Source organism: Pleurodeles waltl, chromosome 6 (assembly GCF_031143425.1).
Source record: "Pleurodeles waltl isolate 20211129_DDA chromosome 6, aPleWal1.hap1.20221129, whole genome shotgun sequence".
Classification (NCBI taxonomy): domain Eukaryota; kingdom Metazoa; phylum Chordata; class Amphibia; order Caudata; family Salamandridae; genus Pleurodeles; species Pleurodeles waltl.
In genome coordinates this window covers 1,467,033,418-1,467,104,797 of record NC_090445.1, presented here as the reverse complement: position 1 = coordinate 1,467,104,797, position 71,380 = coordinate 1,467,033,418, and positions in this window count along the sequence as shown.

Here is a 71,380-nt window from a genome sequence, read left to right as displayed (position 1 = left end):
GGGTCAAGACAGATTTGCATATGTCTGGGTCCAAACTGGGGTGGCATGGTGAGCAAAAGAACGATGGATTGAACCCAGATATATGACTAGAGGTGAGTGTTTGACAATGTTCAGCATTCCGTCCATCACTTGTTGTTTTTGCTTTGTCACCCAAAGTGGGAAGGGTATGCCCAGATGTGGGTCCCGTGCTTCCCATGCCACTAGATTCAAGCTAGCCTGGCTGATGAGGGGTGAAACCCCGAAAACGGTCCCAGGATACTTGTTTCCGGTCCAGTGAGGACCTGGCTTGGCAGTTCGGTCTGGACTGTCCCCATGAGGAACAGGTTCAAGACTGATTTGCATATGGGTGGGTCCAAACTGGGGTGGCATGGTGAGCAAAAGAACGATGGATTGAACCCAGATCTATGCTTGGGGGTTAGTGTTTGACAGTGTTCAGCATTCCGTCCATCACTTGTTGTTTTTGCTTTGTCGCCCTAATTGGGAAGGGTATGCCCAGATGTGGCTCCCGTGCTTCCCATGCCACTGGATTCTAGCTAGCCTGGCTGATGAGGGGTGAAACCCCGAAACCGGTCCCAGGATGCTTGTGTCCGGTCCAGTGAGGACCTGGCTTGGCAGTTCGGTCTGGCCTGTTCCCATGAGGAACAGGGTCAAGACTGATTTGCATATGGCTGGGTCCAAACTGGGGTGGCATGGTGAGCAAAAGAACGATGGATTAAACCCAGATCTATGACTGGGGGTGAGTGTTTGACAATGTTCAGCATTCCGTCCATCACTTGTTGTTTTTGCTTTGTCACCCTAAGTGGGAAGGGTATGCCCAGATGTGGGTCCCGTGCTTCCCATGCCACTGGATTCAAGCTAGCCTGGCTGATGAGGGGTGAAACCCTGAAAATGGTCCCAGGATGATTGTTTCCGTTCCAGTGTGGACCTGTTTTGGCAGTCCGGTCTTGACTGTTCCCATGATGAACAGGTTCAAAACTGATTTGCATATGTCTGGGTCCAAACTGGGGTGGCATGGTGAGCAAAAGAACGATGGATTAAACCCAGATCTATGCTTGGGGGTTAGAGTTTGACAGTGTTCAGCGTTCTGTCCATCACTTGTTGTTTTTGCTTTGTCGCTCTAAGTGGGAAGGGTATGCCCAGACATGGGTCCCGTGCTTCCCATGCCACTGGATTCAAGCTAGCCTGGCTGATGAGGGGTGAATCCCCGAAACCGGTCCCAGGATGCTTGTTTCCGGTCCAGTGAGGACCTGGCTTGGCAGTTCGGTCTGGACTGTTCCCATGAGGAACAGGGTCAAGACTGATTTGTATATGGCTGGGTTCAAACTGGGGTGGCATGGTGAGCAAAAGAACGATGGATTAAACCCAGATCTATGAGTGGGGGTGAGTGTTTGACAATGTTCAGCATTCCGTCCATCACTTGTTGTTTTTGCTTTGTCGCCCTAAGTGGGAAGGGTATGCCCAGATGTGGGTCCAGTGTTTCCCATGCCACTGGATTCAAGCTAGCCTGGCTGATGAGGGGTGAAACCCCGAAACCGGTCCCAGGATGCTTGTTTCCGGTCCAGTGAGGACCTGGCTTGGCAGTTCGGTCTGGCCTGTTCCCATGAGGAACAGGGTCAAGACTGATTTGCATATGGCTGGGTCCAAACTGGGGTGGCATGGTGAGCAAAAGAACGATGGATTGAACCCAGATCTATGACTGGGGGTTAGTGTTTGACAGTGTTCAGCATTCCGTCCATCACTTGTTGTTTTTGCTTTGTCGCCCTAAGTGGGAAGGGTATGCCCAGACGTGGGTCCCGTGGTTCCCATGCCACTGGATTCAAGCTAGCCTGGCTGATGAGGGGTGAAACCCCGAAACCGGTCCCAGGATGCTTGTTTCCGGTCCAGTGAGGACCTGGCTTGGCAGTTCGGTCTGGACTGTTCCCATGAGGAACAGGGTCAAGACTGATTTGCATATGGCTGGGTCCAAACTGGGGTGGCATGGTGAGCAAAAGAACGATGGATTAAACCCAGATCTATGACTGGGGGTGAGTGTTTGACAATGTTCAGCAACCGAGCTTGTTTCCGGTCCAGTGAGGACCTGGCTTGGCAGTTCGGTCTGGACTGTTCCCATGAGGAACAGGGTCAAGACTGATTTGCATATGGCTGGGTCCAAACTGGGGTGGCATGGTGAGCAAAAGAACAATGGATTAAACCCAGATCTATGACTGGGGGTGAGTGTTTGACAATGTTCAGCATTCCGTCCATCACTTGTTGTTTTGTTTTTGCTTTGTCGCCCTAATTGGGAAGGGTATGCCCAGATGTGGGTCCAGTGCTTCCCATGCCACTGGATTCAAGCTAGCCTGGCTGATGAGGGGTGAAATCCCGAAACCGGTAACAGGATGCTTGTTTCCGGTCCAGTGAGGACCTGGCTTGGCAGTTCGGTCTGGACTGTTCCCATGAGGAACAGGGTCAAGACTGATTTGCATATGGCTGGGTCCAAACTGGGGTGGCATGGTGAGCAAAATAATGATGGATTAAACCCAGATCTATGACTGGGGGTGAGTGTTTGACAATGTTCAGCATTCCGTCCATCACTTGTTGTTTTTGCTTTGTCGCCCTAAGTGGGAAGGGTATGCCCAGATGTGTGTCCCGTGCTTCCCATGCCACTGGATTCAAGCTAGCCTGGCTGATGAAGGGTGAAACCCCGAAACCGGTCCCAGGATGCTTGTTTCCGGTCCAGTGAAGACCTGGCTTGGCAGTTCTGTCTGGACTGTTCCCATAAGGAACAGGGTCAAGACTGATTTTCATATGGCTGGGTCCAAACTGGGGTGGCATGGTGAGCAAAAGAACGATGGATTAAACCCAGATCTATGACTGGGGGTGAGTGTTTGACAATGTTCAGCATTCCGTCCATCACTTATTGTTTTTGCTTTGTCGCCCCTGGGTCCTGTGCTTCCCAAGCCACTGGATTCAAGCTAGCCTGGCTGATGAGGGGTGAAACCCCGAAACCGGTCCCAGGATGCTTGTTTCCAGTCCAGTGAGGACCTGGCTTGGCAGTTCCGTCTGGACTGTTTCCATGAGGAACAGGGTCAAGACTGATTTGCATATGGCTGGGTCCAAACTGGGGTGGCATGGTGAGCAAAAGAACGATGGATTAAACCCAGATCTATGATTGGGGGTGAGTGTTTGACAATGTTCAGCATTCCGTCAATCACTTGTTGTATTTGCTTTGTCGACCTAAGTTTGAAGGGTATGCCCAGACGTTGGTCCCGTGCTTGCCATGCCACTGGATTCAAGCTAGCCCGGCTGATGAGGGGTGAAACCCCGAAACCGGTCCAAGGATGCTTGTTTCCGGTCCAGTGAGGACCTGGCTTGGCAGTTCGGTCTGGACTGTTCCCATGAGGAACAGGGTCAAGACTGATTTGCATATGGCTGGGTCCAAACTGGGGTGGCATGGTGAGCAAAAGAACGATGGATTAAACCCAGATCTATGACTGGGGGTGAGTGTTTGACAATGTTCAGCATTCCGTCCATCACTTGTTGTTTTTGCTTTGTCACCCTAAGTGGGAAGGGTATGCCCAGATGTGGGTCCCGTGCTTCCCATGCCACTGGATTCAAGCTAGCCTGGCTGATGAGGGGTGAAACCCTGAAAATGGTCCCAGGATGATTGTTTCCGGTCCAGTGTGGACCTGTCTTGGCAGTCCGGTCTTGACTGTTCCCATGATGAACAGGTTCAAAACTGATTTGCATATGTCTGGGTCCAAACTGGGGTGGCATGGTGAGCAAAAGAACGATGGATTAAACCCAGATCTATGCTTGGGGGTTAGAGTTTGACAGTGTTCAGCGTTCTGTCCATCACTTGTTGTTTTTGCTTTGTCGCTCTAAGTGGGAAGGGTATGCCCAGACATGGGTCCCGTGCTTCCCATGCCACTGGATTCAAGCTAGCCTGGCTGATGAGGGGTGAAACCCCGAAACCGGTCCCAGGATGCTTGTTTCCGGTCCAGTGAGGACCTGGCTTGGCAGTTCGGTCTGGACTGTTCCCATGAGGAACAGGGTCAAGACTGATTTGCATATGGTTGGGTCCAAACTGGGGTGGCATGGTGAGCAAAAGAACGATGGATTAAACCCAGATCTATGACTGGGGTGAGTGTTTCACAATGTTCAGCATTCCGTCCATCACTTGTTGTTTTTGCTTTTTCGCCCTAAGTGGGAAGGGTATGCCCAGACGTTGGTCCCGTGCTTCCCATGCCACTGGATTCAAGCTAGCCTGGCTGATGAGGGGTGAATCCCCGAAACCGGTCCCAGGATGCTTGTTTCCGGTCCAGTGAGGACCTGGCTTGGCAGTTCGGTCTGGACTGTTCCCATGAGGAACAGGGTCAAGACTGATTTGTATATGGCTGGGTTCAAACTGGGGTGGCATGGTGAGCAAAAGAACGATGGATTAAACCCAGATCTATGAGTGGGGGTGAGTGTTTGACAATGTTCAGCATTCCGTCCATCACTTGTTGTTTTTGCTTTGTCGCCCTAAGTGAGAAGGGTATGCCCAGATGTGGGTCCAGTGTTTCCCATGCCACTGGATTCAAGCTAGCCTGGCTGATGAGGGGTGAAACCCCGAAACCGGTCCCAGGATGCTTGTTTCCGGTCCAGTGAGGACCTGGCTTGGCAGTTCGGTCTGGCCTGTTCCCATGAGGAACAGGGTCAAGACTGATTTGCATATGGCTGGGTCCAAACTGGGGTGGCATGGTGAGCAAAAGAACGATGGATTGAACCCAGATCTATGACTGGGGGTTAGTGTTTGACAGTGTTCAGCATTCCGTCCATCACTTGTTGTTTTTGCTTTGTCGCCCTAAGTGGGAAGGGTATGCCCAGACGTGGGTCCCGTGGTTCCCATGCCACTGGATTCAAGCTAGCCTGGCTGATGAGGGGTGAAACCCCGAAACCGGTCCGAGGATGCTTGTTTCCGGTCCAGTGAGGACCTGGCTTGGCAGTTCGGTCTGGACTGTTCCCATGAGGAACAGGGTCAAGACTGATTTGCATATGGCTGGGTCCAAACTGGGGTGGCATGGTGAGCAAAAGAACAATGGATTAAACCCAGATCTATGACTGGGGGTGAGTGTTTGACAATGTTCAGCATTCCGTCCATCACTTGTTGTTTTGTTTTTGCTTTGTCGCCCTAATTGGGAAGGGTATGCCCAGATGTGGGTCCAGTGCTTCCCATGCCACTGGATTCAAGCTAGCCTGGCTGATGAGGGGTGAAATCCCGAAACCGGTAACAGGATGCTTGTTTCCGGTCCAGTGAGGACCAGGCTTGGCAGTTCGGTCTGGACTGTTCCCATGAGGAACAGGGTCAAGACTGATTTGCATATGGCTGGGTCCAAACTGGGGTGGCATGGTGAGCAAAAGAATGATGGATTAAACCCAGATCTATGACTGGGGGTGAGTGTTTGACAATGTTCAGCATTCCGTCCATCACTTGTTGTTTTTGCTTTGTCGCCCTAAGTGGGAAGGGTATGCCCAGATGTGTGTCCCGTGCTTCCCATGCCACTGGATTCAAGCTAGCCTGGCTGATGAGGGGTGAAACCCCGAAACCGGTCCCAGGATGCTTGTTTCCGGTCCAGTGAAGACCTGGCTTGGCAGTTCTGTCTGGACTGTTCCCATAAGGAACAGGGTCAAGACTGATTTTCATATGGCTGGGTCCAAACTGGGGTGGCATGGTGAGCAAAAGAACGATGGATTAAACCCAGATCTATGACTGGTGGTGAGTGTTTGACAATGTTCAGCATTCCGTCCAACACTTATTGTTTTTGCTTTGTCGCCCTTGGGTCCTGTGCTTCCCAAGCCACTGGATTCAAGCTAGCCTGGCTGATGAGGGGTGAAACCCCGAAACCGGTCCCAGGATGCTTGTTTCCAGTCCAGTGAGGACCTGGCTTGGCAGTTCCGTCTGGACTGTTTCCATGAGGAACAGGGTCAAGACTGATTTGCATATGGCTGGGTCCAAACTGGGGTGGCATGGTGTGCAAAAGAACAATGGATTAAACCCAGATCTATGATTGGGGGTGAGTGTTTGACAATGTTCAGCATTCCGTCCATCACTTGTTGTATTTGCTTTGTCGACCTAAGTGGGAAGGGTATGCCCAGACGTTGGTCCCGTGCTTCCCATGCCACTGGATTCAAGCTAGCCCGGCTGATGAGGGGTGAAACCCCGAAACCGGTCCCAGGATGCTTGTTTCCGGTCCAGTGAGGACCTGGCTTGGCAGTTCGGTCAAGCCTGTTCCCATGAGGAACAGGGTCAAGACTGATTTGCATATGGCTGGGTCCAAACTGGGGTGGCATGGTGAGCAAAAGAACGATGGATTAAACCCAGATCTATGACTGGGGGTGAGTGTTTGACAATGTTCAGCATTCCGTCCATCACTTGATGTTTTTGCTTTGTCGCCCTAAGTGGGAAGGGTATGCCCAGACGTTGGTCTCGTGCTTCCCATGCCACTGGATTCAAGGTAGCCTGGCTGATGAGGGGTGAAACCCTGAAAACGGTCCCAGGATGCTAGTTTCCGGTCCAGTGAGGACCTGGCTTGGCAGTTCGGTCTGGACTGTTCCCATGAGGAACAGGGTCAAGACTGATTTTCATATGACTAGGTCCAAACTGGGGTGGCATGGTGAGCAAAAGAACGATGGATTAAACCCAGATCTATGACTGGGGGTGAGTGTTTGACAATGTTCAGCATTCCGTCCATCACTTGTTGTTTTTGCTTTGTCACCCTAAGTGGGAAGGGTATGCCCAGATGTGGGTCCCGTGCTTCCCATGCCACTGGATTCAAGCTAGCCTGGCTGATGAGGGTTGAAACCCTGAAAATGGTCCCAGGATGCTTGTTTCCGGTCCAGTGTAGACCTGGCTTGGCAGTCCGGTCTGGACTGTTCCCATGAGGAACAGGTTCAAAACTGATTTGCATATGGCTGGGTCCAAACTGGGGTGGCATGGTGAGCAAAAGAACGATGGATTAAACCCAGATCTATGCTTGGGGGTTAGTGTTTGACAGTGTTCAGCATTCTGTCCATTACTTGTTGTTTTTGTTTTGTCGCTCCAAGTGGGAAGGGTATGCCCAGACGTGGGTCCCGTGCTTTCCATGCCACTGGATTCAAGCTAGCCTGGCTGATGAGGGGTGAAACCCCGAAAACGGTCCCAGGATGCTTGTTTCCGGTCCAGTGAGGACCTGGCTTGGCAGTTCGGTCTGGAGTGTTCCCATGAGGAACAGGGTCAAGACTGATTTGCATATGGCTGGGTCCAAACTGGGGTGGCATGGTGAGCAAAAGAACGATGGATTAAACCCAGATCTATGACTGGGGGTGAGTGTTTGACAATGTTCAGCATTCCGTCCATCACTTGTTGTTTTTGCTTTGTCACCCTAAGTGGGAAGGGTATGCCCAGATGTGGGTCCCGTGCTTCCCTTGCCACTGGATTCAAGATAGCCTGGCTGATGAGGGGTGAAACCCTGAAAATGGTCCCAGGATGATTGTTTCCGGTCCAGTGTGGACCTGTCTTGGCAGTCCGGTCTTGACTGTTCCCATGATGAACAGGTTCAAAACTGATTTGCATATGTCTGGGTCCAAACTGGGGTGGCATGGTGAGCAAAAGAACGATGGATTAAACCCAGATCTATGCTTGGGGGTTAGAGTTTGACAGTGTTCAGCGTTCTGTCCATCACTTGTTGTTTTTGCTTTGTCGCCCTATGTGGGAAGGGTATGCCCAGACGTTGGTCCCGTGCTTCCCATGCCACTGGATTCAAGCGAGCCTGGCTGATGAGGGGTGAAACCCCGAAAACGGTCCCAGGATGCTTGTTTCCGGTCCAGTGAGGACCTGGCTTGGCAGTTCGGTCTGGACTGTTCCCATGAGGAACAGGGTCAAGACAGATTTGCATATGTCTGGGTCCAAACTGGGGTGGCATGGTGAGCAAAAGAACGATGGATTGAACCCAGATATATGACTAGGGGTGAGTGTTTGACAATGTTCAGCATTCCGTCCATCACTTGTTGTTTTTGCTTTGTCACCCAAAGTGGGAAGGGTATGCCCAGATGTGGGTCCCGTGCTTCCCATGCCACTAGATTCAAGCTAGCCTGGCTGATGAGGGGTGAAACCCCGAAAACGGTCCCAGGATACTTGTTTCCGGTCCAGTGAGGACCTGGCTTGGCAGTTCGGTCTGGACTGTCCCCATGAGGAACAGGTTCAAGACTGATTTGCATATGGGTGGGTCCAAACTGGGGTGGCATGGTGAGCAAAAGAACGATGGATTGAACCCAGATCTATGCTTGGGGGTTAATGTTTGACAGTGTTCAGCATTCCGTCCATCACTTGTTGTTTTTGCTTTGTCGCCCTAAGTGGGAAGGGTATGCCCAGACGTGGGTCCTGTGCTTCCCATGCCAATGGATTCAAGGTAGCCTGGCTGATGAGGGGTGAAACCCCGAAAACGGTCCCAGGATGCTTGTTTCCGGTCCAGTGAGGACCTGGCTTGGCAGTTCGGTCTGGACTGTTCCCATGAGGAACAGGGTCAAGACTGATTTGCATATGGCTGGGTCCAAACTGGGGTGGCATGGTGAGCAAAAGAACGATGGATTAAACCCAGATCTATGACTGGGGGTGAGTGTTTGACAATGTTCAGCATTCCGTCCATCACTTGTTGTTTTTGCTTTGTCACCCTAAGTGGGAAGGGTATGCCCAGATGTGGGTCCCGTGCTTCCCATGACACTGGATTCAAGCTAGCCTGGCTGATGAGGGGTGAAACCCTGAAAATGGTCCCAGGATGATTGTTTCCGGTCCAGTGTGGACCTGTCTTGGCAGTCCGGTCTTGACTGTTCCCATGATGAACAGGTTCAAAACTGATTTGCATATGTCTGGGTCCAAACTGGGGTGGCATGGTGAGCAAAAGAACGATGGATTAAACCCAGATCTATGCTTGGGGGTTAGAGTTTGACAGTGTTCAGCGTTCTGTCCATCACTTGTTGTTTTTGCTTTGTCGCTCTAAGCGGGAAGGGTATGCCCAGACATGGGTCCCGTGCTTCCCATGCCACTGGATTCAAGCTAGCCTGGCTGATGCGGGGTGAAACCCCGAAACCGGTCCCAGGATGCTTGTTTCCGGTCCAGTGAGGACCTGGCTTGGCAGTTCGGTCTGGACTGTTCCCATGAGGAACAGGGTCAAGACTGATTTGCATATGGTTGGGTCCAAACTGGGGTGGCATGGTGAGCAAAAGAACGATGGATTAAACCCAGATCTATGACTGGGGTGAGTGTTTCACAATGTTCAGCATTCCGTCCATCACTTGTTGTTTTTGCTTTTTCGCCCTAAGTGGGAAGGGTATGCCCAGACGTTGGTCCCGTGCTTCCCATGCCACTGGATTCAAGCGAGCCTGGCTGATGAGGGGTGAATCCCCGAAACCGGTCCCAGGATGCTTGTTTCCGGTCCAGTGAGGACCTGGCTTGGCAGTTCGGTCTGGACTGTTCCCATGAGGAACAGGGTCAAGACTGATTTGTATATGGCTGGGTCCAAACTGGGGTGGCATGGTGAGCAAAAGAACGATGGATTGAACCCAGATCTATGACTGGGGGTTAGTGTTTGACAGTGTTCAGCATTCCGTCCATCACTTGTTGTTTTTGCTTTGTCGCCCTAAGTGGGAAGGGTATGCCCAGACGTGGGTCCCGTGGTTCCCATGCCACTGGATTCAAGCTAGCCTGGCTGATGAGGGGTGAAACCCCGAAACCGGTCCCAGGATGCTTGTTTCCGGTCCAGTGAGGACCTGGCTTGGCAGTTCGGTCTGGACTGTTCCCATGAGGAACAGGGTCAAGACTGATTTGCATATGGCTGGGTCCAAACTGGGGTGGCATGGTGAGCAAAAGAACGATGGATTAAACCCAGATCTATGACTGGGGGTGAGTGTTTGACAATGTTCAGCAACCGAGCTTGTTTCCGGTCCAGTGAGGACCTGGCTTGGCAGTTCGGTCTGGACTGTTCCCATGAGGAACAGGGTCAAGACTGATTTGCATATGGCTGGGTCCAAACTGGGGTGGCATGGTGAGCAAAAGAACAATGGATTAAACCCAGATCTATGACTGGGGGTGAGTGTTTGACAATGTTCAGCATTCCGTCCATCACTTGTTGTTTTGTTTTTGCTTTGTCGCCCTAATTGGGAAGGGTATGCCCAGATGTGGGTCCAGTGCTTCCCATGCCACTGGATTCAAGCTAGCCTGGCTGATGAGGGGTGAAATCCCGAAACCGGTAACAGGATGCTTGTTTCCGGTCCAGTGAGGACCTGGCTTGGCAGTTCGGTCTGGACTGTTCCCATGAGGAACAGGGTCAAGACTGATTTGCATATGGCTGGGTCCAAACTGGGGTGGCATGGTGAGCAAAATAATGATGGATTAAACCCAGATCTATGACTGGGGGTGAGTGTTTGACAATGTTCAGCATTCCGTCCATCACTTGTTGTTTTTGCTTTGTCGCCCTAAGTGGGAAGGGTATGCCCAGATGTGTGTCCCGTGCTTCCCATGCCACTGGATTCAAGCTAGCCTGGCTGATGAAGGGTGAAACCCCGAAACCGGTCCCAGGATGCTTGTTTCCGGTCCAGTGAAGACCTGGCTTGGCAGTTCTGTCTGGACTGTTCCCATAAGGAACAGGGTCAAGACTGATTTTCATATGGCTGGGTCCAAACTGGGGTGGCATGGTGAGCAAAAGAACGATGGATTAAACCCAGATCTATGACTGGGGGTGAGTGTTTGACAATGTTCAGCATTCCGTCCATCACTTATTGTTTTTGCTTTGTCGCCCCTGGGTCCTGTGCTTCCCAAGCCACTGGATTCAAGCTAGCCTGGCTGATGAGGGGTGAAACCCCGAAACCGGTCCCACGATGCTTGTTTCCAGTCCAGTGAGGACCTGGCTTGGCAGTTCCGTCTGGACTGTTTCCATGAGGAACAGGGTCAAGACTGATTTGCATATGGCTGGGTCCAAACTGGGGTGGCATGGTGAGCAAAAGAACGATGGATTAAACCCAGATCTATGATTGGGGGTGAGTGTTTGACAATGTTCAGCATTCCGTCCATCACTTGTTGTATTTGCTTTGTCGACCTAAGTTTGAAGGGTATGCCCAGACGTTGGTCCCGTGCTTGCCATGCCACTGGATTCAAGCTAGCCCGGCTGATGAGGGGTGAAACCCCGAAACCGGTCCCAGGATGCTTGTTTCCGGTCCAGTGAGGACCTGGCTTGGCAGTTCGGTCTGGACTGTTCCCATGAGGAACAGGGTCAAGACTGATTTGCATATGGCTGGGTCCAAACTGGGGTGGCATGGTGAGCAAAAGAACGATGGATTAAACCCAGATCTATGACTGGGGGTGAGTGTTTGACAATGTTCAGCATTCCGTCCATCACTTGTTGTTTTTGCTTTGTCACCCTAAGTGGGAAGGGTATGCCCAGATGTGGGTCCCGTGCTTCCCATGCCACTGGATTCAAGCTAGCCTGGCTGATGAGGGGTGAAACCCTGAAAATGGTCCCAGGATGATTGTTTCCGGTCCAGTGTGGACCTGTCTTGGCAGTCCGGTCTTGACTGTTCCCATGATGAACAGGTTCAAAACTGATTTGCATATGTCTGGGTCCAAACTGGGGTGGCATGGTGAGCAAAAGAACGATGGATTAAACCCAGATCTATGCTTGGGGGTTAGAGTTTGACAGTGTTCAGCGTTCTGTCCATCACTTGTTGTTTTTGCTTTGTCGCTCTAAGTGGGAAGGGTATGCCCAGACATGGGTCCCGTGCTTCCCATGCCACTGGATTCAAGCTAGCCTGGCTGATGAGGGGTGAAACCCCGAAACCGGTCCCAGGATGCTTGTTTCCGGTCCAGTGAGGACCTGGCTTGGCAGTTCGGTCGGGACTGTTCCCATGAGGAACAGGGTCAAGACTGATTTGCATATGGTTGGGTCCAAACTGGGGTGGCATGGTGAGCAAAAGAACGATGGATTAAACCCAGATCTATGACTGGGGTGAGTGTTTCACAATGTTCAGCATTCCGTCCATCACTTGTTGTTTTTGCTTTTTCGCCCTAAGTGGGAAGGGTATGCCCAGACGTTGGTCCCGTGCTTCCCATGCCACTGGATTCAAGCTAGCCTGGCTGATGAGGGGTGAATCCCCGAAACCGGTCCCAGGATGCTTGTTTCCGGTCCAGTGAGGACCTGGCTTGGCAGTTCGGTCTGGACTGTTCCCATGAGGAACAGGGTCAAGACTGATTTGTATATGGCTGGGTTCAAACTGGGGTGGCATGGTGAGCAAAAGAACGATGGATTAAACCCAGATCTATTAGTGGGGGTGAGTGTTTGACAATGTTCAGCATTCCGTCCATCACTTGTTGTTTTTGCTTTGTCGCCCTAAGTGGGAAGGGTATGCCCAGATGTGGGTCCAGTGTTTCCCATGCCACTGGATTCAAGCTAGCCTGGCTGATGAGGGGTGAAACCCCGAAACCGGTCCCAGGATGCTTGTTTCCGGTCCAGTGAGGACCTGGCTTGGCAGTTCGGTCTGGCCTGTTCCCATGAGGAACAGGGTCAAGACTGATTTGCATATGGCTGGGTCCAAACTGGGGTGGCATGGTGAGCAAAAGAACGATGGATTGAACCCAGATCTATGACTGGGGGTTAGTGTTTGACAGTGTTCAGCATTCCGTCCATCACTTGTTGTTTTTGCTTTGTCGCCCTAAGTGGGAAGGGTATGCCCAGACGTGGGTCCCGTGGTTCCCATGCCACTGGATTCAAGCTAGCCTGGCTGATGAGGGGTGAAACCCCGAAACCGGTCCGAGGATGCTTGTTTCCGGTCCAGTGAGGACCTGGCTTGGCAGTTCGGTCTGGACTGTTCCCATGAGGAACAGGGTCAAGACTGATTTGCATATGGCTGGGTCCAAACTGGGGTGGCATGGTGAGCAAAAGAACAATGGATTAAACCCAGATCTATGACTGGGGGTGAGTGTTTGACAATGTTCAGCATCCGTCCATCACTTGTTGTTTTTGCTTTGTCGCCCTAAGTGGGAAGGGTATGCCCAGATGTGTGTCCCGTGCTTCCCATGCCACTGGATTCAAGCTAGCCTGGCTGATGAAGGGTGAAACCCCGAAACCGGTCCCAGGATGCTTGTTTCCGGTCCAGTGAATACCTGGCTTGGCAGTTCTGTCTGGACTGTTCCCATAAGGAACAGGGTCAAGACTGATTTTCATATGGCTGGGTCCAAACTGGGGTGGCATGGTGAGCAAAAGAACGATGGATTAAACCCAGATCTATGACTGGGGGTGAGTGTTTGACAATGTTCAGCATTCCGTCCATCACTTATTGTTTTTGCTTTGTCGCCCCTGGGTCCTGTGCTTCCCAAGCCACTGGATTCAAGCTAGCCTGGCTGATGAGGGGTGAAACCCCGAAACCGGTCCCAGGATGCTTGTTTCCAGTCCAGTGAGGACCTGGCTTGGCAGTTCCGTCTGGACTGTTTCCATGAGGAACAGGGTCAAGACTGATTTGCATATGGCTGGGTCCAAACTGGGGTGGCATGGTGAGCAAAAGAACGATGGATTAAACCCAGATCTATGATTGGGGGTGAGTGTTTGACAATGTTCAGCATTCCGTCCATCACTTGTTGTATTTGCTTTGTCGACCTAAGTGGGAAGGGTATGCCCAGACGTTGGTCCCGTGCTTGCCATGCCACTGGATTCAAGCTAGCCCGGCTGATGAGGGGTGAAACCCCGAAACCGGTCCCAGGATGCTTGTTTCCGGTCCAGTGAGGACCTGGCTTGGCAGTTCGGTCTGGACTGTTCCCATGAGGAACAGGGTCAAGACTGATTTGCATATGGCTGGGTCCAAACTGGGGTGGCATGGTGAGCAAAAGAACAATGGATTAAACCCAGATCTATGACTGGGGGTGAGTGTTTGACAATGTTCAGCATCCGTCCATCACTTGTTGTTTTTGCTTTGTCGCCCTAAGTGGGAAGGGTATGCCCAGATGTGGGTCCAGTGTTTCCCATGCCACTGGATTCAAGCTAGCCTGGCTGATGAGGGGTGAAACCCCGAAACCGGTCCCAGGATGCTTGTTTCCGGTCCAGTGAGGACCTGGCTTGGCAGTTCGGTCTGGCCTGTTCCCATGAGGAACAGGGTCAAGACTGATTTGCATATGGCTGGGTCCAAACTGGGGTGGCATGGTGAGCAAAAGAACGATGGATTGAACCCAGATCTATGACTGGGGGTTAGTGTTTGACAGTGTTCAGCATTCCGTCCATCACTTGTTGTTTTTGCTTTGTCGCCCTAAGTGGGAAGGGTATGCCCAGACGTGGGTCCCGTGGTTCCCATGCCACTGGATTCAAGCTAGCCTGGCTGATGAGGGGTGAAACCCCGAAACCGGTCCGAGGATGCTTGTTTCCGGTCCAGTGAGGACCTGGCTTGGCAGTTCGGTCTGGACTGTTCCCATGAGGAACAGGGTCAAGACTGATTTGCATATGGCTGGGTCCAAACTGGGGTGGCATGGTGAGCAAAAGAACAATGGATTAAACCCAGATCTATGACTGGGGGTGAGTGTTTGACAATGTTCAGCATCCGTCCATCACTTGTTGTTTTTGCTTTGTCGCCCTAAGTGGGAAGGGTATGCCCAGATGTGTGTCCCGTGCTTCCCATGCCACTGGATTCAAGCTAGCCTGGCTGATGAAGGGTGAAACCCCGAAACCGGTCCCAGGATGCTTGTTTCCGGTCCAGTGAATACCTGGCTTGGCAGTTCTGTCTGGACTGTTCCCATAAGGAACAGGGTCAAGACTGATTTTCATATGGCTGGGTCCAAACTGGGGTGGCATGGTGAGCAAAAGAACGATGGATTAAACCCAGATCTATGACTGGGGGTGAGTGTTTGACAATGTTCAGCATTCCGTCCATCACTTATTGTTTTTGCTTTGTCGCCCCTGGGTCCTGTGCTTCCCAAGCCACTGGATTCAAGCTAGCCTGGCTGATGAGGGGTGAAACCCCGAAACCGGTCCCAGGATGCTTGTTTCCAGTCCAGTGAGGACCTGGCTTGGCAGTTCCGTCTGGACTGTTTCCATGAGGAACAGGGTCAAGACTGATTTGCATATGGCTGGGTCCAAACTGGGGTGGCATGGTGAGCAAAAGAACGATGGATTAAACCCAGATCTATGATTGGGGGTGAGTGTTTGACAATGTTCAGCATTCCGTCCATCACTTGTTGTATTTGCTTTGTCGACCTAAGTGGGAAGGGTATGCCCAGACGTTGGTCCCGTGCTTGCCATGCCACTGGATTCAAGCTAGCCCGGCTGATGAGGGGTGAAACCCCGAAACCGGTCCCAGGATGCTTGTTTCCGGTCCAGTGAGGACCTGGATTGGTAGTTCGGTCTGGCCTGTTCCCACGAGGAACAGGGTCAAGACTGATTTGCATATGGCTGGGTCCAAACTGGGGTGGCATGGTGAGCAAAAGAACGATGGATTAAACCCAGATCTATGACTGGGGGTGAGTGTTTGACAATGTTCAGCATTCCGTCCATCACTTGATGTTTTTGCTTTGTCGCCCTAAGTGGGAAGGGTATGCCCAGACGTTGGTCTCGTGCTTCCCATGCCACTGGATTCAAGGTAGCCTGGCTGATGAGGGGTGAAACCCTGAAAACGGTCCCAGTATGCTTGTTTCCGGTCCAGTGAGGACCTGGCTTGGCAGTTCGGTCTGTACTGTTCCCATGAGGAACAGGGTCAAGACTGATTTGCATATGGCTGGGTCCAAACTGGGGTGGCATGGTGAGCAAAAGAACGATGGATTAAACCCAGATCTATGACTGGGGGTGAGTGTTTGACAATGTTCAGCATTCCGTCCATCACTTGTTGTTTTTGCTTTGTCACCCTAAGTGGGAAGGGTATGCCCAGATGTGGGTCCCGTGCTTCCCATGCCACTGGATTCAAGCTAGCCTGGCTGATGAGGGTTGAAACCCCGAAAATGGTCCCAGGATGCTTGTTTCCGGTCCAGTGTAGACCTGGCATGGCAGTCCGGTCTGGACTGTTCCCATGAGGAACAGGTTCAAAACTGATTTGCATATGGCTGGGTCCAAACTGGGGTGGCATGGTGAGCAAAAGAACGATGGATTAAACCCAGATCTATGCTTGGGGGTTAGTGTTTGACAGTGTTCAGCATTCTGTCCATCACTTGTTGTTTTTGCTTTGTCGCTCCAAGTGGGAAGGGTATGCCCAGACGTTGGTCCCGTGCTTCCCATGCCACTGGATTCAAGCGAGCCTGGCTGATGAGGGGTGAAACCCCGAAAACGGTCCCAGGATGCTTGTTTCCGGTCCAGTGAGGACCTGGCTTGGCAGTTCGGTCTGGACTGTTCCCATGAGGAACAGGGTCAAGACTGATTTGCATATGTTTGGGTTCAAACTGGGGTGGCATTGTGAGCAAAAGAACGATGGATTGAACCCAGATATATGACTAGGGGTGAGTGTTTGACAATGTTCAGCATTCTGTCCATCACTTGTTGTTTTTGCTTTGTCACCCTAAGTGGGAAGGGTATGCCAAGATGTGGGTCCCGTGCTTCCCATGCCACTGGATTCAAGCTAGACTGGCTGATGAGGGGTGAAACCCCGAAAACGGTCCCAGGATACTTGTTTCCGGTCCAGTGAGGACCTGGCTTGGCAGTTCGGTCTGGACTGTTCCCATGAGGAACAGGTTCAAGACTGATTTGCATATGGGTGGGTCCAAACTGGGGTGGCATGGTGAGCAAAAGAACGATGGATTGAACCCAGATCTATGCTTGGGGGTTAGTGTTTGACAGTGTTTAGCATTCCGTCCATCACTTGTTGTTTTTCCTTTGTCGCCCTAAGTGGGAAGGGTATGCCCAGACGTGGGTCCCGTGCTTCCCATGCCACTGGATTCAAGCTAGCCTGGCTGATGAGGGGTGAAACCCCGAAACCGTTCCCAGGATGCTTGTTTCAGGTCCAGTGAGGACCTGGCTTGGCAGTTCGGTGTGGACTCTTCCCATGAGGAACAGGGTCAAGACTGATTTGCATATGGCTGGGTCCAAACTGGGGTGGCATGGTGAGCAAAAGAACGATGGATTAAACCCAGATCTATGATTGGGGGTGAGTGTTTGACAATGTTCAGCATTCCGTCCATCACTTGCTGTTTTTGCTTTGTCGCCCTAAGTGGGAAGGGTATGCCCAGACGTTGGTCCCGTGCTTCCCATGCCACTGGATTCAAGGTAGCCTGGCTGATGAGGGGTGAAACCCCGAAAACGGTCCCAGGATGCTTGTTTCCGGTCCAGTGAGGACCTGGCTTGGCAGTTCGGTCTGGACTGTTCCCATGAGGAACAGGGTCAAGACTGATTTGCATATGGCTGGGTCCAAACTGGGGTTGCATGGTGAGCAAAAGAACGATGGATTAAACCCAGATCTATGACTGGGGGTGAGTGTTTGACAATGTTCAGCATTCTGTCCATCACTTGTTGTTTTTGCTTTGTCACCCTAAGTGGGAAGGGTATGCCCAGATGTGGGTCCCGTGCTTCCCATGCCACTGGATTCAAGCTAGCCTGTCTGATGAGGGGTGAAACCCTGATAATGGTCCCAGGATGATTGTTTCCGGTCCAGTGTGGACCTGTCTTGGCAGTCCGGTCTTGACTGTTCCCATGATGAACAGGTTCAAAACTGATTTGCATATGTCTGGGTCCAAACTGGGGTGGCATGGTGAGCAAAAGAACGATGGATTAAACCCAGATCTATGCTTGGGGGTTAGAGTTTGACAGTGTTCAGCATTCTGTCCATCACTTGTTGTTTTTGCTTTGTCGCTCTAAGTGGGAAGGGTATGCCCAGACGTGGGTCCCGTGCTTCCCATGCCACTGGATTCAAGCTAGCCTGGCTGATGAGGGGTGAAACCCCGAAACCGGTCCCAGGATGCTTGTTTCCAGTCCAGTGAGGACCTGGCTTGGCAGTTCGGTCTGGACTGTTCCCATGAGGAACAGGGTCAAGACTGATTTGCATATGGCTGGGTCCAAACTGGGGTGGCATGGTGAGCAAAAGAACGATGGATTAAACCCAGATCTATGACTGGGGGTGAGTGTTTGACAATGTTCAGCATTCCGTCCATCACTTGTTGTTTTTGCATTTTCGCCCTATGTGGGAAGGGTATGCCCAGACGTTGGTCCCGTGCTTCCCATGCCACTGGATTCAAGCGAGCCTGGCTGATGAGGGGTGAAACCCCGAAAACGGTCCCAGGATGCTTGTTTCCGGTCCAGTGAGGACCTGGCTTGGCAGTTCGGTCTGGACTGTTCCTATGAAGAACGGTTCAAGACTGATTTGCATATGGCTGGGTCCAAACTGGGGGGGCATGGTGAGCAAAAGAACGATGGATTAAACACAGATCTATGCTTGGGGCTTAGTGTTTGACAGTGTTCAGCATTCCGTCCATCACTTGTTGTTTTTGCTTTGTCGCTTTAAGTGGGAAGAGTATGCCCAGACGTGGGTCCCGTGCTTCCCATGCCACTGGATTCAAGCTAGCCTGGCTGATGAGGGGTGAAACCCCGAAACCGGTCCCAGGATGCTTGTTTCCGGTCCAGTGAGGACCTGGCTTGGCAGTTCGGTCTGGCCTGTTCCCATGAGGAACAGGGTCAAGACTGATTTTCATATGGCTGGGTCCAAACTGGGGTGGCATGGTGAGCAAAAGAACGATGGATTAAACCCAGATCTATGACTGGGGGTGAGGGTTTGACAATGTTCAGCATTCCGTCCATCACTTGTTTTTGCTTTGTCGCCCTAAGTGGGAAGGGTATGCCCAGACGTGGGTCCTGTGCTTCCCATGCCACTGGATTCAAGCTAGCCTGGCTGATGAGGGCTGAAACCCCAAAACCGGTCCCAGAATGCTAGTTTCCGGTCCAGTGAGGACCTGGCTTGGCAGTTCGGTCTGGACTGTTCCCATGAAGAACAGGGTCAAGACTGATTTGCATATGACTGGGTCCAAACTGGGGTGGCATGGTGAGCAAAAGAACGATGGATTAAACCCAGATCTATGACTGGGGGTGAGTGTTTGACAATGTTCAGCATTCCGTCCATCACTTGTTGTTTTCGCTTTGTCACCCTAAGTGGGAAGGGTATGCCCAGACGTGGGTCCCGTGCTTCCCATGCCACTGAATTCAAGCTAGCATGGCTGATGAGTGTTGAAACCCCGAAACCAGTCCCAGGATGCTTGTTTCCGGTCCAGAGAGGACCTGGCTTGTCAGTTCGGTCTGGACAGTTCCCATGAGGAACAGGGTCAAGACTGATTTGCATATGGCTGGGTCCAAACTGGGAAGGCATGGTGTGCAAAAGAACGATGGATTAAAACCATATCTATGACTCGGGGTGAGTGTTTGACAATGTTCAGCATTCCGTCCATCACTTGTTGTTTTTGCTTTGTCGTCCTAAGTGGGAAGGGTATGTCCAGACGTGGGTCCTGTGCTTCCCATGCCAGTGGATTCAAGCTAGCCTGGCTGTTGAGGGGTGAAACCCCGAAACCGGTCCCAGGATGCTTGTTTCCGGCATGGTGAGCAAAAGAACGATGGATTAAACCCAAATCTATGACTGGGGGTGAGTGTTTGACAATGTTCAGCATTCCGTCCATCACTTGTTGTTTTTGTTTTGTCGCCCTAAGTGGGAAGGGTATGCCCAGACGTGGGTCCCGTGCTTCCCATGCCACTGCATTCAAGCTTACCTGGCTGATGAGGGGTGAAGCCCCGAAACCGGTACCAGGATGCTTGTTTCAGGTCCAGTGAGGACCTGGCTTGGCAGTTTGGTCGGTACTGTTCCCAAGAGGAACAGGGTCAAGACTGATTTGCATATGGCTGGGTCCAAACTGGGGTGGCATGGTGAACAAAAGAACGATGGATTAAACCCAGATCTATGCTTGGGGGTTAGTGTTTGACAGTGTTCAGCATTCCGTCCATCACTTGTTGTTTTTGCTTTGTAGCCCTAAGTGGGAAGGGTATGTCCAGACGTGGGTCCCGTGCTTCCCATGCCACTGGATTCAAGCTAGCCTGGCTGATGAGGGGTGAAACCCCGAAACCGGTACCAGGATGCTTGTTTCCGGTCCAGTGAGGACCTGGCTTGGCAGTTCGGTCTGGCCTGTTCCCATGAGGAACAGGGTCAAGACTGAGTTGCATATGGCTGGGTCCAAACTGGGGTGGCATGGTGAGCAAAAGAACGAAGGATTAAACCCAGATCTATGACTGGGGGTGAGTGTTTGACAATGTTCAGCATTCCGTCCATCACTTGTTGTTTTTGCTTTGTTGCCCTAAGTGGGAAGGGTATGCCCAGACGTGGGTCCTGTGCTTCCCATGCCACTGGATTCAAGCTAGCCTGGCTGAAGAGGGGTGAAACCCCGAAACCGGTCCCAGGATGCTTGTTTCCGGTCTAGTGAGGACCTGGCTTGGCAGTTCGGTCTGGACTGTTCCCATGAGGAACAGGGTCAAGACTGATTTGCATATGGCTGTGTCCAAACTGGGGTGGCATGGTGAGCAAAAGAACGATGGATTAAACCCAGATATATGACTGGGGTTGAGTGTTTGACAATGTTCAGCATCCGTCCATCACTTGTTGTTTTTGCTTTGTCGCCCTAATTGGGAAGGGTATGCCCAGATGTGGGTCCGTGCTTCCCATGCCACTGGATTCAAGCTAGTCTGGCTGATGAGGGGTGAAACCCCGAAACCAGTCCCAGGATGCTTGTTTCCGGTCCAGTGAGGACCTGGCTTGGCAGTTCGGTCTGACCTGTTCCCATGAGGAACAGGGTCAAGACTGATTTGCATATGGCTTGGTCCAAACGGGGGTGGCATGGTGAGCAAAAGAACGATGGATTAAACCCAGATCTATGACTGGGGGTGAGTGTTTGACAATGTTCAGCATTCCGTCCATCACTTGTTGTTTTTGCTTTGTCGCCCTAAGTGGGAAGGGTATGCCCAGATGTGGGTCCCGTGCTTCCCATGCCACTGGATTCAAGCTACTCTGTCTGATGAGGGGTGAAACCCTGAAAATGGTCCCAGGATGATTGTTTCCGGTCCAGTGTGGACCTGTCTTGGCAGTCCGGTCTTGACTGTTCCCATGATGAACAGGTTCAAAACTGATTTGCATATGTCTGGGTCCAAACTGGGGTGGCATGGTGAGCAAAAGAACGATGGATTAAACCCAGATCTATGCTTGGGGGTTAGAGTTTGACAGTGTTCAGCATTCTGTCCATCACTTGTTGTTTTTGCTTTGTCGCTCTAAGTGGGAAGGGTATGCCCAGACGTGGGTCCCGTGCTTCCCATGTCACTGGATTCAAGCTAGCCTGGCTGATGAGGGGTGAAACCCCGAAACCGGTCCCAGGATGCTTGTTTCCGGTCCAGTGAGGACCTGGATTGGTAGTTCGGTCTGGCCTGTTCCCACGAGGAACAGGGTCAAGACTGATTTGCATATGGCTGGGTCCAAACTGGGGTGGCATAGTGAGCAAAAGAACGATGGATTAAACCCAGATCTATGACTGGGGGTGAGTGTTTGACAATGTTCAGCATTCCGTCCATCACTTGATGTTTTTGCTTTGTCGCCCTAAGTGGGAAGGGTATGCCCAGACGTTGGTCTCGTGCTTCCCATGCCACTGGATTCAAGGTAGCCTGGCTGATGAGGGGTGAAACCCTGAAAACGGTCCCAGTATGCTTGTTTCCGGTCCAGTGAGGACCTGGCTTGGCAGTTCGGTCTGTACTGTTCCCATGAGGAACAGGGTCAAGACTGATTTGCATATGGCTGGGTCCAAACTGGGGTGGCATGGTGAGCAAAAGAACGATGGATTAAACCCAGATCTATGACTGGGGGTGAGTGTTTGACAATGTTCAGCATTCCGTCCATCACTTGTTGTTTTTGCTTTGTCACCCTAAGTGGGAAGGGTATGCCCAGATGTGGGTCCCGTGCTTCCCATGCCACTGGATTCAAGCTAGCCTGGCTGATGAGGGTTGAAACCCCGAAAATGGTCCCAGGATGCTTGTTTCCGGTCCAGTGTAGACCTGGCATGGCAGTCCGGTCTGGACTGTTCCCATGAGGAACAGGTTCAAAACTGATTTGCATATGGCTGGGTCCAAACTGGGGTGGCATGGTGAGCAAAAGAACGATGGATTAAACCCAGATCTATGCTTGGGGGTTAGTGTTTGACAGTGTTCAGCATTCTGTCCATCACTTGTTGTTTTTGCTTTGTCGCTCCAAGTGGGAAGGGTATGCCCAGACGTTGGTCCCGTGCTTCCCATGCCACTGGATTCAAGCGAGCCTGGCTGATGAGGGGTGAAACCCCGAAAACGGTCCCAGGATGCTTGTTTCCGGTCCAGTGAGGACCTGGCTTGGCAGTTCGGTCTGGACTGTTCCCATGAGGAACAGGGTCAAGACTGATTTGCATATGTTTGGGTCCAAACTGGGGTGGCATTGTGAGCAAAAGAACGATGGATTGAACCCAGATATATGACTAGGGGTGAGTGTTTGACAATGTTCAGCATTCTGTCCATCACTTGTTGTTTTTGCTTTGTCACCCTAAGTGGGAAGGGTATGCCAAGATGTGGGTCCCGTGCTTCCCATGCCACTGGATTCAAGCTAGACTGGCTGATGAGGGGTGAAACCCCGAAAACGGTCCCAGGATACTTGTTTCCGGTCCAGTGAGGACCTGGCTTGGCAGTTCGGTCTGGACTGTTCCCATGAGGAACAGGTTCAAGACTGATTTGCATATGGGTGGGTCCAAACTGGGGTGGCATGGTGAGCAAAAGAACGATGGATTGAACCCAGATCTATGCTTGGGGGTTAGTGTTTGACAGTGTTTAGCATTCCGTCCATCACTTGTTGTTTTTCCTTTGTCGCCCTAAGTGGGAAGGGTATGCCCAGACGTGGGTCCCGTGCTTCCCATGCCACTGGATTCAAGCTAGCCTGGCTGATGAGGGGTGAAACCCCGAAACCGTTCCCAGGATGCTTGTTTCAGGTCCAGTGAGGACCTGGCTTGGCAGTTCGGTGTGGACTCTTCCCATGAGGAACAGGGTCAAGACTGATTTGCATATGGCTGGGTCCAAACTGGGGTGGCATGGTGAGCAAAAGAACGATGGATTAAACCCAGATCTATGATTGGGGGTGAGTGTTTGACAATGTTCAGCATTCCGTCCATCACTTGCTGTTTTTGCTTTGTCGCCCTAAGTGGGAAGGGTATGCCCAGACGTTGGTCCCGTGCTTCCCATGCCACTGGATTCAAGGTAGCCTGGCTGATGAGGGGTGAAACCCCGAAAACGGTCCCAGGATGCTTGTTTCCGGTCCAGTGAGGACCTGGCTTGGCAGTTCGGTCTGGACTGTTCCCATGAGGAACAGGGTCAAGACTGATTTGCATATGGCTGGGTCCAAACTGGGGTGGCATGGTGAGCAAAAGAACGATGGATTAAACCCAGATCTATGACTGGGGGTGAGTGTTTGACAATGTTCAGCATTCCGTCCATCACTTGTTGTTTTTGCTTTGTCACCCTAAGTGGGAAGGGTATGCCCAGATGTGGGTCCCGTGCTTCCCATGCCACTGGATTCAAGCTAGCCTGTCTGATGAGGGGTGAAACCCTGATAATGGTCCCAGGATGATTGTTTCCGGTCCAGTGTGGACCTGTCTTGGCAGTCCGGTCTTGACTGTTCCCATGATGAACAGGTTCAAAACTGATTTGCATATGTCTGGGTCCAAACTGGGGTGGCATGGTGAGCAAAAGAACGATGGATTAAACCCAGATCTATGCTTGGGGGTTAGAGTTTGACAGTGTTCAGCATTCTGTCCATCACTTGTTGTTTTTGCTTTGTCGCTCTAAGTGGGAAGGGTATGCCCAGACGTGGGTCCCGTGCTTCCCATGCCACTGGATTCAAGCTAGCCTGGCTGATGAGGGGTGAAACCCCGAAACCGGTCCCAGGATGCTTGTTTCCAGTCCAGTGAGGACCTGGCTTGGCAGTTCGGTCTGGACTGTTCCCATGAGGAACAGGGTCAAGACTGATTTGCATATGGCTGGGTCCAAACTGGGGTGGCATGGTGAGCAAAAGAACGATGGATTAAACCCAGATCTATGACTGGGGGTGAGTGTTTGACAATGTTCAGCATTCCGTCCATCACTTGTTGTTTTTGCATTTTCGCCCTATGTGGGAAGGGTATGCCCAGACGTTGGTCCCGTGCTTCCCATGCCACTGGATTCAAGCGAGCCTGGCTGATGAGGGGTGAAACCCCGAAAACGGTCCCAGGATGCTTGTTTCCGGTCCAGTGAGGACCTGGCTTGGCAGTTCGGTCTGGACTGTTCCTATGAAGAACGGTTCAAGACTGATTTGCATATGGCTGGGTCCAAACTGGGGGGGCATGGTGAGCAAAAGAACGATGGATTAAACACAGATCTATGCTTGGGGCTTAGTGTTTGACAGTGTTCAGCATTCCGTCCATCACTTGTTGTTTTTGCTTTGTCGCTTTAAGTGGGAAGAGTATGCCCAGACGTGGGTCCCGTGCTTCCCATGCCACTGGATTCAAGCTAGCCTGGCTGATGAGGGGTGAAACCCCGAAACCGGTCCCAGGATGCTTGTTTCCGGTCCAGTGAGGACCTGGCTTGGCAGTTCGGTCTGGCCTGTTCCCATGAGGAACAGGGTCAAGACTGATTTTCATATGGCTGGGTCCAAACTGGGGTGGCATGGTGAGCAAAAGAACGATGGATTAAACCCAGATCTATGACTGGGGGTGAGGGTTTGACTATGTTCAGCATTCCGTCCATCACTTGTTTTTGCTTTGTCGCCCTAAGTGGGAAGGGTATGCCCAGACGTGGGTCCTGTGCTTCCCATGCCACTGGATTCAAGCTAGCCTGGCTGATGAGGGCTGAAACCCCAAAACCGGTCCCAGAATGCTAGTTTCCGGTCCAGTGAGGACCTGGCTTGGCAGTTCGGTCTGGACTGTTCCCATGAAGAACAGGGTCAAGACTGATTTGCATATGACTGGGTCCAAACTGGGGTGGCATGGTGAGCAAAAGAACGATGGATTAAACCCAGATCTATGACTGGGGGTGAGTGTTTGACAATGTTCAGCATTCCGTCCATCACTTGTTGTTTTCGCTTTGTCACCCTAAGTGGGAAGGGTATGCCCAGACGTGGGTCCCGTGCTTCCCATGCCACTGAATTCAAGCTAGCATGGCTGATGAGTGTTGAAACCCCGAAACCAGTCCCAGGATGCTTGTTTCCGGTCCAGAGAGGACCTGGCTTGTCAGTTCGGTCTGGACAGTTCCCATGAGGAACAGGGTCAAGACTGATTTGCATATGGCTGGGTCCAAACTGGGAAGGCATGGTGTGCAAAAGAACGATGGATTAAAACCATATCTATGACTCGGGGTGAGTGTTTGACAATGTTCAGCATTCCGTCCATCACTTGTTGTTTTTGCTTTGTCGTCCTAAGTGGGAAGGGTATGTCCAGACGTGGGTCCTGTGCTTCCCATGCCAGTGGATTCAAGCTAGCCTGGCTGTTGAGGGGTGAAACCCCGAAACCGGTCCCAGGATGCTTGTTTCCGGCATGGTGAGCAAAAGAACGATGGATTAAACCCAAATCTATGACTGGGGGTGAGTGTTTGACAATGTTCAGCATTCCGTCCATCACTTGTTGTTTTTGTTTTGTCGCCCTAAGTGGGAAGGGTATGCCCAGACGTGGGTCCCGTGCTTCCCATGCCACTGCATTCAAGCTTACCTGGCTGATGAGGGGTGAAGCCCCGAAACCGGTCCCAGGATGCTTGTTTCAGGTCCAGTGAGGACCTGGCTTGGCAGTTTGGTCGGTACTGTTCCCAAGAGGAACAGGGTCAAGACTGATTTGCATATGGCTGGGTCCAAACTGGGGTGGCATGGTGAACAAAAGAACGATGGATTAAACCCAGATCTATGCTTGGGGGTTAGTGTTTGACAGTGTTCAGCATTCCGTCCATCACTTGTTGTTTTTGCTTTGTAGCCCTAAGTGGGAAGGGTATGTCCAGACGTGGGTCCCGTGCTTCCCATGCCACTGGATTCAAGCTAGCCTGGCTGATGAGGGGTGAAACCCCGAAACCGGTACCAGGATGCTTGTTTCCGGTCCAGTGAGGACCTGGCTTGGCAGTTCGGTCTGGCCTGTTCCCATGAGGAACAGGGTCAAGACTGAGTTGCATATGGCTGGGTCCAAACTGGGGTGGCATGGTGAGCAAAAGAACGAAGGATTAAACCCAGATCTATGACTGGGGGTGAGTGTTTGACAATGTTCAGCATTCCGTCCATCACTTGTTGTTTTTGCTTTGTTGCCCTAAGTGGGAAGGGTATGCCCAGACGTGGGTCCTGTGCTTCCCATGCCACTGGATTCAAGCTAGCCTGGCTGAAGAGGGGTGAAACCCCGAAACCGGTCCCAGGATGCTTGTTTCCGGTCTAGTGAGGACCTGGCTTGGCAGTTCGGTCTGGACTGTTCCCATGAGGAACAGGGTCAAGACTGATTTGCATATGGCTGTGTCCAAACTGGGGTGGCATGGTGAGCAAAAGAACGATGGATTAAACCCAGATATATGACTGGGGTTGAGTGTTTGACAATGTTCAGCATCCGTCCATCACTTGTTGTTTTTGCTTTGTCGCCCTAATTGGGAAGGGTATGCCCAGATGTGGGTCCGTGCTTCCCATGCCACTGGATTCAAGCTAGTCTGGCTGATGAGGGGTGAAACCCCGAAACCGGTCCCAGGATGCTTGTTTCCGGTCCAGTGAGGACCTGGCTTGGCAGTTCGGTCTGACCTGTTCCCATGAGGAACAGGGTCAAGACTGATTTGCATATGGCTTGGTCCAAACGGGGGTGGCATGGTGAGCAAAAGAACGATGGATTAAACCCAGATCTATGACTGGGGGTGAGTGTTTGACAATGTTCAGCATTCCGTCCATCACTTGTTGTTTTTGCTTTGTCGCCCTAAGTGGGAAGGGTATGCCCAGATGTGGGTCCCGTGCTTCCCATGCCACTGGATTCAAGCTACTCTGTCTGATGAGGGGTGAAACCCTGAAAATGGTCCCAGGATGATTGTTTCCGGTCCAGTGTGGACCTGTCTTGGCAGTCCGGTCTTGACTGTTCCCATGATGAACAGGTTCAAAACTGATTTGCATATGTCTGGGTCCAAACTGGGGTGGCATGGTGAGCAAAAGAACGATGGATTAAACCCAGATCTATGCTTGGGGGTTAGAGTTTGACAGTGTTCAGCATTCTGTCCATCACTTGTTGTTTTTGCTTTGTCGCTCTAAGTGGGAAGGGTATGCCCAGACGTGGGTCCCGTGCTTCCCATGTCACTGGATTCAAGCTAGCCTGGCTGATGAGGGGTGAAACCCCGAAACCGGTCCCAGGATGCTTGTTTCCAGTCCAGTGAGGACCTGGCTTGGCAGTTCGGTCTGGACTGTTCCCATGAGGAACAGGGTCAAGACTGATTTGCATATGGCTGGGTCCAAACTGGGGTGGCATGGTGAGCAAAAGAACGATGGATTAAACCCAGATCTATGACTGGGGGTGAGTGTTTGACAATGTTCAGCATTCCGTCCATCACTTGTTGTTTTTGCATTTTTGCCCTATGTGGGAAGGGTATGCCCAGACGTTGGTCCCGTGCTTCCCATGCCACTGGATTCAAGCGAGCCTGGCTGATGAGGGGTGAAACCCCGAAAACGGTCCCAGGATGCTTGTTTCCGGTCCAGTGAGGACCTGGCTTGGCAGTTCGGTCTGGACTGTTCCTATGAGGAACGGTTCAAGACTGATTTGCATATGGCTGGGTCCAAACTGGGGGGGCATGGTGAGCAAAAGAACGATGGATTAAACACAGATCTATGCTTGGGGCTTAGTGTTTGACAGTGTTCAGCATTCCGTCCATCACTTGTTGTTTTTTCTTTGCCGCTTTAAGTGGGAAGAGTATGCCCAGACGTGGGTCCCGTGCTTCCCATGCCACTGGATTCAAGCTAGCCTGGCTGATGAGGGGTGAAACCCCGAAACCGGTCCCAGGATGCTTGTTTCCGGTCCAGTGAGGACCTGGCTTGGCAGTTCGGTCTGGCCTGTTCCCATGAGGAACAGGGTCAAGACTGATTTTCATATGGCTGGGTCCAAACTGGGGTGGCATGGTGAGCAAAAGAACGATGGATTAAACCCAGATCTATGACTGGGGGTGAGGGTTTGACAATGTTCAGCATTCCGTCCATCACTTGTTGTTTTTGCTTTGTCGCCCTAATTGGGAAGGGTATGCCCAGACGTGGGTCCTGTGCTTCCCATGCCACTGGATTCAAGCTAGCCTGGCTGATGAGGGGTGAAACCCCAAAACCGGTCCCAGAATGCTAGTTTCCGGTCCAGTGAGGACCTGGCTTGGCAGTTCGGTCTGGACTGTTCCCATGAAGAACAGGGTCAAGACTGATTTGCATATGACTGGGTCCAAACTGGGGTGGCATGGTGAGCAAAAGAACGATGGATTAAACCCAGATCTATGACTGGGGGTGAGTGTTTGACAATGTTCAGCATTCCGTCCATCACTTGTTGTTTTCGCTTTGTCACCCTAAGTGGGAAGGGTATGCCCAGACGTGGGTCCCGTGCTTCCCATGCCACTGAATTCAAGCTAGCATGGCTGATGAGTGTTGAAACCCCGTAACCAGTCCCAAGATGCTTGTTTCCGGTCCAGAGAGGACCTGGCTTGTCAGTTCGGTCTGGACAGTTCCCATGAGGAACAGGGTCAAGACTGATTTGCATATGGCTGGGTCCAAACTGGGAAGGCATGGTGTGCAAAAGAACGATGGATTAAAACCATATCTATGACTCGGGGTGAGTGTTTGACAATGTTCAGCATTCCGTCCATCACTTGTTGTTTTTGCTTTGTCGTCCTAAGTGGGAAGGGTATGCCCAGACGTTGGTCCCGTGCTTCCCATGCCACTGGATTCAAGCTAGCCCGGCTGATGAGGGGTGAAACCCCGAAACCGGTCCCAGGATGCTTGTTTCCGGTCCAGTGAGGACCTGGCTTGGCAGTTCGGTCAAGCCTGTTCCCATGAGGAACAGGGTCAAGACTGATTTGCATATGGCTGGGTCCAAACTGGGGTGGCATGGTGAGCAAAAGAACGATGGATTAAACCCAGATCTATGACTGGGGGTGAGTGTTTGACAATGTTCAGCATTCCGTCCATCACTTGATGTTTTTGCTTTGTCGCCCTAAGTGGGAAGGGTATGCCCAGACGTTGGTCTCGTGCTTCCCATGCCACTGGATTCAAGGTAGCCTGGCTGATGAGGGGTGAAACCCTGAAAACGGTCCCAGGATGCTTGTTTCCGGTCCAGTGAGGACCTGGCTTGGCAGTTCGGTCTGGACTGTTCCCATGAGGAACAGGGTCAAGACTGATTTTCATATGACTAGGTCCAAACTGGGGTGGCATGGTGAGCAAAAGAACGATGGATTAAACCCAGATCTATGACTGGGGGTGAGTGTTTGACAATGTTCAGCATTCCGTCCATCACTTGTTGTTTTTGCTTTGTCACCCTAAGTGGGAAGGGTATGCCCAGATGTGGGTCCCGTGCTTCCCATGCCACTGGATTCAAGGTAGCCTGGCTGATGAGGGGTGAAACCCTGAAAATGGTCCCAGGATGCTTGTTTCCGGTCCAGTGTAGACCTGGCTTGGCAGTCCGGTCTGGACTGTTCCCATGAGGAACAGGTTCAAAACTGATTTGCATATGGCTGGGTCCAAACTGGGGTGGCATGGTGAGCAAAAGAACGATGGATTAAACCCAGATCTATGCTTGGGGGTTAGTGTTTGACAGTGTTCAGCATTCTGTCCATTACTTGTTGTTTTTGTTTTGTCGCTCCAAGTGGGAAGGGTATGCCCAGACGTGGGTCCCGTGCTTTCCATGCCACTGGATTCAAGCTAGCCTGGCTGATGAGGGGTGAAACCCCGAAAACGGTCCCAGGATGCTTGTTTCCGGTCCAGTGAGGACCGGGCTTGGCAGTTCGGTCTGGAGTGTTCCCATGAGGAACAGGGTCAAGACTGATTTGCATATGGCTGGGTCCAAACTGGGGTGGCATGGTGAGCAAAAGAACGATGGATTAAACCCAGATCTATGACTGGGGGTGAGTGTTTGACAATGTTCAGCATTCCGTCCATCACTTGTTGTTTTTGCTTTGTCACCCTAAGTGGGAAGGGTATGCCCAGATGTGGGTCCCGTGCTTCCCTTGCCACTGGATTCAAGATAGCCTGGCTGATGAGGGGTGAAACCCTGAAAATGGTCCCAGGATGATTGTTTCCGGTCCAGTGTGGACCTGTCTTGGCAGTCCGGTCTTGACTGTTCCCATGATGAACAGGTTCAAAACTGATTTGCATATGTCTGGGTCCAAACTGGGGTGGCATGGTGAGCAAAAGAACGATGGATTAAACCCAGATCTATGCTTGGGGGTTAGAGTTTGACAGTGTTCAGCGTTCTGTCCATCACTTGTTGTTTTTGCTTTGTCGCCCTATGTGGGAAGGGTATGCCCAGACGTTGGTCCCGTGCTTCCCATGCCACTGGATTCAAGCGAGCCTGGCTGATGAGGGGTGAAACCCCGAAAACGGTCCCAGGATGCTTGTTTCCGGTCCAGTGAGGACCTGGCTTGGCAGTTCGGTCTGGACTGTTCCCATGAGGAACAGGGTCAAGACAGATTTGCATATGTCTGGGTCCAAACTGGGGTGGCATGGTGAGCAAAAGAACGATGGATTGAACCCAGATATATGACTAGGGGTGAGTGTTTGACAATGTTCAGCATTCCGTCCATCACTTGTTGTTTTTGCTTTGTCACCCAAAGTGGGAAGGGTATGCCCAGATGTGGGTCCCGTGCTTCCCATGCCACTAGATTCAAGCTAGCCTGGCTGATGAGGGGTGAAACCCCGAAAACGGTCCCAGGATACTTGTTTCCGGTCCAGTGAGGACCTGGCTTGGCAGTTCGGTCTGGACTGTCCCCATGAGGAACAGGTTCAAGACTGATTTGCATATGGGTGGGTCCAAACTGGGGTGGCATGGTGAGCAAAAGAACGATGGATTGAACCCAGATCTATGCTTGGGGGTTAGTGTTTGACAGTGTTCAGCATTCCGTCCATCACTTGTTGTTTTTGCTTTGTCGCCCTAAGTGGGAAGGGTATGCCCAGACGTGGGTCCCGTGCTTCCCATGCCAATGGATTCAAGGTAGCCTGGCTGATGAGGGGTGAAACCCCGAAAACGGTCCCAGGATGCTTGTTTCCGGTCCAGTGAGGACCTGGCTTGGCAGTTCGGTCTGGACTGTTCCCATGAGGAACAGGGTCAAGACTGATTTGCATATGGCTGGGTCCAAACTGGGGTGGCATGGTGAGCAAAAGAACGATGGATTAAACCCAGATCTATGACTGGGGGTGAGTGTTTGACAATGTTCAGCATTCCGTCCATCACTTGTTGTTTTTGCTTTGTCACCCTAAGTGGGAAGGGTATGCCCAGATGTGGGTCCCGTGCTTCCCATGCCACTGGATTCAAGCTAGCCTGGCTGATGAGGGGTGAAACCCTGAAAATGGTCCCAGGATGATTGTTTCCGGTCCAGTGTGGACCTGTCTTGGCAGTCCGGTCTTGACTGTTCCCATGATGAACAGGTTCAAAACTGATTTGCATATGTCTGGGTCCAAACTGGGGTGGCATGGTGAGCAAAAGAACGATGGATTAAACCCAGATCTATGCTTGGGGGTTAGAGTTTGACAGTGTTCAGCGTTCTGTCCATCACTTGTTGTTTTTGCTTTGTCGCTCTAAGTGGGAAGGGTATGCCCAGACATGGGTCCCGTGCTTCCCATGCCACTGGATTCAAGCTAGCCTGGCTGATGCGGGGTGAAACCCCGAAACCGGTCCCAGGATGCTTGTTTCCGGTCCAGTGAGGACCTGGCTTGGCAGTTCGGTCTGGACTGTTCCCATGAGGAACAGGGTCAAGACTGATTTGCATATGGTTGGGTCCAAACTGGGGTGGCATGGTGAGCAAAAGAACGATGGATTAAACCCAGATCTATGACTGGGGTGAGTGTTTCACAATGTTCAGCATTCCGTCCATCACTTGTTGTTTTTGCTTTTTCGCCCTAAGTGGGAAGGGTATGCCCAGACGTTGGTCCCGTGCTTCCCATGCCACTGGATTCAAGCGAGCCTGGCTGATGAGGGGTGAATCCCCGAAACCGGTCCCAGGATGCTTGTTTCCGGTCCAGTGAGGACCTGGCTTGGCAGTTCGGTCTGGACTGTTCCCATGAGGAACAGGGTCAAGACTGATTTGTATATGGCTGGGTTCAAACTGGGGTGGCATGGTGAGCAAAAGAACGATGGATTAAACCCAGATCTATGAGTGGGGGTGAGTGTTTGACAATGTTCAGCATTCCGTCCATCACTTGTTGTTTTTGCTTTGTCGCCCTAAGTGGGAAGGGTATGCCCAGATGTGGGTCCAGTGTTTCCCATGCCACTGGATTCAAGCTAGCCTGGCTGATGAGGGGTGAAACCCCGAAACCGGTCCCAGGATGCTTGTTTCCGGTCCAGTGAGGACCTGGCTTGGCAGTTCGGTCTGGCCTGTTCCCATGAGGAACAGGGTCAAGACTGATTTGCATATGGCTGGGTCCAAACTGGGGTGGCATGGTGAGCAAAAGAACGATGGATTGAACCCAGATCTATGACTGGGGGTTAGTGTTTGACAGTGTTCAGCATTCCGTCCATCACTTGTTGTTTTTGCTTTGTCGCCCTAAGTGGGAAGGGTATGCCCAGACGTGGGTCCCGTGGTTCCCATGCCACTGGATTCAAGCTAGCCTGGCTGATGAGGGGTGAAACCCCGAAACCGGTCCCAGGATGCTTGTTTCCGGTCCAGTGAGGACCTGGCTTGGCAGTTCGGTCTGGACTGTTCCCATGAGGAACAGGGTCAAGACTGATTTGCATATGGCTGGGTCCAAACTGGGGTGGCATGGTGAGCAAAAGAACGATGGATTAAACCCAGATCTATGACTGGGGGTGAGTGTTTGACAATGTTCAGCAACCGAGCTTGTTTCAGGTCCAGTGAGGACCAGGCTTGGCAGTTCGGTCTGGACTGTTCCCATGAGGAACAGGGTCAAGACTGATTTGCATATGGCTGGGTCCAAACTGGGGTGGCATGGTGAGCAAAAGAACAATGGATTAAACCCAGATCTATGACTGGGGGTGAGTGTTTGACAATGTTCAGCATTCCGTCCATCACTTGTTGTTTTGTTTTTGCTTTGTCGCCCTAATTGGGAAGGGTATGCCCAGATGTGGGTCCAGTGCTTCCCATGCCACTGGATTCAAGCTAGCCTGGCTGATGAGGGGTGAAATCCCGAAACCGGTAACAGGATGCTTGTTTCCGGTCCAGTGAGGACCTGGCTTGGCAGTTCGGTCTGGACTGTTCCCATGAGGAACAGGGTCAAGACTGATTTGCATATGGCTGGGTCCAAACTGGGGTGGCATGGTGAGCAAAATAATGATGGATTAAACCCAGATCTATGACTGGGGGTGAGTGTTTGACAATGTTCAGCATTCCGTCCATCACTTGTTGTTTTTGCTTTGTCGCCCTAAGTGGGAAGGGTATGCCCAGATGTGTGTCCCGTGCTTCCCATGCCACTGGATTCAAGCTAGCCTGGCTGATGAAGGGTGAAACCCCGAAACCGGTCCCAGGATGCTTGTTTCCGGTCCAGTGAAGACCTGGCTTGGCAGTTCTGTCTGGACTGTTCCCATAAGGAACAGGGTCAAGACTGATTTTCATATGGCTGGGTCCAAACTGTGGTGGCATGGTGAGCAAAAGAACGATGGATTAAACCCAGATCTATGACTGGGGGTGAGTGTTTGACAATGTTCAGCATTCCGTCCATCACTTATTGTTTTTGCTTTGTCGCCCCTGGGTCCTGTGCTTCCCAAGCCACTGGATTCAAGCTAGCCTGGCTGATGAGGGGTGAAACCCCGAAACCGGTCCCAGGATGCTTGTTTCCAGTCCAGTGAGGACCTGGCTTGGCAGTTCCGTCTGGACTGTTTCCATGAGGAACAGGGTCAAGACTGATTTGCATATGGCTGGGTCCAAACTGGGGTGGCATGGTGAGCAAAAGAACGATGGATTAAACCCAGATCTATGATTGGGGGTGAGTGTTTGACAATGTTCAGCATTCCGTCCATCACTTGTTGTATTTGCTTTGTCGACCTAAGTTTGAAGGGTATGCCCAGACGTTGGTCCCGTGCTTGCCATGCCACTGGATTCAAGCTAGCCCGGCTGATGAGGGGTGAAACCCCGAAACCGGTCCCAGGATGCTTGTTTCCGGTCCAGTGAGGACCTGGCTTGGCAGTTCGGTCTGGACTGTTCCCATGAGGAACAGGGTCAAGACTGATTTGCATATGGCTGGGTCCAAACTGGGGTGGCATGGTGAGCAAAAGAACGATGGATTAAACCCAGATCTATGACTGGGGGTGAGTGTTTGACAATGTTCAGCATTCCGTCCATCACTTGTTGTTTTTGCTTTGTCACCCTAAGTGGGAAGGGTATGCCCAGATGTGGGTCCCGTGCTTCCCATGCCACTGGATTCAAGCTAGCCTGGCTGATGAGGGGTGAAACCCTGAAAATGGTCCCAGGATGATTGTTTCCGGTCCAGTGTGGACCTGTCTTGGCAGTCCGGTCTTGACTGTTCCCATGATGAACAGGTTCAAAACTGATTTGCATATGTCTGGGTCCAAACTGGGGTGGCATGGTGAGCAAAAGAACGATGGATTAAACCCAGATCTATGCTTGGGGGTTAGAGTTTGACAGTGTTCAGCGTTCTGTCCATCACTTGTTGTTTTTGCTTTGTCGCTCTAAGTGGGAAGGGTATGCCCAGACATGGGTCCCGTGCTTCCCATGCCACTGGATTCAAGCTAGCCTGGCTGATGAGGGGTGAAACCCCGAAACCGGTCCCAGGATGCTTGTTTCCGGTCCAGTGAGGACCTGGCTTGGCAGTTCGGTCTGGACTGTTCCCATGAGGAACAGGGTCAAGACTGATTTGCATATGGTTGGGTCCAAACTGGGGTGGCATGGTGAGCAAAAGAACGATGGATTAAACCCAGATCTATGACTGGGGTGAGTGTTTCACAATGTTCAGCATTCCGTCCATCACTTGTTGTTTTTGCTTTTTTGCCCTAAGTGGGAAGGGTATGCCCAGACGTTGGTCCCGTGCTTCCCATGCCACTGGATTCAAGCTAGCCTGGCTGATGAGGGGTGAATCCCCGAAACCGGTCCCAGGATGCTTGTTTCCGGTCCAGTGAGGACCTGGCTTGGCAGTTCGGTCTGGACTGTTCCCATGAGGAACAGGGTCAAGACGGATTTGCATATGGCTGGGTCAAAACTGGGGTGGCATGGTGAGCAAAAGAACAATGGATTAAACCCAGATCTATGACTGGGGGTGAGTGTTTGACAATGTTCAGCATTCCGTCCATCACTTGTTGTTTTGTTTTTGCTTTGTCGCCCTAATTGGGAAGGGTATGCCCAGATGTGGGTCCAGTGCTTCCCATGCCACTGGATTCAAGCTAGCCTGGCTGATGAGGGGTGAAATCCCGAAACCGGTAACAGGATGCTTGTTTCCGGTCCAGTGAGGACCTGGCTTGGCAGTTCGGTCTGGACTGTTCCCATGAGGAACAGGCTCAAGACTGATTTGCATATGGCTGGGTCCAAACTGGGGTGGCATGGTGAGCAAAAGAATGATGGATTAAACCCAGATCTATGACTGGGGGTGAGTGTTTGACAATGTTCAGCATTCCGTCCATCACTTGTTGTTTTTGCTTTGTCGCCCTAAGTGGGAAGGGTATGCCCAGATGTGTGTCCCGTGCTTCCCATGCCACTGGATTCAAGCTAGCCTGGCTGATGAAGGGTGAAACCCCGAAACCGGTCCCAGGATGCTTGTTTCCGGTCCAGTGAAGACCTGGCTTGGCAGTTCTGTCTGGACTGTTCCCATAAGGAACAGGGTCAAGACTGATTTTCATATGGCTGGGTCCAAACTGGGGTGGCATGGTGAGCAAAAGAACGATGGATTAAACCCAGATCTATGACTGGGGGTGAGTGTTTGACAATGTTCAGCATTCCGTCCATCACTTATTGTTTTTGCTTTGTCGCCCCTGGGTCCTGTGCTTCCCAAGCCACTGGATTCAAGCTAGCCTGGCTGATGAGGGGTGAAACCCCGAAACCGGTCCCAGGATGCTTGTTTCCAGTCCAGTGAGGACCTGGCTTGGCAGTTCCGTCTGGACTGTTTCCATGAGGAACAGGGTCAAGACTGATTTGCATATGGCTGGGTCCAAACTGGGGTGGCATGGTGAGCAAAAGAACGATGGATTAAACCCAGATCTATGATTGGGGGTGAGTGTTTGACAATGTTCAGCATTCCGTCCATCACTTGTTGTATTTGCTTTGTCGACCTAAGTGGGAAGGGTATGCCCAGACGTTGGTCCCGTACTTGCCATGCCACTGGATTCAAGCTAGCCCGGCTGATGAGGGGTGAAACCCCGAAACCGGTCCCAGGATGCTTGTTTCCGGTCCAGTGAGGACCTGGATTGGTAGTTCGGTCTGGCCTGTTCCCACGAGGAACAGGGTCAAGACTGATTTGCATATGGCTGGGTCCAAACTGGGGTGGCATGGTGAGCAAAAGAACGATGGATTAAACCCAGATCTATGACTGGGGGTGAGTGTTTGACAATGTTCAGCATTCCGTCCATCACTTGATGTTTTTGCTTTGTCGCCCTAAGTGGGAAGGGTATGCCCAGACGTTGGTCTCGTGCTTCCCATGCCACTGGATTCAAGGTAGCCTGGCTGATGAGGGGTGAAACCCTGAAAACGGTCCCAGTATGCTTGTTTCCGGTCCAGTGAGGACCTGGCTTGGCAGTTCGGTCTGTACTGTTCCCATGAGGAACAGGGTCAAGACTGATTTGCATATGGCTGGGTCCAAACTGGGGTGGCATGGTGAGCAAAAGAACGATGGATTGAACCCAGATCTATGACTGGGGGTTAGTGTTTGACAGTGTTCAGCATTCCGTCCATCACTTGTTGTTTTTGCTTTGTCGCCCTAAGTGGGAAGGGATGCCCAGACGTGGGTCCCGTGGTTCCCATGCCACTGGATTCAAGCTAGCCTGGCTGATGAGGGGTGAAACCCCGAAACCGGTCCGAGGATGCTTGTTTCCGGTCCAGTGAGGACCTGGCTTGGCAGTTCGGTCTGGACTGTTCCCATGAGGAACAGGGTCAAGACTGATTTGCATATGGCTGGGTCCAAACTGGGGTGGCATGGTGAGCAAAAGAACAATGGATTAAACCCAGATCTATGACTGGGGGTGAGTGTTTGACAATGTTCAGCATTCCGTCCATCACTTGTTGTTTTGTTTTTGCTTTGTCGCCCTAATTGGGAAGGGTATGCCCAGATGTGGGTCCAGTGCTTCCCATGCCACTGGATTCAAGCTAGCCTGGCTGATGAGGGGTGAAATCCCGAAACCGGTAACAGGATGCTTGTTTCCGGTCCAGTGAGGACCTGGCTTGGCAGTTCGGTCTGGACTGTTCCCATGAGGAACAGGCTCAAGACTGATTTGCATATGGCTGGGTCCAAACTGGGGTGGCATGGTGAGCAAAAGAATGATGGATTAAACCCAGATCTATGACCTGGGGTGAGTGTTTGACAATGTTCAGCATTCCGTCCCTCACTTGTTGTTTTTGCATTGTCGCCCTAAGTGGGAAGGGTATGCCCAGATGTGTGTCCCGTGCTTCCCATGCCACTGGATTCAAGCTAGCCTGGCTGATGAAGGGTGAAACCCCGAAACCGGTCCCAGGATGCTTGTTTCCGGTCCAGTGAAGACCTGGCTTGGCAGTTCTGTCTGGACTGTTCCCATAAGGAACAGGGTCAAGACTGATTTTCATATGGCTGGGTCCAAACTGGGGTGGCATGGTGAGCAAAAGAACGATGGATTAAACCCAGATCTATGACTGGGGGTGAGTGTTTGACAATGTTCAGCATTCCGTCCATCACTTATTGTTTTTGCTTTGTCGCCCCTGGGTCCTGTGCTTCCCAAGCCACTGGATTCAAGCTAGCCTGGCTGATGAGGGGTGAAACCCCGAAACCGGTCCCAGGATGCTTGTTTCCAGTCCAGTGAGGACCTGGCTTGGCAGTTCCGTCTGGACTGTTTCCATGAGGAACAGGGTCAAGACTGATTTGCATATGGCTGGGTCCAAACTGGGGTGGCATGGTGAGCAAAAGAACGATGGATTAAACCCAGATCTATGATTGGGGGTGAGTGTTTGACAATGTTCAGCATTCCGTCCATCACTTGTTGTATTTGCTTTGTCGACCTTAGTGGGAAGGGTATGCCCAGACGTTGGTCCCGTACTTGCCATGCCACTGGATTCAAGCTAGCCCGGCTGATGAGGGGTGAAACCCCGAAACCGGTCCCAGGATGCTTGTTTCCGGTCCAGTGAGGACCTGGATTGGTAGTTCGGTCTGGCCTGTTCCCACGAGGAACAGGGTCAAGACTGATTTGCATATGGCTGGGTCCAAACTGGGGTGGCATGGTGAGCAAAAGAACGATGGATTAAACCCAGATCTATGACTGGGGGTGAGTGTTTGACAATGTTCAGCATTCCGTCCATCACTTGATGTTTTTGCTTTGTCGCCCTAAGTGGGAAGGGTATGCCCAGACGTTGGTCTCGTGCTTCCCATGCCACTGGATTCAAGGTAGCCTGGCTGATGAGGGGTGAAACCCTGAAAACGGTCCCAGTATGCTTGTTTCCGGTCCAGTGAGGACCTGGCTTGGCAGTTCGGTCTGTACTGTTCCCATGAGGAACAGGGTCAAGACTGATTTGCATATGGCTGGGTCCAAACTGGGGTGGCATGGTGAGCAAAAGAACGATGGATTAAACCCAGATCTATGACTGGGGGTGAGTGTTTGACAATGTTCAGCATTCCGTCCATCACTTGTTGTTTTTGCTTTGTCACCCTAAGTGGGAAGGGTATGCCCAGATGTGGGTCCCGTGCTTCCCATGCCACTGGATTCAAGCTAGCCTGGCTGATGAGGGTTGAAACCCCGAAAATGGTCCCAGGATGCTTGTTTCCGGTCCAGTGTAGACCTGGCATGGCAGTCCGGTCTGGACTGTTCCCATGAGGAACAGGGTCAAGACTGATTTGCATATGTTTGGGTCCAAACTGGGGTGGCATTGTGAGCAAAAGAACGATGGATTGAACCCAGATATATGACTAGGGGTGAGTGTTTGACAATGTTCAGCATTCTGTCCATCACTTGTTGTTTTTGCTTTGTCGCTCCAAGTGGGAAGGGTATGCCCAGACGTTGGTCCCGTGCTTCCCATGCCACTGGATTCAAGCGAGCCTGGCTGATGAGGGGTGAAACCCCGAAAACGGTCCCAGGATGCTTGTTTCCGGTCCAGTGAGGACCTGGCTTGGCAGTTCGGTCTGGACTGTTCCCATGAGGAACAGGGTCAAGACTGATTTGCATATGTTTGGGTCCAAACTGGGGTGGCATTGTGAGCAAAAGAACGATGGATTGAACCCAGATATATGACTAGGGGTGAGTGTTTGACAATGTTCAGCATTCTGTCCATCACTTGTTGTTTTTGCTTTGTCACCCTAAGTGGGAAGGGTATGCCAAGATGTGGGTCCCGTGCTTCCCATGCCACTGGATTCAAGCTAGACTGGCTGATGAGGGGTGAAACCCCGAAAACGGTCCCAGGATACTTGTTTCCGGTCCAGTGAGGACCTGGCTTGGCAGTTCGGTCTGGACTGTTCCCATGAGGAACAGGTTCAAGACTGATTTGCATATGGGTGGGTCCAAACTGGGGTGGCATGGTGAGCAAAAGAACGATGGATTGAACCCAGATCTATGCTTGGGGGTTAGTGTTTGACAGTGTTTAGCATTCCGTCCATCACTTGTTGTTTTTCCTTTGTCGCCCTAAGTGGGAAGGGTATGCCCAGACGTGGGTCCCGTGCTTCCCATGCCACTGGATTCAAGCTAGCCTGGCTGATGAGGGGTGAAACCCCGAAACCGTTCCCAGGATGCTTGTTTCAGGTCCAGTGAGGACCTGGCTTGGCAGTTCGGTGTGGACTCTTCCCATGAGGAACAGGGTCAAGACTGATTTGCATATGGCTGGGTCCAAACTGGGGTGGCATGGTGAGCAAAAGAACGATGGATTAAACCCAGATCTATGATTGGGGGTGAGTGTTTGACAATGTTCAGCATTCCGTCCATCACTTGCTGTTTTTGCTTTGTCGCCCTAAGTGGGAAGGGTATGCCCAGACGTTGGTCCCGTGCTTCCCATGCCACTGGATTCAAGCTAGCCTGGCTGATGAGGGGTGAAACCCCGAAACCGGTCCCAGGATGCTTGTTTCCAGTCCAGTGAGGACCTGGCTTGGCAGTTCGGTCTGGACTGTTCCCATGAGGAACAGGGTCAAGACTGATTTGCATATGGCTGGGTCCAAACTGGGGTGGCATGGTGAGCAAAAGAACGATGGATTAAACCCAGATCTATGACTGGGGGTGAGTGTTTGACAATGTTCAGCATTCCGTCCATCACTTGTTGTTTTTGCATTTTCGCCCTATGTGGGAAGGGTATGCCCAGACGTTGGTCCCGTGCTTCCCATGCCACTGGATTCAAGCGAGCCTGGCTGATGAGGGGTGAAACCCCGAAAACGGTCCCAGGATGCTTGTTTCCGGTCCAGTGAGGACCTGGCTTGGCAGTTCGGTCTGGACTGTTCCTATGAAGAACGGTTCAAGACTGATTTGCATATGGCTGGGTCCAAACTGGGGGGGCATGGTGAGCAAAAGAACGATGGATTAAACACAGATCTATGCTTGGGGCTTAGTGTTTGACAGTGTTCAGCATTCCGTCCATCACTTGTTGTTTTTGCTTTGTCGCTTTAAGTGGGAAGAGTATGCCCAGACGTGGGTCCCGTGCTTCCCATGCCACTGGATTCAAGCTAGCCTGGCTGATGAGGGGTGAAACCCCGAAACCGGTCCCAGGATGCTTGTTTCCGGTCCAGTGAGGACCTGGCTTGGCAGTTCGGTCTGGCCTGTTCCCATGAGGAACAGGGTCAAGACTGATTTTCATATGGCTGGGTCCAAACTGGGGTGGCATGGTGAGCAAAAGAACGATGGATTAAACCCAGATCTATGACTGGGGGTGAGGGTTTGACAATGTTCAGCATTCCGTCCATCACTTGTTTTTGCTTTGTCGCCCTAAGTGGGAAGGGTATGCCCAGACGTGGGTCCTGTGCTTCCCATGCCACTGGATTCAAGCTAGCCTGGCTGATGAGGGCTGAAACCCCAAAACCGGTCCCAGAATGCTAGTTTCCGGTCCAGTGAGGACCTGGCTTGGCAGTTCGGTCTGGACTGTTCCCATGAAGAACAGGGTCAAGACTGATTTGCATATGACTGGGTCCAAACTGGGGTGGCATGGTGAGCAAAAGAACGATGGATTAAACCCAGATCTATGACTGGGGGTGAGTGTTTGACAATGTTCAGCATTCCGTCCATCACTTGTTGTTTTCGCTTTGTCACCCTAAGTGGGAAGGGTATGCCCAGACGTGGGTCCCGTGCTTCCCATGCCACTGAATTCAAGCTAGCATGGCTGATGAGTGTTGAAACCCCGAAACCAGTCCCAGGATGCTTGTTTCCGGTCCAGAGAGGACCTGGCTTGTCAGTTCGGTCTGGACAGTTCCCATGAGGAACAGGGTCAAGACTGATTTGCATATGGCTGGGTCCAAACTGGGAAGGCATGGTGTGCAAAAGAATGATGGATTAAAACCATATCTATGACTCGGGGTGAGTGTTTGACAATGTTCAGCATTCCGTCCATCACTTGTTGTTTTTGCTTTGTCGTCCTAAGTGGGAAGGGTATGTCCAGACGTGGGTCCTGTGCTTCCCATGCCAGTGGATTCAAGCTAGCCTGGCTGTTGAGGGGTGAAACCCCGAAACCGGTCCCAGGATGCTTGTTTCCGGCATGGTGAGCAAAAGAACGATGGATTAAACCCAAATCTATGACTGGGGGTGAGTGTTTGACAATGTTCAGCATTCCGTCCATCACTTGTTGTTTTTGTTTTGTCGCCCTAAGTGGGAAGGGTATGCCCAGACGTGGGTCCCGTGCTTCCCATGCCACTGCATTCAAGCTTACCTGGCTGATGAGGGGTGAAGCCCCGAAACCGGTCCCAGGATGCTTGTTTCAGGTCCAGTGAGGACCTGGCTTGGCAGTTTGGTCGGTACTGTTCCCAAGAGGAACAGGGTCAAGACTGATTTGCATATGGCTGGGTCCAAACTGGGGTGGCATGGTGAACAAAAGAACGATGGATTAAACCCAGATCTATGCTTGGGGGTTAGTGTTTGACAGTGTTCAGCATTCCGTCCATCACTTGTTGTTTTTGCTTTGTAGCCCTAAGTGGGAAGGGTATGTCCAGAAGTGGGTCCCGTGCTTCCCATGCCACTGGATTCAAGCTAGCCTGGCTGATGAGGGGTGAAACCCCGAAACCGGTACCAGGATGCTTGTTTCCGGTCCAGTGAGGACCTGGCTTGGCAGTTCGGTCTGGCCTGTTCCCATGAGGAACAGGGTCAAGACTGAGTTGCATATGGCTGGGTCCAAACTGGGGTGGCATGGTGAGCAAAAGAACGAAGGATTAAACCCAGATCTATGACTGGGGGTGAGTGTTTGACAATGTTCAGCATTCCGTCCATCACTTGTTGTTTTTGCTTTGTTGCCCTAAGTGGGAAGGGTATGCCCAGACGTGGGTCCTGTGCTTCCCATGCCACTGGATTCAAGCTAGCCTGGCTGAAGAGGGGTGAAACCCCGAAACCGGTCCCAGGATGCTTGTTTCCGGTCTAGTGAGGACCTGGCTTGGCAGTTCGGTCTGGACTGTTCCCATGAGGAACAGGGTCAAGACTGATTTGCATATGGCTGTGTCCAAACTGGGGTGGCATGGTGAGCAAAAGAACGATGGATTAAACCCAGATATATGACTGGGGTTGAGTGTTTGACAATGTTCAGCATCAGTCCATCACTTGTTGTTTTTGCTTTGTCGCCCTAATTGGGAAGGGTATGCCCAGATGTGGGTCCGTGCTTCCCATGCCACTGGATTCAAGCTAGTCTGGCTGATGAGGGGTGAAACCCCGAAACCGGTCCCAGGATGCTTATTTCCGGTCCAGTGAGGACCTGGCTTGGCAGTTGGGTCTGACCTGTTCCCATGAGGAACAGGGTCAAGACTGATTTGCATATGGCTGGGTCCAAACGGGGGTGGCATGGTGAGCAAAAGAACGATGGATTAAACCCAGATCTATGACTGGGGGTGAGTGTTTGACAATGTTCAGCATTCCGTCCATCACTTGTTGTTTTTGCTTTGTCGCCCTAAGTGGAAGGGTATGCCCAGATGTGGGTCCCGTGCTTCCCATGCCACTGGATTCAAGCTACTCTGTCTGATGAGGGGTGAAACCCTGAAAATGGTCCCAGGATGATTGTTTCCGGTCCAGTGTGGACCTGTCTTGGCAGTCCGGTCTTGACTGTTCCCATGATGAACAGGTTCAAAACTGATTTGCATATGTCTGGGTCCAAACTGGGGTGGCATGGTGAGCAAAAGAACGATGGATTAAACCCAGATCTATGCTTGGGGGTTAGAGTTTGACAGTGTTCAGCATTCTGTCCATCACTTGTTGTTTTTGCTTTGTCGCTCTAAGTGGGAAGGGTATGCCCAGACGTGGGTCCCGTGCTTCCCATGTCACTGGATTCAAGCTAGCCTGGCTGATGAGGGGTGAAACCCCGAAACCGGTCCCAGGATGCTTGTTTCCAGTCCAGTGAGGACCTGGCTTGGCAGTTCGGTCTGGACTGTTCCCATGAGGAACAGGGTCAAGACTGATTTGCATATGGCTGGGTCCAAACTGGGGTGGCATGGTGAGCAAAAGAACGATGGATTAAACCCAGATCTATGACTGGGGGTGAGTGTTTGACAATGTTCAGCATTCCGTCCATCACTTGTTGTTTTTGCATTTTCGCCCTATGTGGGAAGGGTATGCCCAGACGTTGGTCCCGTGCTTCCCATGCCACTGGATTCAAGCGAGCCTGGCTGATGAGGGGTGAAACCCCGAAAACGGTCCCAGGATGCTTGTTTCCGGTCCAGTGAGGACCTGGCTTGGCAGTTCGGTCTGGACTGTTCCTATGAGGAACGGTTCAAGACTGATTTGCATATGGCTGGGTCCAAACTGGGGGGGCATGGTGAGCAAAAGAACGATGGATTAAACACAGATCTATGCTTGGGGCTTAGTGTTTGTCAGTGTTCAGCATTCCGTCCATCACTTGTTGTTTTTTCTTTGCCGCTTTAAGTGGGAAGAGTATGCCCAGACGTGGGTCCCGTGCTTCCCATGCCACTGGATTCAAGCTAGCCTGGCTGATGAGGGGTGAAACCCCGAAACCGGTCCCAGGATGCTTGTTTCCGGTCCAGTGAGGACCTGGCTTGGCAGTTCGGTCTGGCCTGTTCCCATGAGGAACAGGGTCAAGACTGATTTTCATATGGCTGGGTCCAAACTGGGGTGGCATGGTGAGCAAAAGAACGATGGATTAAACCCAGATCTATGACTGGGGGTGAGGGTTTGACAATGTTCAGCATTCCGTCCATCACTTGTTGTTTTTGCTTTGTCGCCCTAATTGGGAAGGGTATGCCCAGACGTGGGTCCTGTGCTTCCCATGCCACTGGATTCAAGCTAGCCTGGCTGATGAGGGGTGAAACCCCAAAACCGGTCCCAGAATGCTAGTTTCCGGTCCAGTGAGGACCTGGCTTGGCAGTTCGGTCTGGACTGTTCCCATGAAGAACAGGGTCAAGACTGATTTGCATATGACTGGGTCCAAACTGGGGTGGCATGGTGAGCAAAAGAACGATGGATTAAACCCAGATCTATGACTGGGGGTGAGTGTTTGACAATGTTCAGCATTCCGTCCATCACTTGTTGTTTTCGCTTTGTCACCCTAAGTGGGAAGGGTATGCCCAGACGTGGGTCCCGTGCTTCCCATGCCACTGAATTCAAGCTAGCATGGCTGATGAGTGTTGAAACCCCGTAACCAGTCCCAAGATGGTTGTTTCCGGTCCAGAGAGGACCTGGCTTGTCAGTTCGGTCTGGACAGTTCCCATGAGGAACAGGGTCAAGACTGATTTGCATATGGCTGGGTCCAAACTGGGAAGGCATGGTGTGCAAAAGAACGATGGATTAAAACCATATCTATGACTCGGGGTGAGTGTTTGACAATGTTCAGCATTCCGTCCATCACTTGTTGTTTTTGCTTTGTCGTCCTAAGTGGGAAGGGTATGTCCAGACGTGGGTCCTGTGCTTCCCATGCCAGTGGATTCAAGCTAGCCTGGCTGTTGAGGGGTGAAACCCCGAAACCGGTCCCAGGATGCTTGTTTCCTGCATGGTGAGCAAAAGAACGATGGATTAAACCCAAATCTATGACTGGGGGTGAGTGTTTGACAATGTTCAGCATTCCGTCCATCACTTGTTGTTTTTGTTTTGTCGCCCTAAGTGGGAAGGGTATGCCCAGACGTGGGTCCCGTGCTTCCCATGCCACTGCATTCAAGCTAACCTGGCTGATGAGGGGTGAAGCCCCGAAACCGGTCCCAGGATGCTTGTTTCAGGTCCAGTGAGGACCTGGCTTGGCAGTTTGGTCGGTACTGTTCCCAAGAGGAACAGGGTCAAGACTGATTTGCATATGGCTGGGTCCAAACTGGGGTGGCATGGTGAACAAAAGAACGATGGATTAAACCCAGATCTATGCTTGGGGGTTAGTGTTTGACAGTGTTCAGCATTCCGTCCATCACTTGTTGTTTTTGCTTTGTAGCCCTAAGTGGGAAGTGTATGTCCAGACGTGGGTCCTGTGCTTCCCATGCCACTGGATTCAAGCTAGCCTGGCTGATGAGGGGTGAAACCCCGAAACCGGTACCAGGATGCTTGTTTCCGGTCCAGTGAGGACCTGGCTTGGCAGTTCGGTCTGGCCTGTTCCCATGAGGAACAGGGTCAAGACTGAGTTGCATATGGCTGGGTCCAAACTGGGGTGGCATGGTGAGCAAAAGAACGAAGGATTAAACCCAGATCTATGACTGGGGGTGAGTGTTTGACAATGTTCAGCATTCCGTCCATCACTTGTTGTTTTTGCTTTGTCGCCCTAAGTGGGAAGGGTATGCCCAGACGTGGGTCCTGTGCTTCCCATGCCACTGGATTCAAGCTAGCCTGGCTGAAGAGGGGTGAAACACCGAAACCGGTCCCAGGATGCTTGTTTCCGGTCTAGTGAGGACCTGGCTTGGCAGTTCGGTCTGGACTGTTCCCATGAGGAACAGGGTCAAGACTGATTTGCATATGGCTGGGTCCAAACGGGGGTGGCATGGTGAGCAAAAGAACGATGGATTAAACCCAGATCTATGACTGGGAGTGAGTGTTTGACAATGTTCACCATTCCGTCCATCACTTGTTGTTTTTGCTTTTTCGCCCTAAGTGGGAAGGGTATGCTCAGACGTTGGTCCCGTGCTTCCCATGCCACTGGATTCAAGCGAGCCTGGCTGATGAGGGGTGAAACCCCAACACCGGTCCCAGGATGCTTGTTTCCGGTCCAGTGAGGACCTGGCTTGGCAGTTCGGTCTGGACTGTTCCCATGAGGAACAGGGTCAAGACTGATTTGCATATGTTTGGGTCCAAACTGGGGTGGCATTGTGAGCAAAAGAACGATGGATTGAACCCAGATATATGACTAGGGGTGAGTGTTTGACAATGTTCAGCATTCTGTCCATCACTTGTTGTTTTTGCTTTGTCACCCTAAGTGGGAAGGGTATGCCAAGATGTGGGTCCCGTGCTTCCCATGCCACTGGATTCAAGCTAGACTGGCTGATGAGGGGTGAAACCCCGAAAACGGTCCCAGGATACTTGTTTCCGGTCCAGTGAGGACCTGGCTTGGCAGTTCGGTCTGGACTGTTCCCATGAGGAACAGGTTCAAGACTGATTTGCATATGGGTGGGTCCAAACTGGGGTGGCATGGTGAGCAAAAGAACGATGGATTGAACCCAGATCTATGCTTGGGGGTTAGTGTTTGACAGTGTTTAGCATTCCGTCCATCACTTGTTGTTTTTCCTTTGTCGCCCTAAGTGGGAAGGGTATGCCCAGACGTGGGTCCCGTGCTTCCCATGCCACTGGATTCAAGCTAGCCTGGCTGATGAGGGGTGAAACCCCGAAACCGTTCCCAGGATGCTTGTTTCAGGTCCAGTGAGGACCTGGCTTGGCAGTTCGGTGTGGACTCTTCCCATGAGGAACAGGGTCAAGACTGATTTGCATATGGCTGGGTCCAAACTGGGGTGGCATGGTGAGCAAAAGAACGATGGATTAAACCCAGATCTATGATTGGGGGTGAGTGTTTGACAATGTTCAGCATTCCGTCCATCACTTGCTGTTTTTGCTTTGTCGCCCTAAGTGGGAAGGGTATGCCCAGACGTTGGTCCCGTGCTTCCCATGCCACTGGATTCAAGCTAGCCTGGCTGATGAGGGGTGAAACCCCGAAACCGGTCCCAGGATGCTTGTTTCCAGTCCAGTGAGGACCTGGCTTGGCAGTTCGGTCTGGACTGTTCCCATGAGGAACAGGGTCAAGACTGATTTGCATATGGCTGGGTCCAAACTGGGGTGGCATGGTGAGCAAAAGAACGATGGATTAAACCCAGATCTATGACTGGGGGTGAGTGTTTGACAATGTTCAGCATTCCGTCCATCACTTGTTGTTTTTGCATTTTCGCCCTATGTGTGAAGGGTATGCCCAGACGTTGGTCCCGTGCTTCCCATGCCACTGGATTCAAGCGAGCCTGGCTGATGAGGGGTGAAACCCCGAAAACGGTCCCAGGATGCTTGTTTCCGGTCCAGTGAGGACCTGGCTTGGCAGTTCGGTCTGGACTGTTCCTATGAAGAACGGTTCAAGACTGATTTGCATATGGCTGGGTCCAAACTGGGGGGGCATGGTGAGCAAAAGAACGATGGATTAAACACAGATCTATGCTTGGGGCTTAGTGTTTGACAGTGTTCAGCATTCCGTCCATCACTTGTTGTTTTTGCTTTGTCGCTTTAAGTGGGAAGAGTATGCCCAGACGTGGGTCCCGTGCTTCCCATGCCACTGGATTCAAGCTAGCCTGGCTGATGAGGGGTGAAACCCCGAAACCGGTCCCAGGATGCTTGTTTCCGGTCCAGTGAGGACCTGGCTTGGCAGTTCGGTCTGGCCTGTTCCCATGAGGAACAGGGTCAAGACTGATTTTCATATGGCTGGGTCCAAACTGGGGTGGCATGGTGAGCAAAAGAACGATGGATTAAACCCAGATCTATGACTGGGGGTGAGGGTTTGACAATGTTCAGCATTCCGTCCATCACTTGTTTTTGCTTTGTCGCCCTAAGTGGGAAGGGTATGCCCAGACGTGGGTCCTGTGCTTCCCATGCCACTGGATTCAAGCTAGCCTGGCTGATGAGGGCTGAAATCCCAAAACCGGTCCCAGAATGCTAGTTTCCGGTCCAGTGAGGACCTGGCTTGGCAGTTCGGTCTGGACTGTTCCCATGAAGAACAGGGTCAAGACTGATTTGCATATGACTGGGTCCAAACTGGGGTGGCATGGTGAGCAAAAGAACGATGGATTAAACCCAGATCTATGACTGGGGGTGAGTGTTTGACAATGTTCAGCATTCCGTCCATCACTTGTTGTTTTCGCTTTGTCACCCTAAGTGGGAAGGGTATGCCCAGACGTGGGTCCCGTGCTTCCCATGCCACTGAATTCAAGCTAGCGTGGCTGATGAGTGTTGAAACCCCGAAACCAGTCCCAGGATGCTTGTTTCCGGTCCAGAGAGGACCTGGCTTGTCAGTTCGGTCTGGACAGTTCCCATGAGGAACAGGGTCAAGACTGATTTGCATATGGCTGGGTCCAAACTGGGAAGGCATGGTGTGCAAAAGAACGATGGATTAAAACCATATCTATGACTCGGGGTGAGTGTTTGACAATGTTCAGCATTCCGTCCATCACTTGTTGTTTTTGCTTTGTCGTCCTAAGTGGGAAGGGTATGTCCAGACGTGGGTCCTGTGCTTCCCATGCCAGTGGATTCAAGCTAGCCTGGCTGTTGAGGGGTGAAACCCCGAAACCGGTCCCAGGATGCTTGTTTCCGGCATGGTGAGCAAAAGAACGATGGATTAAACCCAAATCTATGACTGGGGGTGAGTGTTTGACAATGTTCAGCATTCCGTCCATCACTTGTTGTTTTTGTTTTGTCGCCCTAAGTGGGAAGGGTATGCCCAGACGTGGGTCCCGTGCTTCCCATGCCACTGCATTCAAGCTTACCTGGCTGATGAGGGGTGAAGCCCCGAAACCGGTCCCAGGATGCTTGTTTCAGGTCCAGTGAGGACCTGGCTTGGCAGTTTGGTCGGTACTGTTCCCAAGAGGAACAGGGTCAAGACTGATTTGCATATGGCTGGGTCCAAACTGGGGTGGCATGGTGAACAAAAGAACGATGGATTAAACCCAGATCTATGCTTGGGGGTTAGTGTTTGACAGTGTTCAGCATTCCGTCCATCACTTGTTGTTTTTGCTTTGTAGCCCTAAGTGGGAAGGGTATGTCCAGAAGTGGGTCCCGTGCTTCCCATGCCACTGGATTCAAGCTAGCCTGGCTGATGAGGGGTGAAACCCCGAAACCGGTACCAGGATGCTTGTTTCCGGTCCAGTGAGGACCTGGCTTGGCAGTTCGGTCTGGCCTGTTCCCATGAGGAACAGGGTCAAGACTGAGTTGCATATGGCTGGGTCCAAACTGGGGTGGCATGGTGAGCAAAAGAACGAAGGATTAAACCCAGATCTATGACTGGGGGTGAGTGTTTGACAATGTTCAGCATTCCGTCCATCACTTGTTGTTTTTGCTTTGTTGCCCTAAGTGGGAAGGGTATGCCCAGACGTGGGTCCTGTGCTTCCCATGCCACTGGATTCAAGCGAGCCTGGCTGATGAGGGGTGAAACCCCGAAAACGGTACCAGGATGCTTGTTTCCGGTCCAGTGAGGACCTGGCTTGGCAGTTCGGTCTGGCCTGTTCCCATGAGGAACAGGGTCAAGACTGAGTTGCATATGGCTGGGTCCAAACTGGGGTGGCATGGTGAGCAAAAGAACGAAGGATTAAACCCAGATCTATGACTGGGGGTGAGTGTTTGACAATGTTCAGCATTCCGTCCATCACTTGTTGTTTTTGCTTTGTTGCCCTAAGTGGGAAGGGTATGCCCAGATGTGGGTCCCGTGCTTCCCATGCCATTGGATTCAAGCTAGCCTGGCTGATGAGGGGTGAAACCCCGAAACCGGTCCCAGGATGCTTGTTTCCAGTCCAGTGAGGACCTGGCTTGGCAGTTCGGTCTTGACTGTTCCCATGATGAACAGGTTCAAAACTGATTTGCATATGTCTGGGTCCAAACTGGGGTGGCATGGTGAGCAAAAGAACGATGGATTAAACCCAGATCTATGCTTGGGGGTTAGAGTTTGACAGTGTTCAGCATTCTGTCCATCACTTGTTGTTTTTGCTTTGTCGCTCTAAGTGGGAAGGGTATGCCCAGACGTGGGTCCCGTGCTTCCCATGTCACTGGATTCAAGCTAGCCTGGCTGATGAGGGGTGAAACCCCGAAACCGGTCCCAGGATGCTTGTTTCCAGTCCAGTGAGGACCTGGCTTGGCAGTTCGGTCTGGACTGTTCCCATGAGGAACAGGGTCAAGACTGATTTGCATATGGCTGGGTCCAAACTGGGGTGGCATGGTGAGCAAAAGAACGATGGATTAAACCCAGATCTATGACTGGGGGTGAGTGTTTGACAATGTTCAGCATTCCGTCCATCACTTGTTGTTTTTGCATTTTTGCCCTATGTGGGAAGGGTATGCCCAGACGTTGGTCCCGTGCTTCCCATGCCACTGGATTCAAGCGAGCCTGGCTGATGAGGGGTGAAACCCCGAAAACGGTCCCAGGATGCTTGTTTCCGGTCCAGTGAGGACCTGGCTTGGCAGTTCGGTCTGGACTGTTCCTATGAGGAACGGTTCAAGACTGATTTGCATATGGCTGGGTCCAAACTGGGGGGGCATGGTGAGCAAAAGAACGATGGATTAAACACAGATCTATGCTTGGGGCTTAGTGTTTGACAGTGTTCAGCATTCCGTCCATCACTTGTTGTTTTTTCTTTGCCGCTTTAAGTGGGAAGAGTATGCCCAGACGTGGGTCCCGTGCTTCCCATGCCACTGGATTCAAGCTAGCCTGGCTGATGAGGGGTGAAACCCCGAAACCGGTCCCAGGATGCTTGTTTCCGGTCCAGTGAGGACCTGGCTTGGCAGTTCGGTCTGGCCTGTTCCCATGAGGAACAGGGTCAAGACTGATTTTCATATGGCTGGGTCCAAACTGGGGTGGCATGGTGAGCAAAAGAACGATGGATTAAACCCAGATCTATGACTGGGGGTGAGGGTTTGACAATGTTCAGCATTCCGTCCATCACTTGTTGTTTTTGCTTTGTCGCTCTAATTGGGAAGGGTATGCCCAGACGTGGGTCCTGTGCTTCCCATGCCACTGGATTCAAGCTAGCCTGGCTGATGAGGGGTGAAACCCCAAAACCGGTCCCAGAATGCTAGTTTCCGGTCCAGTGAGGACCTGGCTTGGCAGTTCGGTCTGGACTGTTCCCATGAAGAACAGGGTCAAGACTGATTTGCATATGACTGGGTCCAAACTGGGGTGGCATGGTGAGCAAAAGAACGATGGATTAAACCCAGATCTATGACTGGGGGTGAGTGTTTGACAATGTTCAGCATTCCGTCCATCACTTGTTGTTTTCGCTTTGTCACCCTAAGTGGGAAGGGTATGCCCAGACGTGGGTCCCGTGCTTCCCATGCCACTGAATTCAAGCTAGCATGGCTGATGAGTGTTGAAACCCCGTAACCAGTCCCAAGATGCTTGTTTCCGGTCCAGAGAGGACCTGGCTTGTCAGTTCGGTCTGGACAGTTCCCATGAGGAACAGGGTCAAGACTGATTTGCATATGGCTGGGTCCAAACTGGGAAGGCATGGTGTGCAAAAGAACGATGGATTAAAACCATATCTATGACTCGGGGTGAGTGTTTGACAATGTTCAGCATTCCGTCCATCACTTGTTGTTTTTGCTTTGTCGTCCTAAGTGGGAAGGGTATGTCCAGACGTGGGTCCTGTGCTTCCCATGCCAGTGGATTCAAGCTAGCCTGGCTGTTGAGGGGTGAAACCCCGAAACCGGTCCCAGGATGCTTGTTTCCTGCATGGTGAGCAAAAGAACGATGGATTAAACCCAAATCTATGACTGGGGGTGAGTGTTTGACAATGTTCAGCATTCCGTCCATCACTTGTTGTTTTTGTTTTGTCGCCCTAAGTGGGAAGGGTATGCCCAGACGTGGGTCCCGTGCTTCCCATGCCACTGCATTCAAGCTAACCTGGCTGATGAGGGGTGAAGCCCCGAAACCGGTCCCAGGATGCTTGTTTCAGGTCCAGTGAGGACCTGGCTTGGCAGTTTGGTCGGTACTGTTCCCAAGAGGAACAGGGTCAAGACTGATTTGCATATGGCTGGGTCCAAACTGGGGTGGCATGGTGAACAAAAGAACGATGGATTAAACCCAGATCTATGCTTGGGGGTTAGTGTTTGACAGTGTTCAGCATTCCGTCCATCACTTGTTGTTTTTGCTTTGTAGCCCTAAGTGGGAAGTGTATGTCCAGACGTGGGTCCTGTGCTTCCCATGCCACTGGATTCAAGCTAGCCTGGCTGATGAGGGGTGAAACCCCGAAACCGGTACCAGGATGCTTGTTTCCGGTCCAGTGAGGACCTGGCTTGGCAGTTCGGTCTGGCCTGTTCCCATGAGGAACAGGGTCAAGACTGAGTTGCATATGGCTGGGTCCAAACTGGGGTGGCATGGTGAGCAAAAGAACGAAGGATTAAACCCAGATCTATGACTGGGGGTGAGTGTTTGACAATGTTCAGCATTCCGTCCATCACTTGTTGTTTTTGCTTTGTCGCCCTAAGTGGGAAGGGTATGCCCAGACGTGGGTCCTGTGCTTCCCATGCCACTGGATTCAAGCTAGCCTGGCTGAAGAGGGGTGAAACACCGAAACCGGTCCCAGGATGCTTGTTTCCGGTCTAGTGAGGACCTGGCTTGGCAGTTCGGTCTGGACTGTTCCCATGAGGAACAGGGTCAAGACTGATTTGCATATGGCTGGGTCCAAACGGGGGTGGCATGGTGAGCAAAAGAACGATGGATTAAACCCAGATCTATGACTGGGGGTGAGTGTTTGACAATGTTCACCATTCCGTCCATCACTTGTTGTTTTTGCTTTTTCGCCCTAAGTGGGAAGGGTATGCTCAGACGTTGGTCCCGTGCTTCCCATGCCACTGGATTCAAGCGAGCCTGGCTGATGAGGGGTGAAACCCCAACACCGGTCCCAGGATGCTTGTTTCCGGTCCAGTGAGGACCTGGCTTGGCAGTTCGGTCTGGACTGTTCCCATGAGGAACAGGGTCAAGACTGATTTGCATATGGTGGGTCCAAACTGGGGTGGCATGGTGAGCAAAAGAACGATGGATTAAACCCAGAACTATGACTGGGGGTGAGTGTTTGACAATGTTCAGCATTCCGTCCATCACTTGTTGTTTTTGCTTTGTCGCCCTAATTGGGAAGGGTATGCCCAGATGTGGGTCCCGTGCTTCCCATGCCACTGGATTCAAGCTAGCCTGGCTGATGAGGGGTGAAACCCCGAAACCGGTCCCAGGATGCTTGTTTCCGGTCCAGTGAGGACCTGGCTTGGCAGTTCGGTCTGGCCTGTTTCCATGAGGAACAGGGTCAAGACTGATTTGCATATGGCTGGGTCCAAACTGGGGTGGCATGGTGAGCAAAAGAACAATGGATTAAACCCAGATCTATGACTGGGGGTGAGTGTTTGACAATGTTCAGCATTCCGTCCATCACTTGTTGTTTTTGGTTTGACGCCCTAAGTGTGAAGGGTATGCCCAGACGTGGGTCCTGTGCTTCCCATGCCACTGGATTCAAGCTAGCCTGGCTGATGAGGGGTGAAACCCTGAAAACGGTCCCAGAGTGCTTGTTTCCGGTCCAGTGAGGACCTGGCTTGGCAGTTTGGTCTGTACTGTTCCCAAGAGGAACAGGGTCAAGACTGATTTGCATATGGCTGGGTCCAAACTGGGGTGGCATGGTGAACAAAAGAACAATGGATTAAACCCAGATCTATGCTTGGGGGTTAGTGTTTGACAGTGTTCAGCATTCCGTCCATCACTTGTTGTTTTTGCTTTGTAGCCCTAAGTGGGAAGGGTATGCCCAGACGTGGGTCCTGTGCTTCCCATGCCAGTGGATTCAAGCTAGCCTGGTTGTTGAGGGGTGAAACCCAGAAACCGGTCCCAGGATGCTTGTTTCCCGCATGGTGAGCAAAAGAACGATGGATTAAACCCAGATCTATGACTGGGGGTGAGTGTTTGACAATGTTCAGCATTCCGTCCATCACTTGTTGTTTTTGCTTTGTCGCCCTAAGTGGGAAGGGTATGACCAGATGTGGGTCCCGTGCTTCCCATGCCACTGCATTCAAGCTAACCTGGCTGATGAGGGGTGAAGCCCCGAAACCGGTCCCAGGATGCTTGTTTCCGGTCCAGTGAGGACCTGGCTTGGCAGTTTGGTCTGTACTGTTCCCAAGAGGAACAGGGTCAAGACTGATTTGCATATGGCTGGGTCCAAACTGGGGTGGCATGGTGAACAAAAGAACAATGGATTAAACCCAGATCTATGCTTGGGGGTTAGTGTTTGACAGTGTTCAGCATTCCGTCCATCACTTGTTGTTTTTGCTTTGTAGCCCTAAGTGGGAAGGGTATGCCCAGACGTCGGTCCCGTGCTTCCCATGCCACTGGATTCAAGCTAGCCTGGCTGATGAGGGGTGAAACCCCGAAACCGGTCCCAGGATGCTTGTTTCCGGTCCAGTGGGGACCTGGCTTGGCAGTTCGGTCTGGACTGTTCCCATGAGGAACAGGGTCAAGACTGATTTGCATATGGCTGGGTCCAAACTGGGGTGGCATGGTGAGCAAAAGAACGATGTATTAAACCCAGATCTATGACTCTGGGTGAGTGTTTGACAATGTTCAGCATTCCGTCCATCACTTGTTGTTTTTGCATTGTCGCCCTAAGTGGGAAGGGTATGCCCAGACGTGGGTCCCGTGCTTCCCATGCCACTGGATTCAAGCTAGCCTGGCTGATGAGGGGTGAAACCCTGAAACCGGTCCTAGGATGCTTGTTTTCGGTCCAGTGAGGACCTGGCTTGGCAGTTCGGTCTGGACTGTTCCCATGAGGAACAGGGTCAAGACTGATTTGCATATGGCTGTGTCCAAACTGGGGTGGCATGGTGAGCAAAAGAACGATGGATTAAACCCAGATCTATGACTGGGGGTGAGTGTTTGACAATGTTCAGCATCCGTCCATCACTTGTTGTTTTTGCTTTGTCGCCCTAATTGGGAAGGGTATGCCCAGATGTGGGTCCCGTGCTTCCCATGCCACTGGATTCAAGCTAGCCTTGCTGATGAGGGGTGAAACCCCGAAACCGGTCCCAGGATGCTTGTTTCCGGTCTAGTGAGGACCTAGCTTGGCAGTTCGGTCTGGCCTGTTCCAATGAGGAACAGGGTCAAGACTGATTTGCATATGGCTGGGTCCAAACTGGGGTGGCATGGTGAGCAAAAGAACGATGGATTAAACCCAGATCTATGACTGGGGGTGAGTGTTTGACAATGTTCAGCATTCCGTCCATCACTTGTTGTTTTTGCTTTTTCGCCCTAAGTGGGAAAGGTATGCCCAGACGTTGGTCCCGTGCTTCCCATGCCACTGGATTCAAGCGAGCCTGGCTGATGAGGGGTGAAACCCCGAAACCGGTCCCAGGATGCTTGTTTCCGGTCCAGTGAGGACCTGGCTTGGCAGTTCGGTCTGGACTGTTCCCATGAGGAACAGGGTCAAGACTGATTTGTATATGGCTGGGTTCAAACTGGGGTGGCATGGTGAGCAAAAGAACGATGGATTAAACCCAGATCTATGAGTGGGGGTGAGTGTTTGACAATGTTCAGCATTCCGTCCATCACTTGTTGTTTTTGCTTTGTCGCCCTAAGTGGGAAGGGTATGCCCAGATGTGGGTCCAGTGTTTCCCATGCCACTGGATTCAAGCTAGCCTGGCTGATGAGGGGTGAAACCCCAAAACCGGTCCCAGGATGCTTGTTTCCGGTCCAGTGAGGACCTGGCTTGGCAGTTCGGTCTGGCCTGTTCCCATGAGGAACAGGGTCAAGACTGATTTGCATATGGCTGGGTTCAAACTGGGGTGGCATGGTGAGCAAAAGAACGATGGATTAAACACAGATCTATGACTGGGGGTTAGTGTTTGACAATGTTCAGCATCCGTCCATCACTTGTTGTTTTTGCTTTGTCGCCCTAATTGGGAAGGGTATGCCCAGATGTGGGTCCCGTGCTTCCCATGCCACTGGATTCAAGCTAGCCTTGCTGATGAGGGGTGAAACCCCGAAACCGGTCCCAGGATGCTTGTTTCCGGTCTAGTGAGGACCTAGCTTGGCAGTTCGGTCTGGCCTGTTCCAATGAGGAACAGGGTCAAGACTGATTTGCATATGGCTGGGTCCAAACTGGGGTGGCATGGTGAGCAAAAGAACGATGGATTAAACCCAGATCTATGAGTGGGGGTGAGTGTTTGACAATGTTCAGCATTCCGTCCATCACTTGTTGTTTTTGCTTTGTCGCCCTAAGTGGGAAGGGTATGCCCAGATGTGGGTCCAGTGTTTCCCATGCCACTGGATTCAAGCTAGCCTGGCTGATGAGGGGTGAAACCCCGAAACCGGTCCCAGGATGCTTGTTTCCGGTCCAGTGAGGACCTGGCTTGGCAGTTAGGTCTGGCCTGTTCCCATGAGGAACAGGGTCAAGACTGATTTGCATATGGCTGGGTCCAAACTGGGGTGGCATGGTGAGCAAAAGAACGATGGATTAAACCCAGATCTATGACTGGGGGTTAGTGTTTGACAGTGTTCAGCATTCCGTCCATCACTTGTTGTTTTTGCTTTGTCGCCCTAAGTGGGAAGGGTATGCCCAGACGTGGGTCCCGTGGTTCCCATGCCATTGGATTCAAGCTAGCCTGGCTGATGAGGGGTGAAACCCCGAAACCGGTCCCAGGATGCTTGTTTCCGGTCCAGTGAGGACCTGGCTTGGCAGTTCGGTCTGGACTGTTCCCATGAGGAACAGGGTCAAGACTGATTTGCATATGGCTGGGTCCAAACTGGGGTGGCATGGTGAGCAAAAGACTGATGGATTAAACCCAGATCTATGACTGGGGGTGAGTGTTTGACAATGTTCAGCATTCCGTCCATCACTTGTTGTTTTTGCTTTGTCGCCCTAAGTGGGAAGGGTATGCCCAGACGTGGGTCCTGTGCTTCCCATGCCAATGGATTCAAGCTAGCCTGGCTGATGAGTGGTGAAACCCCGAAACTGGTCCCAGGATGCTTGTTTCCGGTCCAGTGAGGACCTGGCTTGGCAGTTCGGTCTGGACTGTTCCCATGAGGAACAGGGTCAAGACTGATTTGCATATGTCTGGGTCCAAACTGGGGTGGCATGGTGAGCAAAAGAACAATGGATTAAACCCAGATCTATGACTGGGGGTGAGTGTTTGACAATGTTCAGCATTCCGTCCATCACTTGCTGTTTTGTTTTTGCTTTGTCGCCCTAATTGGGAAGGGTATGCCCAGATGTGGGTCCAGTGCTTCCCATGCCACTGGATTCAAGCTAGCCTGGCTGATGAGGGGTGGAACCCCGAAACCGGTCCCAGGATGCTTGTTTCCGGTCCAGGGAAGACCTGGCTTGGCAGTTCTGTCTGGACTGTTCCCATAAGGAACTGGGTCAAGACTGATTTTCATATGGCTGGGTCCAAACTGGGGTGGCATGGTGAGAAAAAGAACGATGGATTAAACCCAGATCTATGACTGGGGGTGAGTGTTTGACAATGTTCAGCATTCTGTCCATCACTTATTGTTTTTGCTTTGTCACCCTTGGGTCCTGTGCTTCCCATGCCACTGGATTCAAGCTAGCCTGGCTGATGAGGGGTGAAACCCCGAAACCGGTCCCAGGATGCTTGTTTCCGGTCCAGTGAGGACCTGGCTTGGCAGTTCGTCTGGCCTGTTCCCATGAGGAACAGGGTCAAGACTGATTTGCATATGGCTGGGTCCAAACGGGGGTGGCATGGTGAGCAAAAGAACGATGGATTAAACCCAGATCTATGATTGGGGGTGAGTGTTTGACAATGTTCAGCATTCCGTCCATCACTTGTTGTATTTGCTTTGTCGACCTAAGTGGGAAGGGTATGCCCAGACGTTGGTCCCGTGCTTCCCATGCCACTGGATTCAACCTAGCCCGGGTGATGAGGGGTGAAACCCCAAAACCGGTCCCAGGATGCTTGTTTCCGGTCCAGTGAGGACCTGGCTTGGCAGTTCGGTCTGGCCTGTTCCCATGAGGAACAGGTTCAAAACTGATTTGCATATGGCTGGGTCCAAACTGGGGTGGCATGGTGAGCAAAAGAATGATGGATTAAACCCAGATCTATGCTTGGGGGTTAGCGTTTGACAGTGTTCAGCATTCCGTCCATCACTTGTTGTTTTTGCTTTGTCGCCCTAAGTGGGAAGGGTATGCCCAGACATTGGTCCCGTGCTTCCCATGCCAATGGATTCAAGCTAGCCTGGCTGATGAGGGGTGAAACCCCGAAACCGGTCCCAGGATGCTTGTTTCCGGTCCAGTGAGGACCTGGCTTGGCAGTTCGGTCTAGACTGTTCCCATGAGGAACAGGGTCAAGACTGATTTGCATATGGCTGTGTCCAAACTGGGGTGGCATGGTGAGCAAAAGAACGATGGATTAAACCCAGATCTATGATTGGGGGTGAGTGTTTGACAATGTTCAGCATTCCGTCCATCACTTGTTGTTTTTGCTTTGTCACTCTAAGTGGGAAGGGTATGCCCAGATGTGGGTCCCGTGCTTCCCATGCCACTGGATTCAAGCTAACCTGGCTGATGAGGGTTGAAACCCCGAAAATAGTCCCAGGATGCTTTTTTCTGGTCCAGTATAGACCTGGCTTGGCAGTCCGGTCTGGACTGTTCCCATGAGGAACAGGTTCAAAACTGATTTGCATATGGCTGGGTCCAAACTGGGGTGGCATGGTGAGCAAAAGAACGATGGATTAAACCCAGATCTATGCTTGGGGGTTAGCGTTTGACAGTGTTCAGCATTCTGTCCATCACTTGTTGTTTTTGCTTTGTCGCTCCAAGTGGGAAGGGTATGCCCAGACGTGGGTCCCGTGCTTCCCATGCCACTGGATTCAAGCTAGCCTGGCTGATGAGGGGTGAAACCCCGAAACCGGTCCCAGGATGCTTGTTTCCGGTCCAGTGAGAACCTGGCTTGGCAGTTCGGTCTGGACTGTTCCCATGAGGAACAGGGTCAAGACTGATTTGCATATGGCTGGGTCCAAACTGGGGTGGCATGGTGAGCAAAAGAACGATGGATTAAACCCAGATCTATGACTGGGGGTGAGTGTTTGACAATGTTCAGCATTCCGTCCATCACTTGTTGTTTTTGCTTTTTTGCCCTATGTGGGAAGGGTATGCCCAGACGTGGGTCCCGTGCTTCCCATGCCACTGGATTCAAGCTAGCCTGGCTGATGAGGGGTGAAACCCCGAAACCGGTCCCAGGATGCTTGTTTCTGGTCCAGTGAGGACCTGGCTTGGCAGTTCGGTATGGACTCTTCCCATGAGGAACAGGGTCAAGACTGATTTGCAGATGGCTGGGTCCAAACTGGGGTGGCATGGTGAGCAAAAGAACGATGGATTAAACCCAGATCTATGATTGGGGGTGAGTGTTTGACAATGTTCAGCATTCCGTCCATCACTTGCTGTTTTTGCTTTGTCGCCCTAAGTGGGAAGGGTATGCCCAGACGTTGGTCCCGTGCTTCCCATGCCACTGGATTCAAGGTAGCCTGGCTGATGAGGGGTGAAACCCCGAAAACGGTCCCAGGATGCTTGTTTCCGGTCCAGTGAGGACCTGGCTTGGCAGTTCGGTCTGGACTGTTCCCATGAGGAACAGGGTCAAGACTGATTTGCACATGGCTGGGTCCAAACTGGGGTGGCATGGTGAGCAAAAGAACGATGGATTAAACCCAGATCTATGACTGGGGGTGAGTGTTTGACAATGTTCAGCATTCCGTCCATCACTTGTTGTTTTTGCTTTGTCACCCTAAGTGGGAAGGGTATGCCCAGATGTGGGTCCCGTGCTTCCCATGCCACTGGATTCAAGCTAGCCTGGCTGATGAGGGGTGAAACCCTGAAAATGGTCCCAGGATGATTGTTTCCGGTCCAGTGTGGACCTGTCTTGGCAGTCCGGTCTTGACAGTTCCCATGATGAACAGGTTCAAAACTGATTTGCATATGTCTGGGTCCAAACTGGGGTGGCATGGTGAGCAAAAGAACGATGGATTAAACCCAGATCTATGCTTGGGGGTTAGAGTTTGACAGTGTTCAGCATTCTGTCCATCACTTGTTGTTTTTGCTTTGTCGCTCTAAGTGGGAAGGGTATGCCCAGACGTGGGTCCCGTGCTTCCCATGCCACTGGATTCAAGCTAGCCTGGCTGATGAGGGGTGAAACCCCGAAACCAGTCCCAGGATGCTTGTTTCCGGTCCAGTGAGGACCTGGCTTGGCAGTTCGGTCTGGACTGTTCCCATGAGAAACTGGGTCAAGACTGATTTGCATATGGCTGGGTCCAAACTGGGGTGGCATGGTGAGCAAAAGAACGATGGATTAAACCCAGATCTATGACTGGGGGTGAGTGTTTGACAATGTTCAGCATTCCGTCCATCACTTGTTGTTTTTGCATTTTCGCCCTATGTGGGAAGGGTATGCCCAGACGTTGGTCCCGTGCTTCCCATGCCACTGGATTCAAGCGAGCCTGGCTGATGAGGGGTGAAACCCCGAAAACGGTCCCAGGATGCTTGTTTCCGGTCCAGTGAGGACCTGGCTTGGCAGTTCGGTCTGGAATGTTCCCATGAGGAACAGGGTCAAGACTGATTTGAATATGTCTGTGTCCAAACTGGGGTGGCATGTTGAGCAAAAGAACGATGAATTAAACCCAGATCTATGACTGGGGGTGAGTGTTTGACAATGTTCAGCATTCCGTCCATCACTTGATGTTTTTGCTTTGTCACCCTAAGTGGGAAGGGTATGCCCAGATGTGGGTCCCGTGCTTCCCATGCCACTGGATTCAAGCTAGCCTGGCTTATGAGGGGTGAAACCCCGAAAACGGTCCCAGGATGCTTGTTTCCGGTCCAGTGAGGACCTGGCTTGGCAGTTCGGTCTGGACTGTCCCCATGAGGAACAGGTTCAAGACTGATTTGCATATGGCTGGGTCCAAACTGGGGTGGCATGGTGAGCAAAAGAACAATGGATTGTACCCAGATCTATGCTTGGGGGTTAGTGTTTGACAGTGTTCAGCATTCCGTCCATCACTTGTTGTTTTTGCTTTATCGCCCTAAGTGGGAAGGGTATCCCCAGATGTGGGTCCCGTGCTTCCCATGCCACTGGATTCAAGCTAGCCTGGCTGATGAGGGGTGAAACCCCGAAACCGGTCCCAGGATGCTTGTTTCCGGTCCAGTGAGGACCTGGCTTGGCAGTTCGGTCTCGACTGTTCCCATGAGGAACAGGGTCAAGACTGATTTGCATATGGCTGGGTCCAAACTGGGGTGGCATGCTGAGCAAGAGAACGATGGATTAAACCCAGATCTATGACTGGGGGTGAGTGTTTGACAATGTTCAGCATTCCGTCCATCACTTGTTGTTTTTGCTTTGTCGCCCTAATTGGGAAGGGTATGCCCAGATGTGGGTCCCGTGCTTCCCATTCCACTGGATTCAAGCTAGCCTGGCTGATGAGGGGTGAAACCCCGAAACCGGTCCCAGGATGCTTGTTTCCTGTCCAGTGAGGACCTGGCTTGGCAGTTCGGTCTGGCCTGTTCCCATGAGGAACAGGGTCAAGACTGATTTGCATATGGCTGGGTCCAAACTGGGGTGGCATGGTGAGCAAAAGAACGATGGATTAAACCCAGATCTATGACTGGGGGTTAGTGTTTGACAGTGTTCAGCATTCCGTCCATCACTTGTTGTTTTTGCTTTGTCGCCCTAAGTGGGAAGGGTATGCCCAGACGTGGGTCCCGTGGTTCCCATGCCACTGGATTCAAGCTAGCCTGGCTGATGAGGGGTGAAACCCCGAAACCGGTCCCATGATGCTTGTTTCTGGTCCAGTGAGGACCTGGCTTGGCAGTTCGGTCTGGACTGTTCCCATGAGGAACAGGGTCAAGACTGATTTGCATATGGCTGGGTCCAAACTGGGGTGACATGGTGAGCAAAAGAACGATGGATTAAACCCAGATCGATGACTGGGGGTGAGTGTTTGACAATGTTCAGCATTCCGTCCATCACTTGTTGTTTTTGCTTTGTCGCCCTAATTGAGAAGGGTATCCCCTGATATGGGTCCCGTGCTTCCCATGCCACTGGATTCAAGCTAGCCTGGCTGATGAGGGTGAAACCCCGAAACCGGTCCCAGGATGCTTGTTTCCGGTCCAGTGAGGACCTGGCTTGGCAGTTCGGTCTCGACTGTTCCCATGAGGAACAGGGTCAAGACTGATTTGCATATGGCTGGGTCCAAACTGGGGTGGCATGCTGAGCAAGAGAACGATGGATTAAACCCAGATCTATGACTGGGGGTGAGTGTTGACAATGTTCAGCATTCCGTCCATCACTTGTTGTTTTTGCTTTGTCGCCCTAATTGGGAAGGGTATGCCCAGATGTGGGTCCCGTGCTTCCCATGCCACTGGATTCAAGCTAGCCTGGCTGATGAGGGGTGAAACCCCGAAACCTGTCCCATGATGCTTGTTTCTGGTCCAGTGAGGACCTGGCTTGGCAGTTCGGTCTGGACTGTTCCCATGAGGAACAGGGTCAAGACTGATTTGCATATGGTTGGGTCCAAACTGGGGTGACATGGTGAGAAAAAGAACGATGGATTAAACCCAGATCGATGACTGGGGGTGAGTGTTTGACAATGTTCAGCATTCCGTCCATCACTTGTTGTTTTTGCTTTGTCGCCCTAATTGAGAAGGGTATCCCCAGATGTGGGTCCCGTGCTTCCCATGCCACTGGATTCAAGCTAGCCTGGCTGATGAGGGGTGAAACCCCGAAACCGGTCCCAGGATGCTTGTTTCCGGTCCAGTGAGGACCTGGCTTGGCAGTTCGGTCTCGACTGTTCCCATGAGGAACAGGGTCAAGACTGATTTGCATATGGCTGGGTCCAAACTGGGGTGGCATGGTGAGCAAAAGAACGATGGATTAAACCCAGATCTATGACTGGGGGTTAGTGTTTGACAGTGTTCAGCATTCCGTCCATCACTTGTTGTTTTTGCTTTGTCGCCCTAATTGGGAAGGGTATGCCCAGATGTGGGTCCCGTGCTTCCCATGCCACTGGATTCAAGCTAGCCTGGCTGATGAGGGGTGAAACCCCGAAACCGGTCCCAGGATGCTTGTTTCCTGTCCAGTGAGGACCTGGCTTGGCAGTTCGGTCTGGACTGTTCCCATGAGGAACAGGGTCAAGACTGATTTGCATATGGCTGGGTCCAAACTGGGGTGACATGGTGAGCAAAAGAACGATGGATTAAACCCAGATCGATGACTGGGGGTGAGTGTTTGACAATGTTCAGCATTCCGTCCATCACTTGTTGTTTTTGCTTTGTCGCCCTAATTGAGAAGAGTATCCCCAGATGTGGGTCCCGTGCTTCCCATGCCACTGGATTCAAGCTAGCCTGGCTGATGAGGGGTGAAACCCCGAAACCGGTCCCAGGATGCTTGTTTCCGGTCCAGTGAGGACCTGGCTTGGCAGTTCGGTCTCGACTGTTCCCATGAGGAACAGGGTCAAGACTGATTTGCATATGTCTGGATCCAAACTGGGGTGGCATGGTGAGCAAAAGAACGATGGATTAAACCCAGATCTATGACTGGGGGTGAGTGTTTGACAATGTTCAGCATTCCGTCCATCACTTGTTGTTTTTGCTTTGTCGCCCTAATTGGGAAGGGTATGCCCAGATGTGGGTCCCGTGCTTCCCATGCCACTGGATTCAAGCTAGCCTGGCTGATGAGGGGTGAAACCCCGAAACCGGTCCCAGGATGCTTGTTTCCGGTCCAGTGAGGACCTGGCTTGGCAGTTCGGTCTGGCCTGTTCCCATTAGGAACAGGGTCAAGACTGATTTTCATATGGCTGGGTCGAAACTGGGGTGGCATGGTGAGCAAAAGAACGATGGATTAAACCCAGATCTATGACTGGGGGTGAGTGTTTGACAATGTTCAGCATTCCGTCCATCACTTGTTGTTTTTGCTTTGTCACCCTAAGTGGGAAGGGTATGCCCAGATGTGGGTCCCGTGCTTCCCATGCCACTGGATTCAAGCTAGCCTGGCTGATGAGGGGTGAAACCCTGAAAATGGTCCCAGGATGATTGTTTCCGGTCCAGTGTGGACCTGTCTTGGCAGTCCGGTCTTGACAGTTCCCATGATGAACAGGTTCAAAACTGATATGCATATGTCTGGGTCCAAACTGGGGTGGCATGGTGAGCAAAAGAACGATGGATTAAACCCAGATCTATGCTTGGGGGTTAGAGTTTGACAGTGTTCAGCATTCTGTCCATCACTTGTTGTTTTTGCTTTGTCGCTCTAAGTGGGAAGGGTATGCCCAGACGTGGGTCCCGTGCTTCCCATGCCACTGGATTCAAGCTAGCCTGGCTGATGAGGGGTGAAACCCCGAAACCGGTCCCAGGATGCTTGTTTCCGGTCCAGTGAGGACCTGGCTTGGCAGTTCGGTCTGGACTGTTCCCATGAGAAACAGGGTCAAGACTGATTTGCATATGGCTGGGTCCAAACTGGGGTGGCATGGTGAGCAAAAGAATGATGGATTAAACCCAGATCTATGACTGGGGGTGAGTGTTTGACAATGTTCAGCATTCCGTCCATCACTTGTTGTTTTTGCATTTTCGCCCTATGTGGGAAGGGTATGCCCAGACGTTGGTCCCGTGCTTCCCATGCCACTGGATTCAAGCGAGCCTGGCTGATGAGGGGTGAAACCCTGAAAACGGTCCCAGGATGCTTGTTTCCGGTCCAGTGAGGACCTGGCTTGGCAGTTCGGTCTGGACTGTTCCCATGAGGAACAGGGTCAAGACTGATTTGCATATGTCTGGGTCCAAACTGGGGTGGCATGGTGAGCAAAAGAACGATGGATTAAACCCAGATCTATGACTGGGGGTGAGTGTTTGACAATGTTCAGCATTCCGTCCATCACTTGATGTTTTTGCTTTGTCACCCTAAGTGGGAAGGGTATGCCCAGATGTGGGTCCCGTGCTTCCCATGCCACTGGATTCAAGCTAGCCTGGCTTATGAGGGGTGAAACCCCGAACACGGTCCCAGGATGCTTGTTTCCGGTCCAGTGAGGACCTGGCTTGGCAGTTCCGTCTGGACTGTCCCCATGAGGAACAGGTTCAAGACTGATTTGCATATGGCTGGGTCCAAACTGGGGTGGCATGGTGAGCAAAAGAACAATGGATTGTACCCAGATCTATGCTTGGGGGTTAGTGTTTGACAGTGTTCAGCATTCCGTCCATCACTTGTTGTTTTTGCTAACCGGTCCCAGGATGCTTGTTTCCGGTCCAGTGAGGACCTGGCTTGGCAGTTCGGTCTCGACTGTTCCCATGAGGAACAGGGTCAAGACTGATTTGCATATGTCTGGGTCCAAACTGGGGTGGCATGGTGAGCAAAAGAACGATGGATTAAACCCAGATCTATGCTTGGGGGTTAGAGTTTGACAGTGTTCAGCATTCTGTCCATCACTTGTTGTTTTTGCTTTGTCGCTCTAAGTGGGAAGGGTATGCCCAGACGTGGGTCCCGTGCTTCCCATGCCACTGGATTCAAGCTAGCCTGGCTGATGAGGGGTGAAACCCCGAAACCGGTCCCAGGATGCTTGTTTCCGGTCCAGTGAGGACCTGGCTTGGCAGTTCGGTCTGGACTGTTCCCATGAGAAACAGGGTCAAGACTGATTTGCATATGGCTGGGTCCAAACTGGGGTGGCATGGTGAGCAAAAGAACGATGGATTAAACCCAGATCTATGACTGGGGGTGAGTGTTTGACAATGTTCAGCATTCCGTCCATCACTTGTTGTTTTTGCATTTTCGCACTATGTGGGAAGGGTATGCCCAGACGTTGGTCCCGTGCTTCCCATGCCACTGGAATCAAGCGAGCCTGGCTGATGAGGGGTGAAACCCCGAAAACGGTCCCAGGATGCTTGTTTCCGGTCCAGTGAGGACCTGGCTTGGCAGTTCGGTCTGGACTGTCCCCATGAGGAACAGGTTCAAGACTGATTTGCATATGGCTGGGTCCAAACTGGGGTGGCATGGTGAGCAAAAGAACAATGGATTGTACCCAGATCTATGCTTGGGGGTTAGTGTTTGACAGTGTTCAGCATTCCGTCCATCACTTGTTGTTTTTGCTTTATCGCCCTAAGTGGGAAGGGTATCCCCAGATGTGGGTCCCGTGCTTCCCATGCCAATGGATTCAAGCTAGCCTGGCTGATGAGGGGTGAAACCCCGAAACCGGTCCCAGGATGCTTGTTTCCGGTCCAGTGAGGACCTGGCTTGGCAGTTCGGTCTCGACTGTTCCCATGAGGAACAGGGTCAAGACTGATTTGCATATGGCTGGGTCCAAACTGGGGTGGCATGCTGAGCAAGAGAACGATGGATTAAACCCAGATCTATGACTGGGGGTGAGTGTTTGACAATGTTCAGCATTCCGTCCATCACTTGTTGTTTTTGCTTTGTCGCCCTAATTGGGAAGGGTATGCCCAGATGTGGGTCCCGTGCTTCCCATTCCACTGGATTCAAGCTAGCCTGGCTGATGAGGGGTGAAACCCCGAAACCGGTCCCAGAATGCTTGTTTCCTGTCCAGTGAGGACCTGGCTTGGCAGTTCGGTCTGGCCTGTTCCCATGAGGAACAGGGTCAAGACTGATTTGCATATGGCTGGGTCCAAACTGGGGTGGCATGGTGAGCAAAAGAACGATGGATTAAACCCAGATCTATGACTGGGGGTTAGTGTTTGACAGTGTTCAGCATTCCGTCCATCACTTGTTGTTTTTGCTTTGTCGCCCTAAGTGGGAAGGGTATGCCCAGACGTGGGTCCCGTGGTTCCCATGCCACTGGATTCAAGCTAGCCTGGCTGATGAGGGGTGAAACCCCGAAACCGGTCCCATGATGCTTGTTTCTGGTCCAGTGAGGACCTGGCTTGGCAGTTCGGTCTGGACTGTTCCCATGAGGAACAGGGTCAAGACTGATTTGCATATGGCTGGGTCCAAACTGGGGTGACATGGTGAGCAAAAGAACGATGGATTAAACCCAGATCGATGACTGGGGGTGAGTGTTTGACAATGTTCAGCATTCCGTCCATCACTTGTTGTTTTTGCTTTGTCGCCCTAATTGAGAAGGGTATCCCCTGATGTGGGTCCCGTGCTTCCCATGCCACTGGATTCAAGCTAGCCTGGCTGATGAGGGGTGAAACCCCGAAACCGGTCCCAGGATGCTTGTTTCCGGTCCAGTGAGGACCTGGCTTGGCAGTTCGGTCTCGACTGTTCCCATGAGGAACAGGGTCAAGACTGATTTGCATATGGCTGGGTCCGAACTGGGGTGGCATGCTGAGCAAGAGAACGATGGATTAAACCCAGATCTATGACTGGGGGTGAGTGTTTGACAATGTTCAGCATTCCGTCCATCACTTGTTGTTTTTGCTTCGTCGCCCTAATTGGGAAGGGTATGCCCAGATGTGGGTCCCGTGCTTCCCATGCCACTGGATTCAAGCTAGCCTGGCTGATGAGGGGTGAAACCCCGAAACCGGTCCCATGATGCTTGTTTCTGGACCAGTGAGGACCTGGCTTGGCAGTTCGGTCTGGACTGTTCCCATGAGGAACAGGGTCAAGACTGATTTGCATATGGTTGGGTCCAAACTGGGGTGACATGGTGAGCAAAAGAACGATGGATTAAACCCAGATCGATGACTGGGGGTGAGTGTTTGACAATGTTCAGCATTCCGTCCATCACTTGTTGTTTTTGCTTTTTCGCCCTAAGTGGGAAAGGTATGCCCAGACGTTGGTCCCGTGCTTCCCATGCCACTGGATTCAAGCGAGCCTGGCTGATGAGGGGTGAAACCCCGAAACCGGTCCCAGGATGCTTGTTTCCGGTCCAGTGAGGACCTGGCTTGGCAGTTCGGTCTGGACTGTTCCCATGAGGAACAGGGTCAAGACTGATTTGTATATGGCTGGGTTCAAACTGGGGTGGCATGGTGAGCAAAAGAACGATGGATTAAACCCAGATCTATGAGTGGGGGTGAGTGTTTGACAATGTTCAGCATTCCGTCCATCACTTGTTGTTTTTGCTTTGTCGCCCTAATTGGGAAGGGTATGCCCAGATGTGGGTCCCGTGCTTCCCATTCCACTGGATTCAAGCTAGCCTGGCTGATGAGGGGTGAAACCCCGAAACCGGTCCCAGGATGCTTGTTTCCTGTCCAGTGAGGACCTGGCTTGGCAGTTCGGTCTGGCCTGTTCCCATGAGGAACAGGGTCAAGACTGATTTGCATATGGCTGGGTCCAAACTGGGGTGGCATGGTGAGCAAAAGAACGATGGATTAAACCCAGATCTATGACTGGGGGTTAGTGTTTGACAGTGTTCAGCATTCCGTTCATCACTTGTTGTTTTTGCTTTGTCGCCCTAAGTGGGAAGGGTATGCCCAGACGTGGGTCCCGTGGTTCCCATGCCACTGGATTCAAGCTAGCCTGGCTGATGAGGGGTGAAACCCCGAAACCGGTCCCATGATGCTTGTTTCTGGTCCAGTGAGAACCTGGCTTGGCAGTTCGGTCTGGACTGTTCCCATGAGGAACAGGGTCAAGACTGATTTGCATATGGCTGGGTCCAAACTGGGGTGACATGGTGAGCAAAAGAACAATGGATTAAACCCAGATCGATGACTGGGGGTGAGAGTTTGACAATGTTCAGCATTCCGTCCATCACTTGTTGTTTTTGCTTTGTCGCCCTAATTGAGAAGGGTATCCCCTGATGTGGGTCCCGTGCTTCCCATGCCACTGGATTCAAGCTAGCCTGGCTGATGAGGGGTGAAACCCCGAAACCGGTCCCAGGATGCTTGTTTCCGGTCCAGTGAGGACCTGGCTTGGCAGTTCGGTCTCGACTGTTCCCATGAGGAACAGGGTCAAGACTGATTTGCATATGGCTGGGTCCGAACTGGGGTGGCATGCTGAGCAAGAGAACGATGGATTAAACCCAGATCTATGACTGGGGGTGAGTGTTTGACAATGTTCAGCATTCCGTCCATCACTTGTTGTTTTTGCTTTGTCGCCCTAATTGGGAAGGGTATGCCCAGATGTGGGTCCCGTGCTTCCCATGCCACTGGATTCAAGCTAGCCTGGCTGATGAGGGGTGACACCCCGAAACCGGTCCCATGATGCTTGTTTCTGGTCCAGTGAGGACCTGGCTTGGCAGTTCGGTCTGGACTGTTCCCATGAGGAACAGGGTCAAGACTGATTTGCATATGGTTGGGTCCAAACTGGGGTGACATGGTGAGCAAAAGAACGATGGATTAAACCCAGATCGATGACTGGGGGTGAGTGTTTGACAATGTTCAGCATTCCGTCCATCACTTGTTGTTTTTGCTTTGTCGCCCTAATTGAGAAGGGTATCCCCAGATGTGGGTCCCGTGCTTCCCATGCCACTGGATTCAAGCTAGCCTGGCTGATGAGGGGTGAAACCCCGAAACCGGTCCCAGGATGCTTGTTTCCGGTCCAGTGAGGACCTGGCTTGGCAGTTCGGTCTCGACTGTTCCCATGAGGAACAGGGTCAAGACTGATTTGCATATGGCTGGGTCCAAACTGAGGTGGCATGCTGAGCAAGAGAACGATGGATTAAACCCAGATCTATGACTGGGGGTGAGTGTTTGACAATGTTCAGCATTCCGTCCATCACTTGTTGTTTTTGCTTTGTCGCCCTAATTGAGAAGGGTATCCCCAGATGTGGGTCCCGTGCTTCCCATGCCACTGGATTCAAGCTAGCCTGGCTGATGAGGGGTGAAACCCCGAAACCGGTCCCAGGATGCTTGTTTCCGGTCCAGTGAGGACCTGGCTTGGCAGTTCGGTCTCGACTGTTCCCATGAGGAACAGGGTCAAGACTGATTTGCATATGGCAGGGTCCAAACTGGGGTGGCATGGTGAGCAAAAGAACGATGGATTAAACCCAGATCTATGACTGGGGGTTAGTGTTTGACAGTGTTCAGCATTCCGTCCATCACTGGTTGTTTTTGCTTTGTCGCCCTAATTGGGAAGGGTATGCCCAGATGTGGGTCCCGTGCTTCCCATGACACTGGATTCAAGCTAGCCTGGCTGATGAGGGGTGAAACCCCGAAACCGGTCCCAGGATGCTTGTTTCCTGTCCAGTGAGGACCTGGCTTGGCAGTTCGGTCTGGACTGTTCCCATGAGGAACAGGGTCAAGACTGATTTGCATATGGCTGGGTCCAAACTGGGGTGACATGGTGAGCAAAAGAACGATGGATTAAACCCAGATCGATGACTGGGGGTGAGTGTTTGACAATGTTCAGCATTCCGTCCATCACTTGTTGTTTTTGCTTTGTCGCCCTAATTGAGAAGGGTATCCCCAGATGTGGGTCCCGTGCTTCCCATGCCACTGGATTCAAGCTAGCCTGGCTGATGAGGGGTGAAACCCCGAAACCGGTCCCAGGATGCTTGTTTCCGGTCCAGTGAGGACCTGGCTTGGCAGTTCGGTCTCGACTGTTCCCATGAGGAACAGGGTCAAGACTGATTTGCATATGGCTGGGTCCAAACTGGGGTGGCATGCTGAGCAAGAGAACGAGGGATTAAACCCAGATCTATGACTGGGGGTGAGTGTTTGACAATGTTCAGCATTCTGTCCATCACTTGTTGTTTTTGCTTTGTCGCCCTAATTGGGAAGGGTATGCCCAGATGTGGGTCCCGTGCTTCCCATGCCACTGGATTCAAGCTAGCCTGGCTGATGAGGGGTGAAACCCCGAAACCGGTCCCAGGATGCTTGTTTCCTGTCCAGTGAGGACCTGGCTTGGCAGTTCGGTCTGGCCTGTTCCCATGAGGAACAGGGTCAAGACTGATTT